The sequence below is a fragment of the Cervus canadensis genome, chromosome 4, assembly GCF_019320065.1.
Source record: "Cervus canadensis isolate Bull #8, Minnesota chromosome 4, ASM1932006v1, whole genome shotgun sequence".
Taxonomy (NCBI): Eukaryota; Metazoa; Chordata; class Mammalia; order Artiodactyla; family Cervidae; genus Cervus; species Cervus canadensis.
The window spans coordinates 102,482,572-102,553,916 of NC_057389.1; the positions used below are offsets into that span (position 1 = coordinate 102,482,572).

Below are 71,345 nucleotides of genomic sequence, written 5' to 3' on the forward strand. Positions count from 1 at the left end.
CAGTGTATGTTTACCTTCAGAAGAAACTCCAGATGTTTTCCAGAGTGGCTGTGCCATTTTGCAGCTTCTCCAACAACAGGAAAGTTCCAGTTGTGCCCCATCCTTGACAAACATGGTACTGTCAGTACTTTTCACTGGAGCTATTCTATTAGATACAAAGCGGCACCTCCTCATGGTTTTAATCTGCTTTTCCCTAATGACTAATGATGTTGAACATATTTCACATGTGTACAATCTCAATGGTGAAATTGAAGTCTTTGGCCTATTTTGAAACTACTCAAGTTTTGAGAGTTCTTTATATATCCGGAACACAAGTTCTCTGTCAATATCTCACTGGCAAGTATTTTTTCCCCCAGTCTGTAGCCTGTCTTTCTTTAGTAGTGTTTTGGAAAGCAAAAGCCTTTAACTTTGACGAAGCCCCCTTTAGCAAAATTTTTTTTTTTAATGGACTGTGCTTTTGGTGTAACGTCTACAAACTATTTCCAAGTCATGAAGATGTCTCCTCTGTTTTTTCTTCTAAAGGTTACCATTTTTGCTCTTATATTCAGGTCTAGAATACCTTATGAGTTAAATTTTGTATGACGTGTGAGGCTGAAGTCAAGGCTCAGATCTTGCATGTGGATGTTCATTTGCTCTAACACCATTTGTTAAAAAACTATCCTTTCTCCAAGGAGTTGCCTTTGAACCTTTGTAAAAAATCAGTCACCCATATCTGTGAGTATAATTTCAAGCTGCCTATCTGCTCACTGATGGATGTCTTTCTCCACCAATATCCGTACCTTTATACTAAAGTCTTAAAATTATGTAATGTGATTCCTCCAACTCTGGTCTTCTTTCCCAAACTTATTTAGCTATTTCAGTTCTCTTGACAGTCAATGTAAAATTTCCAATCAGCTTTTCTATATTAAAAAAAATTTTAATATATACAGGTATCTATCTACCTCCAAATATATACACACGGGGATAATTTCTCAACTTTTTTCATTAATGCCTTTGCCCAGCAGAAAAATTAAAGTTAAAATTTAAGTAATGATTTACAGTTGAATATAAGAAGTATAAGATTTTGTTGAGTAGAAAGAATTTTATTTCATCCTTTCAAATCTATTTCTTTATCTTGTTTTATTGCTCTGGCTGTGGTGTTAAGTATCATGGGGAATGGGCCTGTTGAGAGTGAACATCTTTACCTTATTCCTGAATTTAGGGGAAAAAACTTTCAATTTCTCATCATTATGTTAGCTATATATGCCTTTGATCAAGCTGAGGTAGTTTCCTTCTATTTCTAGTGTGTTGACTTTTTAAAACTCATGACTGGATGTTGGGTTTTGTCAAATGCCTTTTCTGCATGAGTGGTATAACTATGTGTTTTTTATCAGGCTATTACAGTAGATTACATTGATTGATTTCAAAGTATTGAATTAGCCTTGCATTCTTGATTTAAATCTCACTTTTTCATAGTGTAGTATGTTATTTAACATATCCCTGCATTTGATTTATTCTAATATTTTATTAAGGACTTTTGCCTCCATGCTCACAAGGGATATTGGTCCTTTTAGTGGTTTGTTAACACAAACCAAAAGTGTTCTTTTCCTCTTCTGTTTTCCACAGGAGATTGTGCAGAACTGGTGTTTATTTTTCCTTAAATGTTTGGTAGAAATTACCCATAAAACCATCTGGGCCTGATGACTTCTTTTTAGAAGGCTTTAAACGATGAATTCAATTTCTTTAATAGTTATAAGATTCAGGTTATCTTTTTCATCTGGAGTGGGTACATTTTGACAGTGTGTGGTTTATGAGGAACGGGTCTCTTTCAGTTGTCGTTGATTTTATGTATGTAGAGTTGTCAGTAGTGTTTTTATGGTTTTAAGTTCTGTGAGTTCTGCAGTACCGGTCCCTTCTTCATTCCTGATTATTTGTACTGTCTTACCCCTCTGTCTTTTTTGGAAGGGTCAGTTTTGCTTAAAATTTTTTTTCTTTTCCCTTGAGACTTCCTCTTTGTTTCATGGATTATTTAGAAATGTGCTGTTTGGTTTCCAAGTGTTTAGAGATTTTCCTGTTACCTTTTTGTTATTTACTTTTAGTTTTATTATGATCAGAGCATATACTTTGTATATTTCCAACCCTTTTCTTAAGGTTTTTTTTTTTATGACATACAACATGATCTATTTTGGTGAATTTCCACATGTACACTTGAAAAGATGTGTATTCTGCTGCTGCTGCTGGGTAACATACTCTATAAATGTCAATGAGATTTCCAGTTGGTTGATAGTGGTGTTCAATTCTTTACTCCTGATCTTCTATAGATCCAGTGATTTTGGAAATTCTGTATCTGCTGGATATAGAATTACGTGTTAACGGTTCTTTAGTTTTAGTACTTTACGAATGTTATTCTACTTCATGGTTTCTGATGAGAAACCCACAGTTATCCAAATTGCTTTCTCCTATAAATAATGCATCCTTTTTCTGTTTTCAAGCTTTTTTTGTCTTTGAATCTTTTTCTTTCTGTGGTTCAAACTAGATACCTTCTGCTGATATATCTTCAAGTTACGGACTTCCCTCTGTCATCTCCATTCTGCTACTGAGTTCATCCAATACCATCCAGTGAGTCTGAGTTGTTTCTTCCATCTTGAAATTTCCACTTGGTTCTATCTTCTATTCTTCCCATTTGTGTCAAGAACATTCTTGGAGCATGATTATAAATAATTGCTTTAAAGGCTTTGTCCAATAATTTCAACATTTGTGTCATCCCAGTACTGGCATCTGTTGACTGTCTTTTCTCATAAGACTTGAAATTTTTCTGTTTCTTTGTATGCCCAGTAATTCTGGATTATATCCTGGACATTTAGAATATTATAAGACTCTAGGTCCCATGGAGAATATTGATATTTGGTTTTAGCAGACTTAGCTAGGTTCAGGCTACAAGCTTGACCAGCCTCCACTGGGTAGCGGTTCCAACACCAGTTCTGATTTCAAAGCCTTTTCAGTGGACACAGCTCTGTCCCAGGTGTGCTCTACCAGTGACCAGTCTTGGTCCTGGGTAGTAGACTATATTCTGTCTTTGTATGCTGTTAGGATCAGATCCTCACATGTGCAGCTCAGGATTTTGTTGTTTTATTTTTAAAATGGTAATTTCGTCTTTCCAACTTTAACTGAATTTCAGATTTCTGCTTGCTTTTCCATTTTGGCTCCGCCTTTTTTTTTTTTTTTGGTCGCACTGCACGGCATGTAGGATTTAGTTCTGTAACCAGGGATTGAACCCATGTCCATGGAAGTGCAGAGTCTTAACCACTGGAACACCACAGTAGTCTCTTTTATGGTGTTTTATGAGATCATTTCCCCCAGGTTCCTTCTTTCTATGTCTCCTTGGTATTTTCTGGTTTCTGAGGTCTCCCTCTTTCAATCATCTAGTCAGAAAGCTGGACTTAATAACCTGACTCTGATTCCTTCCTACAAATGTACCTCCATCTGGGGCCAAGCAGTGGGAGGATGAAGAAAAGAAAAAAAAAAAATGCAACAGGGGCTAATCCTATCCTGCGACTGAAGAGGGAGGTTGCCCACCTCAGCATCTTAGGTGCCTGTGGGACCTTGCTGCCACCACCAAATGGGACTGCTGGGGGCCTGGGACATGAGAGGACAAAGGAAACAGAAAACAGAGGATTCCCCCTATGCTCTCAGAGCATCATGAATCTCCTCCCCCCACCTCAGCAAGCTAGTAAAGAGGGCTTTTCACTCTCTTCCTCCCCCAGTGCCCACTTCTGTGTTTCCAGATGCTTTAAGTCCAGGCTGAAGATACAGGAGGCAAAAGAAAGCAAACCCACAGCTGGCTCAGTGGTACTTTGTAATCTGGTTTTCTCCACCAGCCTGCCTGTTCCCATTTACTTTTTAGTTCTCAAATACTGGCTTCACCCATCCTGTCCAAGCTTTAAAACTGGGCCACCTGCTTCAGAGTCTGGAAATTCATACCTGGCTACAGTTGAGCTGTTGGCAGCAGGTCTGGAACTGTCTGGGAACTGCCTGCTGCTATAGCCTTTGATTCCTGGAAACATGGTGATTAGCAGGTCCAGATGATGCTCTCCAGCCTAAGCTTTCTCCCTTCCTAATGGAGCACAGCACCAGGACAAACCTAACTGACCTGGCTGCTATGGGAAGATGCAGGGGAGGGTGGGGGAGCCCCGCTAGGAACCCCACTTTCAGGAGGCAGCACTGTGGAATACTGTGTGCTGCTAGGGCTGCTGTGAAAATGTACAAGGGTCCCATCAAGGTAAAAAATATATGGCTTCAGGGCTTTCCTGATGGTCCAGTGGTTAAGAGTCCACCTGCCAATGCAAGGGACAGAGGTCCAGCCCCTGGTTCAGGAAGATGCCATGTGCTGTGGGGCAACTAAGTCCATACACCACAACTACGGGGTGTGCATGCCAGGGCCCGTAAGCTGGCAACTACTAAAGCCTGCATACCCTAGAGCCATGCCCTGCAGCAAGAGAAGCCACTGCAGTGAGAAGCCTGCACACCACAAGTAGAGAGCAGTCCCTGGTCGCTGTAGCCAGAGAATGCCTGCATCTAGTGACGAAGACCCAGCCCAATCAAAACTTAAAAAACAAAAAAATGACCTTGACGAGAAACAGAGGTTACCAATAGCAAGACAAGTAAGTTTATTACTAAAAGAAAACCAAAAAACGTCCTAAATGCAAGAGAAAGCAAAGAGAGCAACGAGACAGCAGAGCAAAATCTACGTATAGCTGTTTGTGAGTGCGTACAGAGACACCGATGAGTTAGCACGGTGTAACAGCACTGATGCCATACCTAGACGCTACAGAGCAGCCAACAAAAGGAAAAGGAAAGACCCGACAGGTCAGTGTGGAATGATCCCCAGGACGTGTTACTGGTGAAAACCTTTTCTAAGTATCTAAAATATCTAAAGAGTCACTATTTGTATAAGGAGGGTGGAGAAATGAACACACTTGGCCCTCAGTACCTCTGGGGGATTGGTTCCAGAAGTCCCCAGATCTGAGGATGCGCAAGTCTCTCATATAATAAGATGGCGTACTGCAGGGACTTCCCTGGTGGTCCAGTGGCTGAGACTCTGCGCTCCGAACGCAGGGGGCCCAGGTTCGATCCCTGGTTAGGGAACTAGATCCCATATACCACAGCTAATCATAAAAAAATCCCAAGTGCTGCTAAGACCTGGCGCAGCCAAATAAATTAATTAAAAATTTTAGTTAAAATAAATAAAATGGTGTAGTACAATTTATACTCAGCCCTCTCTATCTACAGCTTTCACATTTGCAGATTTAACCAACCCTGGATTGAAATTTTGATCCTTGGTTAAAAATCTGTGGATACTGAGGGCTGACTATATATAGAAGTTTGCTTATGTTTATGGAAAAAAAAAAACACACACACTGAGAGGGTAAACCTAGATCATAAAAATGGCTACTTATAGGGGTGGGGAGAGGAGGCAACAGAAAGTGAAGCCAGACTTCTTTGAATAAACCCTGCCATATCATTTGGAAACATAAAGGTGTGACATACTCTATGTGGGGTGGGGGCGGGATTGCCTAAAAATTGAAAACAAACGAAGTAAAGGAACCCAAACGTACATGAAGTTGGTGACAGAGGCACACTGTGAAAACAACTATTTCAAGTACCCTTAGAACACAATATTCCAGTTGTCCATCTGTAACGAAGGCTGCTCTAAGGACAGAGAGAGCTGCAAAGAAACCTAAACCATCTACCTGCAGCTGTCTCATAGGGACTCACTCTGAAGCAACTATCCGTGTGTGCAGTTCAATCATGTATGAATAGCTCCGGTGTGTGTGAATAAGAAATGCTGTGAGAAGCCAAGTGTACCAGAAAAAGATGCAAATAAAAAAGTCAAAGCAATAATAAGTCCTGCAGTGTTACACTGGAATGGGAATGAACTGGGATAAACTCTCCCCTGTGCCACCAAATGCGTCTTAGTTTTCCACTACAAAGGCTTAAAGACGAGAACCCAACAGCAGGGCGGACACACAGCGCTCAGAAGGTGTCTAAACACCACTCTCTCTGTGGGAAGCAACCTGGGTTCCTGAAGGAGCTCTGGGATGGGAGGTGCACAAGATGACGGAAGACACCCTGTGGGACCAGAAGCTTCCAAAGGCTGATAGGTGCTCTCAGGAGGGCAGGGAGCCAACAGGAGGGACTCTATCGGCCCAAGCAAAGATAATCTGAATATTAAAAAAATTATGTGTACACCTGACAAGCATGAGTTCACAGGAATACAAAACAATAAAAGAACCCTCCTTCACCTGAAAAAAACAAAACCTTAACTCACTAGTTAACACTGAAGTAAGCGCTAACTCTTTACTCTGAAAACTCATAATTGAAAAGGCGAGAGAGGCAGTAAATTGCTTTTTGTGCACTGTACTTCCAGGTAATAAATTAGTTCTGGTTGATGATGGCAAGTTCGTCACAGAAACATTACAGCTGATCAACACGGAAGGCAAGTTAGAACATGGAGCCAGTTTCCTCACCCTGAAACCAGAGATAACCGCCACTGCACCCATAGATGGTGGTAAAGATTAAAGACCAATGTCAAGAATCCAGTCAGGGACTTCCCTGGTGGTCCAGTGGTTAAGAATCTGCCTGCCAACGCAGGGAACACAGGTTTGATCCCTGCTCCAGGAAAATTCCATATGCTGTGGAGCAACTAAGCCCGTGAGCTGCAACTACTGAGCCCACGCACGTAGAACTTGTGCTCTGCAACGAGAAGCCACTGCAATGAGAAGTCTGGGCTGCAATGAAGAGCAGCCCTGCTCACTCCAACTAGACAAAGCCCAAGCAGCAACGAAGACCCAGCGAAGCAAAAAATAAATTCTAAAAATTAAAAAAAAAATTGATACACCGATCTTTAAAAAAAGAATCCAGTCAGACCTCATTAAGCCCTACACTGACTCCATCCACCTCAGACCTGGAAGAGCCATGCCCAGCTCCTTATCACTGTTGCTTGCATTAATTTCTAGTACATTCTCTGGAGGCTGGTCCTGTAGGTGGTGTGTGGGAAGATGCTCTTTCCTGGGCTCAGCTCAGAGAGCTCTGGGTACATCTGGAGTCAATGGAAGTCCGCACAGAGATGACGCCAAGAAAGGACTCGAGCAGTGCAAGCACAGTTTCAAAAAGGCCAAGTGAGACCGGAACAAGACTGAGGGTGAGACGGCCGCCTGTGCTGCCGCTTCTTCTTCCTTGAATGCACTGGCACGGATGCAGCAGTTACCAGCAGCTGGGATCTAGCACGACTGAGAAGGATATACACAAGAAGCCGACTTCCTTGACTGCATGCAATGTGAATCATCGAAGAGCTGAGAGCTAAAAGGGCTGGCGGTCAGAAGCCCGATGCCCCAGTCAACACAGAGGCGTAATTCCCTGACAAAGCACCCACTTCGGGACCAGCTAAGGAAAGGGCATGTTCTTGGCACAGGACAACTCACCAGGTCGCTGCTGACCAGGAAAGCCGAGAGATCTACCAGGACCCATGTGGGGATCATAAAAAAGACGGCATGGCAGCCCAAGATGTTCAGCAGCCGGAGATGGTGGATCCTTGAATCTCTTAATACCTGAAGAGAGAAAACCTCTTTAAAGGCTGGTTGTAACTATAAGTGGCAAGAGGGGCTCTGCATACCCAGGCCCCAAACATGGTGACCGCACATTATCCCTGGTATCTGACCTTGACTGCCAAACCTACAAGTGCACCTATGATGAGACACACTGCCCATGACTGAAACAAGCACAGTGTTTCATGTGCAAAGGACCGAGAAAAGAAAAACAAACAAAAACAGCAGCACTCAATTGCTGGTGAAGCTACAGTGAAACAGGCACTCTGAGATGGTACTGGTTAATGTCTAAATTGGCACACGGTTCCAGAAAACAAGCAGGCAAAGTGTATCAAGAGCTGTAAATGTCTCGTACCCTCTGACCCAAGAGTGGTAAACTCATCAAAAGGAAATAACCTGAGAAACAGAAAAATGTTTAACACAAAGATGTTCATAAATTGTATTATTTGTAGGGAATAGTTGGAAATAATCTGCAGCTGCAAAAGGGAAACCAACTGTGTTAATTATGGTACCTGAAAAGAATGGGATTATTATGAGTTAGCGATAATTTTTAATGATATGGGAAAATGCGATGTTAAAATAATAAATGAACAAAGCAAAACTGAAAAAGTATGTATAATATTGCAGCTCTAAAAACCATGCAGGAAAAAACCCCTAGCATTAACACTAGTTCTCATTAGGGAACAGTACTGTGACTTTCCTCAAGAAAGAGGAAACCCTGAGCCAGGGGGTAGGTCTCTGTTGAGTCTTGATCCCCAGCACCTACTACGGTGTCTGTCACACAATAGGTGCTCAATAAATTTTCTGATTTCTTTTCACTGTACTTTTCTCTATTTTTTCACATTGAATGTAAGTCAACTTCATAATAATAATAATAATAATAATAAAGCTATTTAAAAAATAAAACAATAGAAACCAGTAGAAGGGTGACAGGATGTTTTTTGTTCCAACACTGAAGAAATCTTTACCTGGCTACTTTTTTAGACGCCACCCGCACACCCCAGAAACAGCAGGTGCATCCTGGACAGCACCCCAGTACCTTTTTGGAGAAAATATTCTGAAGTGAGAAGCAGAGTGTGGCAGCAAGGGCGCTGACAAGCCCCCACATGTCGAAGGACAGCTCGGTGACGGTGGCCAGCAGGACGCCGCTGATGATGGGGATGAGTGACAGGTACACCTGTTAGAGGATGGCAGGAGTGGCTGGCAGGCCAGGGTTGAGCTGGGCCGCCCAACACTGATGCCCGGGGGAAAGCCCTGACTGCTCTCTCTTCCCTCCCCAAAGGGACACCACCTACCACTCTGGATGCCAGTGCTAGCTGTGACAGTAATACTCTGGGGAGTGGGGGGGAGGCAGATGGTTCTCAGAGTACCTGAGGGCAGCGCTGTGTCACTGTGGGCTCCCCCGCACCCCCATTAAGAGCCACAAACCAGGGCTGGTCCTAATAGGATCTACCCAGCTGCCGCCACCAACACACCAGGATCTGAAACTAAGCCTCTGATGGGCTTCCCGGGTCCCTCTTATTTTGCACTCTTCCAACATGCAGTTATCCCTGGTGAGGACACTCCCCCTACACCTTCTCCAGCTGGAGACCTCCTTTCCCTTCAGGGGTCAGTTCACAAAGGCCATGAACTTCCCCTGACCCAATGCTCCCTAGACAGAGTCAGGTTCCCCAGCTGTGCGTTTTGGGAACAGTGCTCTCCACCCACCAGAAGCACCCTTTACATCGTCTGCGTCCCTGCACTCCTTTAGGGCAGCTCTTTGTTCACGGCTCTATGCTGGTGCCCGGCCCTTAGCAGGCACCCAGCAGCTGCTGGCTACAAGAACGAGGAGTGAGTGCTGTTACCAGGGTCTTCCAGAAGGTTCAAGCATTTCCGGGCCTGGAAAGTCCCAGAGCTCTCACGGCTAAATAGGCTCCCAACTTCCAGAGAAATGGGGTCCATACCCAACATGTGGCTTTCCTTACTCCTGGCTCATCCTTCCCCTACAGAGGATACTCATAAAGCACTTTGGGGACTTCCCTGGTTGAGACTCTGCCCCCAGTGTAGGGGGCTAGGGTTTGATCTCCATTCAGGGAACTAAGAATGGAGAACAGCCAAAACAAATAAATAGATTAAAAAAAATAAAACACGAAAAACACTTCAGAGATTTTGGGAGGAGGTGGTGAGGCACCCCACCCCCATCCCCACATACACAGGGTGAGTAAGAGCTCTGAATTCCAGAATTCCTGCTCCCTCACTACTGGCTGGCCCTCAGGTTCTTCCCTTTGAAGTCTCATTGCTTTCCCTGAGATGAAATGATCACCGACCTGATCTGGAAAGGGTGGGGCCACACTTACTCTATCATCATCATCATTAGTCTCCTGCCTAAGCCATTCCCCCATCTCTCCTCCCTGTGAAAGGTTCTGGCTCCCTGCCCAAGCCAGGAACGATGACCCTATCAGGAAGCCTGATAAACACAGTGGGATACTGAGAGAAGCAAGCCACACACCTCCTGGTCAACTCCGACCTGGGGAGACCAGTCACATCTGCCACCACCCTGGGGGTGGGCTGCAGGGCACACCAGATCTGGCAGGGGACAAGACTGACCGAAAGAAAACACCAGCCGGGGTGGCCCCATTTCTATAAGCTAATCCAGGGCCCCGCCGTTCTAAGTTACATAAAATACAGGACGCCAGAAACCAACCACACAGAAAAGAGACGCTCTGTCCAGCATGAAATGGATTCCAGCTGGGACAACAGGAATCCCACTTCCACTTAAGGACACAGGGCAAGGCTGTCTCTGGCTGAAGCCACAGCTTCTCTCACTCCAAGCCAGGAAATACCCTGGCTTGGCATCTCAAACAGACCCTGGATTGTGCCCAGAGCATCTTCCCCATGCAGCCCTGGGCTCTGCGGGCTGCTCTCACTTCCATCTCCAGACATTCACAATTCCTGGCTGTTTTTATTTCTAAGACTTTGCTGGGCTTTGCCAACATCAGATTCCTCTGACTAGTTTCTCACTTCTGACCCCAGAAATCCTGAGCCTGACCACTATCTCTTGCAATGATGTAAAACTCTGTCAGAGTTCCGTTCCAACAAGGAGTCAGATATTCCAACCCTCATTCCACTGGAGGGGGGTGGTCTGGTCAAGGTGGGACCAAGTTATCCAAGTTGCCTACCAGCAACCCCAGGTTGGGAATCCAAACAGGGAGGACCGCTGGATCTGAGATGGGCGGCAGCATCCTGAGACCACACATCAGAACCAACTCAGGAACACACACCCCACATGCTCAGGAACACTGCCCCAGGGGTGATTCCAGAACGTTAGCAGCAAAAGAGCCACCAGAGGTCTAGAAGATGACTTCCTTATTTGACAGGAAGCCAGGCAGCCTGCAGACCAGGAACCTGGACCACGTCACCAGCTCAGCAACAGCTGGGAAGCCTTTGGGGCCCCCACCGGACCAGAACCCTCCTAGGTTACCTTGGTGCTCTGTTTCTCCTTCATGATGATCCGGGACAGGAGGACCACCCAGATGGGCATGGTGGCCTTGACTGCAAAGAGAGGGTAGGGGCATTCAGGGAGCTGCGCTAGTCCCAGAATCCACTCTGGGACCTGTCCCAACCCCACTGGGGTGGAGGGGTAGGAAGGCTTGGCTGCCACTCAAGTCACTTCAGCTCTTCCTTACCTGTGGGCCCTCCCCGAACCCAACAGTTCTGATCCGCCCTGCTCACTTCCCAGCTTTCTTCTCAGTCCCTTCCCTCCCGGAGAGCCCTGCGCGTGTCCCTCTCTTCCTAAAAGCTTTGGCGGCCTCCAGCGCCTTCTGGACTGAAACGGACTTCTAATTCCGACATTCCAGGCCGTCGAGGGCACCCCAGCCGGCGCACTCCGACCCAAGCGTCAAAGCCCCAGGTGGCGTGCGCCAGCCGCCGCCCCCTAGGCCAGCCTCGGCACCCACCGGTGTGCGCGTAGGACACGGGCACCTTCCATATGCTGACGTGCGCGGACACTGATGCGAAGTACTTGCCGAAGGCGAGCGGCAGCACGTAGCGCGGGTAGAAGCGCGGCGGTAGCAGCGGGCCGGACGACTGATGCGGACCGGGCCCAGGGCCAGAGACGGGCGGCGCCGGGGGCACGCGCCAGGCGCGGAGCAGAGGCGGGAGTCCCGCGCACAGCGCCAGGATGTGGCACAGCGACACGGTCACGGGGAATGGGAAGGCGCTCAGGATCACCTTGTTGACCACATTGCCGCCCGCGCTCAGCGCGTACCACAGCAGGCACAACGCTGCCACCCGCGCGCCCTCGCGCGCCCCTCCGCCGCCGCCGCCGCCGGCTCCCGAGCCCCCGGCGCCCGCGCCCACTCCCACCGCCGCCGCCGCCGCCGCCGCCATCCTACCCGAGCGGCCGCCCCTTCCCGCCCGTCCGACGGCCCGACGCCGGGCGGGGGCGGGGCCGGACGGGGGTGGGAGCGCCAGCCAAAGCTGCTGCCTATTAGCCACCGTCGCTTCCGTCACCGCCACGCGCCGGCCGACGCGCCCGCCACCACGTAGCGAACGTAGGCCCCGCCTTCCTTTGGGTGGGCTTCCGGGAGGGCGGGGTCTGTCCCGGAAGCGGAAGGAAAGGGGACCGTGAGCCCAGTAGGGCTCTGAGAGTAGTGGGCTGGCCTGAGCGAGCGTAGACTAGATCCCGGAGCACAGGCAGGAGGGGCGGGAGGGAGCGGTAGGACCCCGCTATGTCGGTGTCTGTGAGCGGGCGATCGAGCTCGCGGGTCAAACCTCGATATCCGGGCTGCATTGGAGCCCTCCAGCCAGATTCCTGATGGTCGGCGGCGGAAGACAAAGGTAAAAGACCAGACCTTTCGGGGAGAGAAACCGAATGGTGAAAACCTCGTCATGGGCTAAATTCTTTCTGCAAACCGGGAGCGAACTCCCGTGGCCGCACTCCAACTGAGGGGCCAGCCCAGAGCGCCCTGGAGCACGTCTCGGAATGCGCTGTGCGGTATTACTGTCTTCATTTCACCGACTGATGGACCGAAGCCCAGAGAAGGGAAGCGACGTGGCATGGGTCTTGGCATGGGTCTTCTGGCCAGTTTGGGAGTCGCAGTAATGGCAACCTCCTCGGGCACTTGTCTCTAGGGATCTGCAGGAGGGAGGGGCGTGGTGCTGGCCCCTACTGCCGATGCTCAAGGACCGGTTGGGATAGAGCAGCCCAAAGCCGCAACGGAGGAAAGCAAAGCGGTGTTTTCAGCAAGATGATCTTACACCAGAACTTTGTTTGAAATATCATGTACTTCCAACTTTGGGGGTGATAGGGAGTGTTAAAATTTTTCTTCTACTGTATCTTTACTTGGCAAAGTAAAAAGTGGCAACCCAACTTGATCCGCAAAATGTTGGTGGGAAGTCACAGCCTAACCTTGTGTTCTCAAAGTCAGGCAGTATCTGTACCCTAGGGCTTACTAGATACTCAGACACAGGAGAGGTGCCTGCAGGGGGTGAAGGAGCAGTGACCTCCCTCAAAGCCCAGGTCTGAGAAAAGGAGATGCTCACGGGGTGCCAACCTGCACCTTAATAGCTTCCAGCTGTGCCTCTGACCCTTTGTTGGCCTCAGGAAACCCACATGTCAGCTGGCCACATTAGAGGTAAGAAAACAGGCACAGTGGACTAAGGAAACTAGTTATTCCACAGCACACATGGTCCTGATGACAAGCTTTCACACCCACCCCCCCCCCCCCGCTAAATTTGGATAATTTAATCCTCACAGCTTTGGGGTATCACATATCTCCCAAATGGGGACAGGTGTATAGGAGTAAAGTGATTAGCCCAGGTCCATACAGGTGGTAGATGGCAGGGGCAGAGTTTAACCTTAGACTGCCCTCAAAGCTACTTCACCCACTTCTCAGAGAGGGTATGCCCTGCACCAGGACTATGTCAGAATTCCCCAAGGCTCTGAAACTGTAGCTCTGCATTGATTGCATGTTTCTGGACCTCCTGATTTGCCTGGTGGGGCTGCTCCTCTAAAGGGGGAGTTGCTTCCTCACCTGTGAAATCAAGTAAATGTGGTCAAGATGACCTATTCCAGACTGAAAAAAATTGGAAGCCAAACCTTATGGTTTCAGAGACGAGGAAGAAGAATTAAAAGATCATCACTTTATAGTCACGGAAGAACTACAAATATTTCAGGGGGTAAGACAAGGTCACTTGAGACCTGGGTTGTAGAGCCTGCTTGGGAGGGTAAAGCTCTCTCTTTCTAGGGAAAATAGGGTCTGGAATGGAGACAGATGTGGCCTCTCTGACTCTGTCACCCAGAGTTAGCAGGTGACTCTGGAGATGGGAGAGGCACTGTGGCCCTGAATGAATGAAAGGCAAGGTGGAGGTCAGTCTCCATGCAGAAGGCTAATAGGCTGGACTTGGTTACTTTGCCCTGCCCACCTCCCCACAGCCTGGCTAGCTATGGGGCCTGAACCTTGGACATGGGGTCCAGGTTGTCTTGGCTAAACCAGAATCCAGAAAGGATGAATGTGGCTATAAAGGACCAAATTAAAAAACAATTCTCAGACTGGTTTGTGCAAATGTTTTTTTTTTTATTATTTCCACATTTATATCACAAGGTGTCCACTTACTGGACCAAATAGCAAAGTTGCTCCCTTCTGCGTCCTGAGAACACAGAAGTCTAGGTACTGTACATTCACTAAGGCTCCTTGTTTTTGCAAATCGCGTTTATGACAAATAACCATAAGGCAAACGAATCTAAAGGAATGGTTATGAGTGTTTCCAGCATACAGACAGGTCTCTTCTCGCCCAACAGTACAGCTTACACACCAGTAGCACCCGCGGTTACTTTTGTGTTTTGAGGGGAAGGGAACTCTAGAAAGGTGAACTTTTTCTAGATATGTGTGGGAAGGGGAAACTGAAGAGGGAAGAACAAAAGGCAAGTTATTTGTCTGGTGGTCAGATGGAAGAGGGGGCAAAATAAACTTGAGAAAACAAATTTTTGCAGCATTTCTTTAAAAACTGGGCTGTAACTGAAACCAGATACAAATGTGTGGACGCCCAGGGAGCATGGGTCGAACTGGTTGGCCAGCTGGCCTGCCTGATGCCAGCAGCTCATTACAGCTGAGGCACCGTGATGGGAAAGCTGGCCAGGTGGGGTGCAAACCGAGGCCGCAGTGTTGCCCACTGCCTCAAACACATAGGGCCATATTAAAAAACAGAAAATGCAAAGAGATGAGATGCGTGCTTCTGTCGCTGTGTTAAAGGTAACCTCTCCCACAGGTTTTCTGTGCCTGCCTGCAACTGAGGTCCCAGCTCACCAGGGCTGGGAAGCACCCACACCTCTTCTGGGGTGGGAGACTAACGCTTTTTATAGCTGGTTTGCTATAGAGTTCTGAACTCACTTTGCTGGCCTTCCTTCCACGCGGTCCTTCCTTTGCAATTTTGTTAGTAAACTGGTAGCAGCATTTCACAAAAGGAGAATTTAGAGGGATGAGTGCAGAGAGACCTAGAGACTCTCGCCCCCTCCCTCCCGCCCCGGGCCGGACCCCCCGGATTCCCAACCACTGGAGGTGGCGGGCCCTGGCGCCCGTCCTCCATGGCTGACTGCAAGGTGGGAATGCACTTAGAGCCCGAGGGGCCGGTCAGTCCAAGCAGACATAAGGCAGAATGTTCAACCGCCCGTCGTCGCCGTGCGGGTCGAGCGATATGCACTGCGTCCAGTCATACCAGTTACCCTGTGTGTCCTGACACCCGTTCACCCCTGGCCACTGGTGGGCCTGGATTCTGTCCAGATCGTCCTGGGTGACCTCGCGGCTCAGCCCGGGGAAGTCCGTGGGCGGGCCATGAGGCACCAGCACGTGCGGCTTCCGGGCCCCGCGCCGAGTGCTCTCCTCCTGTTTCAGGTACTCGGACATGAAGTGGTGAGCGCCCGGGGTCTGTGCGCCTGACGACGAGAGCAGGCTGCTCTGCCGGCTCAGGTAGGACTGGATGATCTCATTGCGCGACAGTTCCTTCCAGTTCGTCTGCTCAAAAGGGCTCTGGAGGCTGGCCTTGGCCTCGGGCTTGTCCAGCTCTGTCCTGGGCTGCTCCGTGTGCACGGGGCTGTCGGCCCGCACTGGCTCTTTCTGGGTCAGAGGTTTGATCTGTCTCGTCATGGGGTCAAAAGTGAGCTTCCGCTCTTTTAACCGGACAGGCTTGACACCAGCCTCAGCCACCTGCCCGTCCAAGTTAACCGTGTAGTCACGAGGCCGGTACCTCTTCTTCTTTTTGCTGTCCGACCCACCGGAGGAGGCAGCATCGCTGTCCGCCTTGGAGGAGTCTGGGGAGAAGCCTGCCCGGGGCAGGAGGGGCTCGGCCGGCGGCAGCCCCGCCTTGCAGCCTGACCCTGAGAGCCGCTGGTGGCCCTCTGGCTGCTCTAGCCAGCGCACAGGGCTCTCTGCGCTGGGCAGCAGCTCGAGTCGCCGCACGGGGGGCGTGGATGGCTGGGCCAGCGGAAGCGGTGATGGCACCTGGGTGGCATCCAGCGACTGGGGCCGAGGTGATGGGCTGGGCAGGGAGCCCTTGTACGTGTATGGGCTCCGCTGCCGGGCAAAGGAGCCCTCGTGCCGTGAGTTCCGGGAACCGAGAGAGCAGCGAGGTGGCCCCTTGGGGTGGGGGGGCCCTGGAGTCTCATCCACCCTGTCCAACTGCTGCAGCAGCACAGCCTTCGTCTGCAAGCAGGGCCCGGGGGGCTTGCCCAGGCCCGGGGAGCTGGTGTGCGGCCTCACGGCATTGACGGGGATCTTGCCGCTGTGCTTGTCGTTCTCGCCGTGCTCCAGGCGGTTGCCCTCAGGGCCCACGTGCCCACTGCTGTCCAGGGGGCTGGGGAAGCTCTCGGGGCTCCCGCTGATCCCATTGGTGGGGAGAGGGGACGAGTTGGGTACCAGGGAGTCGTGGCTTGCCTTGGAGACCTTGGGAGGTGGCCCCGGGTGACCGAGGTCACGCTGGTCTCCCCGGCGCTTGCGGCTGCCCAACCTGTCCAGCCGCTGCCCGCACAGCCTCGGCATGTCATTGCGGTACTTCAGGTCGTGGACGCTTTTGGGCGGGCCTGCCGCCCCTGCCTCTGGCCGGCAGTTATGGGCACCGCCGTTGGCCGAGCCGGTGGCAGCCGCCAGCCCCCGCAGCGCAGCCTCATTCTGGTGCACGGGCTCGATGAGCTTCTGCCAGCTCCGCAGCAGCTTCTTAGCCCGCTTGGCGAGCTCCTCGTTCTTCGTCTTCTTGCGGACGTCGTTGATGAGCTTCCCAAGGCGGGTTTCCTACAGCCAGAGAGACACAATGACATGCTTTTAGGACAGGGACACCCCATGAAAAGGGAGCTGGGACAGAAATGGAGCTTCCCATGGAGCTGGGGGAAGGGCTCCGTATCTTTGAAATGACCCCACAGGCCCCCTAAACCACCAGTCTCCCAGACACAAAACCTATGAAGTTGTTGGGTCCCTCATGACATTTAAATTCTCAGACCCAAGTCCTCAGATCTTATAGTCCATGGGACAGACAGGGCATTCTCAGAAGCATCATCTCATGGGCTCCCAACTCCTGAAGGCCGCGGATCACTCAAGGCCACTGCAAGGACACTTTGCCAGGGGAGATTTCTAGGTGAGAGCACATTGTGGCAAAGGCAACAATACGCGGGACCTTGAGCCGGGATCACTCACTGGAGCCTCTGCTGCGAGCTGCAGAGTGTGCAGGGCCCCCTGCAGAGAGAGGGGCCTGACTCTGAACTAAAGCCTCTCGTATTTCCTGCAGTGCCCATGGGAAGCATATGCTGTGGGCTGGCACAGTGCAGGCCAGAAGGGCATGCCCCCTCACTCCTCCCTTTAAGACCTCGCTGGGCCAGTGAGCAAAGTCTCTGAGGCTCCAAGAAGTCGAGAAAGCCCAGGGCTGGAGCAGCCCAGGCCCCACCCTCACTGCCGCCCCAGGGCTCAGACTGGGACACTCACCTCCAGTGCCTCTTTGGTAATGGGGTATTTCTCCAGGCTGGAGATGACTTCCTGCACCGCCACCATGTTCCGGATCTGTAAAACAAGAGCCACTGTCAGACCCCAGGCACTTCTCCCTGTGCCGGCCTGCTCCAGAACTCTCCCTTTCCCAGGAGCCAGTGGAGCCAGCATCACCAGAGACCCACCTCTGGCCGCCTCCGACCTGCTCCCAGGGGCCAACATGGCACCGAGTGCGCACCCTCCCGTCTGCCTGCTCTAGTGCAGTGAACAGGTGACTATGAGTCTGTCTACGGACACAGCCATCTGCCCAAGTGGCTGCCACACAACTGAAATTCACATTTATGAAACAAGATTCACTCTTGATGTGGGAAATGCACTCAAATCTGCCATCTGACGGGAGGTTGAAGGATTTATTGAATAAAATGCACCACATTTAAAACAGCCGTGCATAGTAATCTAATCAATTTAGTTGCATTAACAAGATCTTTATAGAGTTCATCTAAAGACATCACAAGGAGAGCAGAAGTCACAAGATGGGAGAAGACCAGTGCCGCGGGGCCCCACGGGTCTGTATGCAAGCCTACAGAGAACGCGGGCCAGGAGGCACAGATAGGGACCGTGCAGCAGTGCTCAGCTCTCCCGGTCATCAGGCGAGGCAGACCGAACCCACACGTGGCTCCACTGAACACGCAGCAGACTGCTGGAAACGGCACCTGACAACGCCAGTGGTTCCGGGGTGTGGCCACTCTGGGGAGCACTGGGCTGAGTCTGGTCAAATCAAGCACCGTGTGTCTCGTGACCACGCAGTTCTGTACCTCAGATGACACGTGCTATGAGCCAGGCCCTGTTCCACCAAGGTCTGCTTCCATACAGCACTACTCCACTGAATTATCACAACCTCAAAGGGAAGGTGCTAACTACTATTACCATCACATTTTACAAATGTGATGTAAAAGAGTGGGTCATGTGGTCATATGTTATAACGACACCACTGTCGTTCAAAAGTTGAAGGAACACACTAAGAAATTCAAGAGCTCTAGAAATGAGCACACTGCAGCTTCAGTACATCAACAGGATGAACTTCAAACCACAGTGGACGAAAAGTCACAGGAGATACACACTGTTGATTCCAATTACACTAAGCATCACAGCATACTCAAAAGTTAATATGAAACCCAGATCTAAATGTGAAAGCAAAAACTCTTAAGGCTTCTAGGATAAACAGGAGACTATCTTTGCAACCTTGGGGTAGACAAAGATTTTTTTGGAGCCCCAAGGCAGTGGTGTCTAAGAAAATACCCTGACAAACCAGGCAGTGAGGCTGGTCCCACAGGAACAAGGCCAGCCGCTCCCTGTCCCCAGCCCTGGGGTTCTGGCCCTGACACGGTCCTAGGCTTGCCACATGGCCTCTCTCCACCCCAGTGACCTCACCCTGGTATATTTACAGCCCTGGGTCCCTAAGCACTCCTGAACCAGCAGTCCCCACAGAGTAAGCCCAGTGGCACACAGTGTCCTTGTCCTTGGGCAGACACTGTCCTGCTGCCAGACAGGAGGGGGGAGGCAGAACACCTGAGCAACCCTCGGGGTTGCAGCAAGCTGGCGCTGTAGACCCTCGCACAGCCAGAGACCCTCCTGGAAGCTGCAGAGGGTGGGGCTGGGGTAAGGCCTGGGGACCCCACCGTCACAGGTGAGGATCCGAAGAGGCTTTTGGCTTTGAGGAGGCGCTCAGGCTCTCGGCCCTGCGGAAAGCACTGTGTCTGCTGCCTTCCTCAAGTTCAGGACCACCCTGAGGGCTCATCCTTCTGGCTCTGCTGCACTCTGCTCCAGCCATGCTAGCAAGGGCGCTGAGCACTGTGTGGGGAGCATTATCTGGGCATTCTGGAGGTAGTCAGGCCCTTGGCACCAGGAAGCAGAACAAGTTCTGCCCTCACCACAGCTAACAGACAGGAGTCCTGGGCTCTATGCAGTGCGAGTTTGGGCCTCCAGCCTCAGATCCAGCAGATAGTGATAGCCCAGCAGCCTGTGACCCTTGCCTCCACCCTCAACGAGAGGGCCCTATGCACAGCAGAGATGCCAAGGCTCAGATATAGCCAAGGGGAGGCTTCTAGCCAGGCTCCAGGCCTATAAAAAAAAGCCAGTACAGGACCGCTGGGGCAGGGAGGTAGGTAGGTGTCAGGGAAAAGGCAGGCCAGGGGTGCCTGTGGTGAGAGCAGTATCTAAGCTGGGCCTTGGAGGGCGGACAGCAGAGGCCTCAACACCTCCAGAGACGGTGAGATGGCACCAAAGCCCTGGAGAGGGAAGAGAGGTCCAGAGCAGAGACCTTGGCGTGAGCCAGGATGCCAGCAGGAAGAACAGACCTGGGAAAGTAGGCTGACTATACAACTGCCTTCCATTAACTTCACCCACTACCCTAACAGACCACCCTGTTTTTAGGTCCTTCCTGGCACCTGTCTGTCCAAAAATACATTCACCCAAAATCATAGAAGAGACAGCATGCCATTGTTGTGCAGGGAGGAGGCCTCTGAGCCACTCCCAGACGCTGCCCCCAAGGGGGGCTTTGGCCAGACAGCCTAAAGGTCAGTCACAGCCAGCCTCCTGCTCAGGAAGAGCCTGGCGCATGCAGGGCCTTTGGATCTCTCCCCTGCAATTCATTCCCAGTGAGTGAAACCAAAACAAAACTAGCAAACAAAAACCCACCTCTCAAAACTACTTGCCAAACAGCTTTCCCTAAAGGAGCAGAATTCACATGTGAGGGACGTCTGAACACTTGCAGCCTCATCTTTTCATTAGGACTCCTTCAATAGCTACAGATTAATCTTTATTTCCTTAATAATGAGTGAAGCCAAGTGTCACCTCCCCTTTCTACTAATGTCGACTTCTCCTGTAAATTGTTCATTGTCCCAGCCCACATATTTTCATTTGATTGGCCTCGTTATTGCAAGTAAACACCCTTCCAGATGATGGTGTCTTCCCCTGTGCACGCAGATGCCTAAATGTCCTCAAGGAGGCACCGAGGAGGCAGTGGCAGGAGCAGGGAGGGCTCCCCTGCTAAGGCAAGGAGCAGGCGAGCTGGGCCAGGCAGCAGCGGGGCACTCTGAGGAGCAGAGACAGGGCCGGAAATCCGTGGGAAGTCGGCGGGCAGCCCCGGGTGAGGCCCAGGTGAACACAGTCACTTGGTGACCACGGGTGGAACTGACTCCACTATCGTGCCAAGGGCTTGCAGATTTTAGATTCATGATTCACAAGGGACAATTGGGTATCCACAGTCAGACAGGAAAGTGAAACAATATCCATCCCAGGCAGAAAGGAGGGGAAGCAGCCCCCTAAACTGGGCTCCTCCCAGCCGGGCTCAGGGAGGGGAGAGAAAGAACCCTTCTCAAATATGTCCCCATTTACACCTCAGGGACGCCCTGGGGCACATGCTGGCAAGCGAGGAGGGGACCCTCCTTACCACCAACCCAGACCCCAGGGTTCTTATGCAGACCTCCCATCAGGAGAGGACCAGGAACATGGGGGAAGCGGCAAGGCCTCCCTCTGGAGAGCCACTCATGAAGTGCTAGGTCATAACTGCAGCTAGTCTAACCCACAACATTTGCTGCTCGACTCACAGTGAATAAGCAGGAGGAAGGGACACTGGATGCCCACAAGTGACAGGACCTGACTGACAGGACCGAGGGCGGGCGGCAGCCCTCAGAAGCAGTGGGGGTGAGAGTTCAGACCACCTAGTGCAGGATGTCACTACCCCCTCAGCACACGTCTGAGAGCTGTTCTGCGGCTGGGTCACTGCTCTGCGTCTGGATCCATGTGCAGAGGTGGGGCCAGCCCAAGGGGGCAGATCCACCACTCATCAGCCTCCTCCTAGCAGTAATTCAGGGCATAGGTAGGTAAACCTCAGGCCCTGAGTAATTACCTCCCTGTGGGGGATTTCCAGCCCTGATGTGAAACAAGGAACTGAGACTTCTCTGGCGTCTATCCCCGCTCACTGCTCCCTTTCCTCCACGCATCAACGGTTCCCACTCCACTCGAAATCCCCAATCTCTTGGCAGTGCAGCTAGACATGTGCAGCCCTGGTGGCAAAGGGGAAACCCTGTACTCCCCAAGTTCAAGAACTGGTGAGACCCAAAGGCAGTAGTAAGCTAAGGTAGTAAGTCTTTTCAGCCTGACTCTCACAGGACCACTCCTTGTCGGGTTCCTGCAGGCACCAAAGTCTCTAGTTTCTCTTTCTTGAAACTCCACTTTACAGATAACCAGGAAGCTAACAGAGGTCCAGTGCTCACCACGCAGCTGGAAGATGGAGGAGATTGGCTTTACACTAGCCTGGCACAGCGCCTGCCCATCACACACAGCCCAGCTGGTGCTTTACTGGGGGGGCTCCCAGATACCACCAGGCTGGTGACAGCACCCCACCCACATACTCCCATCGACCCACCACAGTGGGAAAATGGACAGGTTACAGAGTTCCTTGTAGCCACACAGGGTTGGCTTCATGCCCAGAGCACCAATGGATGGTCTCTGGGCTGCCTCTGTCTCCTCCTAGGGTGCTCTAGAGATGGAGAGATCTCCAACAGTAGGGCCTTCAGCCCATCCCCAATGCTTGCCCTGAGCTGCAGACCACTTGGTAAATAAATGACAATGGCACTGGAGTCTCCCCTCCAAGGCCCTGGAAATGGCACACACCGAGGTGGGACCCACCCCGCCTGTCTAGCCAGCCTGTGACCACACTGTGGCCCTGCGTCTATGCAGCACAGCCCACACCAACTCCTTCAGGGGGCTTAAAGCCCACCAGGTCAGTGGTAAAAGCGAGTTCACTTTAAAACCAGCCATGTGGAAGTCACATTTTTGTTTTGTTTTTTTAAAGCATAATAGTCTAGACTAGAATTTACAAAAACCAATTAGCTCAAAAGGCTTTGGAACTGTTCATCAGCAAGCAAGCTGTCCTTCCAAACCCAAACACGACACAGATGGCACCCAGAAGCACGCAAACCTCGAGTTTCTCGACATGCTGCGCATTCTGAGGTCATCCAGGCTGAGTCACCATGCCCTGCCAGCCCCACGGCAGGTGTCAGTCTGTCTGCTGAGGCTGTGCGCGCAGGTGAAAGGGGCTTTGCCGGCGAGTGTGTGTGTGTGATTTGGTCACAGCCTCACTCTTCAGCCACAGCAAGTCTTCCTGCTTCTAATGAACTTTACATGTTCCCAAAACGGGTGCCGTTCTGTGACTCAAACTGCCTCTACAAGTCAGTGCAAGAGCTGAGCCTGCCGGTGAGCAGCGTGTGTCCCACCGCACCTCCACAAGTGAGGGAAAGCCGATGAGCCTTGAGTCTACCCCTCAGCTCTGCAAGGTGCAGCCTCCTGGCTCCGCTCTGCCTTGCTCTGTGCCACAGCCAGGCAGGCGCCTTCCTCTGCCAGGACCCCATGGGAACCTCACACCCACAGGAGCTAAGTCGCTCTCATTCACGGCTGCTGAGAGGAAGGACGACACCGGGGCAGGGGCCGCGTCTCAGCCGCAGTCACCAAGCTCACCACTTGCAAAAGCACAGAAGCACTTCCTCATCAGCGGGGCCGTCTGCTCCCCGGGGCGCCCGCCGCTGGAGGGTGGCCGCCGCCTGCGTGGCCCTGCCTGCTGTGCGCTCACAGCCCGCAGAGCACCCGGGGCCAGAGCAGCCGACTGCAGCTGCGACTTGGCCCAGGCAGCCGGCAGAGAACACTGCCTGCACCTCGTGAGCAGCCCAGGAAGAGGAAGCCCAGGGCCGCTACCATGAGCGGCGGCCAACCAGGGGACCTCTGTGAGAGGCTTGCGGAGGTGAGAGAGGCTTGCAGACAAAGTGGGGGGAAGAGGGGGAGGCCAGCACTTCTCTCCACAGTGCTGGCCCTCAAGCTGTCCCCTTCTCTCATCTGTCCCAGCAGCTCTTCCCAACAAAACCACAAACTTCAACTCTCCTGACCTCTGAATCAGATCAACGCACAATTCCTGTTCTAATTTGGCCCTTTCAGACAGCATAAGAGCTCTCAATGTGTCGTATCTGGGAGTTGGTGCATTCCTACAGTTTGCAGTTGCAAAGTCAGAAAGCCAAGCAGAGTGTTTTCTATCTGCATCCATGCTCGCAGAAGGGTCCGGTTGTCAGTGCCTGTGACAACATACAGCACACCGGTGGGTTCCTCCCTCCCAGCCGTGCTCTCGTGGAAACAGCCAGTAAGAATATCAGCTGTGTAAGATGAAACGTCCGAAGCCCGTGGGAGGGGCACACACAGTGCTCGGCCCACATACACCCAGAATACTGGCAATCCAAAATGAGAACGAGCCAGCTTTTTAGGAAGTGATGGGGCCAACCTCCAAGAATGCTGAGGGAAACAGCGAGGTGACAGCACTCCCGTGCTGCCAGTGAAAGCCTCTTGGTGCTTGGGCTGGGCAGAGAAGCAGCTGGGACGGACCTGGCTTTCAATGCCGGCCCAACCAAGGCTTGAAGCAAGACCAGCCGCTAACCTGAGCCCGGCCTCCTTCCAGGAGTCAGGAAGCCTGTGCGGAATGTTGGGAAATTCACAGATCATCTGTAGATACTGAATGACACGCTGACCACCCTCTAGGGAGACTGTGCCAATGGGCGGTCAGGCCAAGGCAGCCCTGTTCACTGCCTATCAGGCTATTCTGTGGTTTCTAAGATCCTTTCAAGGCAACGCAGTGCCCCATATGGCATCAAGAGTCTGCCAGTCTGCTCACCTAAGCTGCTATGGGGGCCTGAGAACAGGGGAGAGCCTAGAATGTCCCTCAACAAGGCACCAAACACAGGCCAGGGAGATAAGAGGAAGGGCTGGTTGTGGCCCAGTGTGAGGCATGGGTAGAAACAGCCGAAGGCAAGGACAGAAGCAACAGATGAGGCACTGCAACTGAGGCTGAACTGAGCAGCCAGGAACACCAAGGTGGCAACACCCAGCAGGCTCCTGCAGGACATCCGAAGGACTATGGAGGAGAAAGCCAGGCCATACCCCTTCTCAGAGGGGCTTAAGCCCAAACCAGCCCCAGAACCTGAGGCTGCCAAGGCTTGATGGGTAAAAGTGACCACAGCGCTGATGACCAGGCTGCCTGTGCTAAGCAGTGAAGGTGAGTCAGACATGTGACAGACACGCAGGGTCTGCTGGCCCTCACCTTCCTGGGTAACCCACACAGGGTCACCATGTCTGTTCTGAGCTGGGTGGGTGAGAAGAGTAAGAGGAACTGCCAGTGCCACAGTGGATACGTCACTTGGCAAGTCACAGGGTTAGGTATGGAGGAGCCCTCGTCTGCTTCCACAGAACAGGAATCTGAGATCTGCAAACTCACCAGGGCCTAAAGGTAATTGAGGGTTGGGTGTGCCTGTCCTACGTGACACAACAGCCATCAGGCAGGACGAGGCCTAATGGGCTGCACCACACATTCCAGGGCAGAGAGCACGAGCCAGCACTGCACGCGGGCGGTGAGCAGAGAGCTCTGAGCCCACCCACCTACCCACTCAGTCGTTCCCTCGGCCACAAAGTGGGAGGATGACAGGAGTGTCCTACAGGCTCCTGGGGGGGAGCAGGAGACACACACGAACACCCGGGACCTAGCCTGACTGGCTCACAGTAAGCGCTCAAGAAAGGGGATCACCATGGAGCCGTTATAGGACTGCACTTGAGAAGGATGAGGTTCAAGGCCACCTTTCCCCCACCTGCTGCCCTGGGCTTTGTGTGGAGCCAGAAAACCAGCAGTGGGTGTGGGGACTTTCTTAGTGAGCATTCCTGCAACAGGGGAGGCGTTCCTGCAACAGCCACCGTGGAGAAAACCAAGGACATCATCACGTGGAACAGGAAGGGAAGTCTGTGCATGGTATCAAACATCATGTAAGGATGAACATTCATACACCAGGACCCAGCAAATCCTACTTTGGGGTAGGGGCCAACAGAAACCTGAGAATGGTCAGGGCAGCTGTATTCAGAACAGTCCCATCTGAAAACCATCCACGTGGCCACCAACACTAAACAGATTACCAAGTCATGATCTAGCTGTTCAGTGTCAAATGAAGACAGTACTGCTATACATAACATCGAAGGTAAAACCTCAAAACAAGTCGAATGAAAAAACCAGATACAAAAGAATACGTCTGCTTTGGACTGAAAGCTCAAAAGCTGGCAAAATTTGTCCATGGTGACAGAAGTCAGGGAAGTCGGGAGTGGGGAGACACTAGGAGAGGGAAGAAGAATGGCTTCTGGGGAGAAGCTCTATTCCATGACCTGGGTGGGGGTTACTGGGGTATCCCTTCACAAACATGCACTGAGATATAAACTTAGAGCTTATGTACTTTTCTAGGTATATGCTATACTTTTAGGAAAAACTGGTCTGAGAAGCCATCCCATCCTAGAAACAGATGCCAGAGCTACTGGGGTTGAAGAGGCTGGAGAGGTACTGGCAAGCCAGCCCCTTGCCCCCCCATATGGTGGGCAAAGACCCTTTGAGGGTCCCATAGAACAAGGTCTGAGAACTTGGACCAGGAGCCCAGGCTACCTCTGAGATACCCAGCATGTGGTATGCTTCACAGCTCACAGAGAAAGGTGTCCACACCGCTCCTACTCTGGGCAGAGGCCAGTCTGGGCAAAACAAGGGCAATCTGAAGGTTCTACAGAAGGAGCACTGAGCAGGTCAGTGTTCCCAGGAAGGAGCAAGCTCTTATATTACTGAAGAGAGGCGGGCAGGCAGCGACCACTGCCTGGGCATCACCAGCTAGCACTCTGGGTGGGTGGGTGGGCCTCTGCCTTCTACCACTTAGGTTCTCTCCTAAGACCACAGACCTCCAGGGGAGGTGTTATGCCACTTTCCCAACAAGGAAGCCAGGGTGCCTGTTATACACCTGGCCACAGTTTCAATACTAACCTAACCTTCTAATCCCGTGCAGTTAGCCCATGTCTGCCTCCAAGCAATGGGCCACCAGCAAGTCGTACTGATGCCAAGGGCAGGAACAGACAGCTGGTTCAAGGGAGGACAGTGGAACAAATCAGATAAGGATAATCCGGCATGCCTACACCAGGAAAGAAGATGGCAAACAAAGACTAGAAATTAAAGTGGGGAAGGCAGATTAACATTCAAAAATCAATGTAATCTGCCATATTAAGAAGCCAAAAAGGAAAAGCCTTATGATCATTTCAACAGATGTAGAAGAAAAAAAATCGACAAAATTGAACATCCATTCCTGATGAAAACTCTCAGCAAGCTAGGAACAGAAGAGAACTTCCTCAGCCTAATAATACACACAGCTAACATCATACTTGGTGGTGAAGAGCTGAATGTTTTCCCCCTAGGAACAGGTACAAAAACAAGGATGTGTGCTTACCACTTCTACTCATTTTTGTCAGGAGATTCCACCTAGTACAATTAAGGCAAGGGAAAGAAAAGGAAGAAAGAAAAAGAGGGAGGGAGGAAGAAAAATCCATCTAGACTGAAAAACAAGTAAAGCTGTCTTTATTCATAAATAGAACAGTCTACACGGAAAATCTTACAAATTCTACAAAATAAGTTGAGTTTAACAAGGCTGCAAGATATAAGTTCCATGTAAAATTCTATGATATTTCTATACGCAAGCAACAAACATTCAGAAATTGAAAAATTTTAAACCAATTCCATTTACAACAGCAATTAAAAGTATGAAGAACTTACAGATAAATTTGACAAAAGACCTCAACGCTGAAAAGTACAAAACAGGGCTTAAGAGGGGCATCAGTTAATGGAAAGATGGCTGTTGTTTGGTTGCTAAGTCATGCCTGACTCTTGTGACCCCATGGACTGAAGCCTGCCAGGCTCTTCTGTCCATGGGATTTCCAAAGCAAGAATACTGGGGTGGGCTGCCATTTCCTACTCCAGGGGATCTTCCTGACCCAGGGATCCAACATGTGTCTCCAGCATCAGCAGGCAGATTATTTACCAGCAGGGTCTTTGGGAGAGATTGACAATTTGATTCTAAAATTTATATGGAAACACAAAGCTCCTAGAAAGGTAACAAACTTGGAAAAAAAGAAAATTGGAAGCCCATATTAGAAGTATGGTACTGGTGCAAAGACAAACTGAACATTATCAATGGAACAGAACAGTCCTTTAACAAACTCACACATGGGCAGCTAGCTGATTCTTAACAAAGGTGGTAAGGCAAGTCAGTAGTGAATGAATAATCTTTCAACAAACAATACTGGAATAACTGGGTAGCCATAGGCAAAAAACAACACTGAAAGAAAACATCAAACCCTTGACCTCTATCTCACAAGACACACAAAAATTAACACAAAATAGATAATAAACCTAAGAGTTAAACTACAGAATGTCTTCTTCTTTTCTACAGAAGAAAACATAGGAGGAAAATCTTAGCAACCCTGGGTTTAAAAGGCAAAGACTTTAGTAAATACACAAAAAGCACAAACTACAGAGAAAACAAACTGAATTTCGTCAAAATTGAAAATATTTGCTCCTCAAAAGATGACACTGTTATGAAAATGAAAAGGCAAGCCACAGACTGGGAGAAAAGATACACAAATCATGTATCTAAGAAAGGACTTGTCTCTAGAATATATAAACACCTCTTTCAATTCAATAATTACACAAAGAACCCAAGGGGGTGAAATGGGCAAATGATGTGAACAGATATTCAAATCTTTCACCAAAGAGATATGCATGGCAAACACAAATACTTCAAGAGATACTCAACCTTACTAGTCATAGTGAAAGTCGCTCAGTTGTGTCCGATTCTTTGCAATCCCATGGACTATGCAGTCCATGGAATTCAGGCCAGAATACAGGAGTGGGTAGCCTTCCCCTTCTCCAGGGGATCTTCCCAACCCAGGAATTGAACCCAGGTCTCCTGCATTGCAGGTGGCTTCTTTACCAGCTGAGCCACAAGAGAAGCCCAAGAATAGCCTATCCCTTCTCCAGCAGATCTTCCTTACAAATTCAGATTAAAACCATCATGAGATATCACTATATACCTATTAAAATAGCAAAAGTTAAAAAGACTGACCATACTAAGTGATCACCAAAGTGTGGGACAACTGATACTCTCATACGCTGCTGGTGGGGTGGCAGTATAAAATGATATAATCACCCCAGAATACATTCTGACAGATTATTAAGCAACCCAAAAGTCCATCAACACATGTATGATAAACTGTAGGATACTCATAAAACAAAACATTACTTAGCAACAAAAAAAGAACTATTGATATACACAACATGCATGAATCTCAAAATAAGGAAAGAACAAACAGCCCAGATCAAAAAAAAAAAAGAGTACACGATTTCACAGAATTCTAGAAAAGACAGATTAACCTACAATGACAATAGATTAGCAGTTGCCTAGGGATGGGGGTGGGAGAAGGCAATGGCACCCCACTCCAGTACTCTTGCCTGGAAAATCCCATGGATGGAGGAGGCTGGTGGGCTGCAGCCCATGGGGTCGCTAAGAGTTGGACATGACTGAGTGACTTCACTTTTCACTTTCATGCACTGGAGAAGGAAATGGCAACCCACTCCAGTGTTCTTGCCTGGAGAATCCTAGGGACAGGGGAGCCTGGTGGGCTGCCGTCTATGGGGTCGCACAGAGTCGGACACGACTGAAGTGACTTAGCAGCAGCAGCAGGGATGGGGGTGGGCTGAAGGCAAGATTACAATGGGACAAGAAAAAACTTTTGGAAATATGTTTAGTACCATGATTGTGGTGATTTCTCAAGTGTATTCACAGATCAAAATATATCCAATTGGCACTTTAAGTGTGCACAGTTTATTATATGTCAACTATACCTCAATAAATTTGTACAACAACTATGGAGGCAGATGACAGATGTAACAGGTCCTAGAAGAAGGAGGAGGGGGCAGGAGGCAAGAGAAGGAAGGCTTCTTTGTTGGAGGTTGGGCATTAGATACCCCACTCGGCCTCAGCTCCCCCTGGGGTGGAGGGAGCGGCATAAAGTCCCTTCTCCCTTCAGGAAAATGAAGGCTGTCATGCCCAGGCCTCCCAGGGGTATCATAAGCACTGCGTGACAAAGGCATATGTGTATAACACACTCCTCATAACAGACTGGGCTCCAGCAGGCCTCATCTCAATCCACTCGAGCTGTGCCCCCTCCCCCATCCCACACATTCTGCTTGCCCTGCACCTGTGCATCAACAGACTGCACAGCCTAACTGTGGGCCTGGAAAAGGTGATTCCTGGCTTTCCTGTAGGAAATGCACTGTGGCTGGAGCTGGGTGGCAGGGTCTTACAGGTTGTGACATGACAGGCTCACTAGCTCCCAAGGACTGAGCTTCAGGACATGTGCTCTCCTCAGCCTGCCTGTAGGGTTTTGTCATCCTTCAACTGGAGACCCTGGAGAGGGAGCCAACCTCCTATCCTCACATGGGAAAGGCCAGTGGCCACAAACATCTACAGAAAGTCTTAGGTAAACAGCAGTCTGTTCTCCTCGCAAATAGTTGGTGTGAGCGATAACCTATTTCCATCCTCCTGACAAGAAAACAGCCTCCGAGCATCTGACAGCTCCTTTCTCCTCCTCACTCTTCAGTTTTCTCCTCCTCACTCTTCAGTTTTCTCCAAGGTATTAAGCTTCTGGGCCTGAAAATGTCTGAAATCCTGCCCTCCCCCAAGACAGCTGAGCTAGACACTTACTACTTTCAAGTGTGAGTGAATGAAGGACAGAAGGATAAATGAAGTCCCATCTTACTGTCCTCAATTGCTGGGCACCGTGTTAAGCCAATACTATAAACATCTCAGGGGTCTCCCTCTGTAGCCAGCTGGGACCTGCAATCACAAAGTTAGCATCTGGAAAGCAAACAGGCCTTTGCTGTTGCCAGCTGTTACCTGCACCAGCCGCCCCACAAGGGTCACGGGAACTGGGAGGTGACTCTCAGTGCTGCTCACACACAGCCCCATGGAAGACAAGGGAAAAAACACTGTGTCTGGGTGGCCAGCAGAGGGAAGGCTGAGACAAGAGCAGCAGCAGGCTGTGACCAGGGTGGCCATGTTTGGTCAGTAGGACCCAATGGCTTTGGGGAGAGTCTTCTATTTTCAACACAGTGGTCCTAGAAGTTACCACAATGACAAAGATTTTTTCCAAATTACTTTGGCCACCATGAAATGATTCCAAAGGATTACATAAGCAGGGGGAAGGAAAGCCAGGTGAGATTTTTGCAAAGGCAATATTAAAGCATTGGGGGAGTCAAACACCACAATCCGGCATGCTAATACAGTGACAGCACGATCTGCGAGGTGGTGGCATTGCCTGGCGTGCAGATGAATGGAAGGTTGCTGGTAGAAGACTAGGGCACAGGGGAGGACCCTGACGGCTCCCGAGGCCATCTACTACCAAAAGCCAAATCAACTGCTTCCTCCCAACCTTGCCTGATGGAGACCCTCAGGAAAGCCTGACCACTCAACAGTCGTCCCCACTGGGCTGGTGTGGACCCCATCAGCACCGTCTGCTTCACCCCAAACCACCCGCATCCCACAGGTGAAAGGGGGCAAAACTGATCCCGAGGATGAGAGCCAGCCCCATGGCTGAATGTCAGAGAACACCCCTGCAGCGAGACATGACATCCTGGTCACCAGGCATCCAAGGCAAGGTGGGAGCCAGTTCCAGGAGAAGCGCCACAACAGCTCTTCCCTGCTTTAAATGTACCAGGTGAAGAACACTGAGGAGAACTGGGAACACAGAAGACTTTGCTTTTTACTGTATTTCCCTCCGTATATAATTTTTCTATTATTATTTTCTATTTTAAACTAATTTTTAAAAACTTTTAAAAAAAGTTTATTTCTTCCCTTTTCTGTAGCCACCATTACAGGTGGATACCAAACATAACTGACCATGGCAACTAGTTGAGGAAACAGCACAAGTTTTCACTCAAATTTACATTAACACTGAAAAGGAAATTAAGAGAGAGCTCTACTTGGGCTTCCCAGGTGGCACTAGTGGTAAAGAACCTGCCTGCCAATGCAGGAGACTGAAGAGATGCAGGTTCAGTCCCCAGGTCAGGAAGATCCCCTGGAGGAGGCCAAGGCAACCCACTCCAGTATTCTTGCCTGGAGAATCCCATGGACAGAGGAGCTTGGCAGGCTATAGTCCATTGGGTCGCAAAGAGTCGGACATGATTGAGCATGCAGGCTATCAATGCACCAAAAATGCTCTGCCCAGGCAAGTTTTCACCAAAGCCGAGGACCTTTCAGCCCTGCCTTGCCTCATCTCTTGGACCCTGGGCAGATCCTGACATCCCTCTACATTCAAGCCCTCTACATCCTCCTCTCGGAGCTCTTCAAGGCACAGTTTCAGACCCTTTCCTTCTCACCGCACTTCTCCACTGCCTGAGCAGTCCCACCCCCAGGCAGCTCCACAGCTGCATCTGGGGCCCAGGCCTCACCTCTGGATGCACTTAGCGGCACTTCTGCATCTGACAGGTAATGAGGCTTTCTAAGGACCACTGGCTGACTCCACTGTTCGCCACCCTCAGAAGTAGGCTAGGACCCTTAGTGCAGGCAAACCTCCCTTTCTCTCACCTCCAAATAAACCCACTCACACTAGCCCCATTAGGCATGTCTTTTTAAAAAATATATTTATTTTTAATTGAAGGATAAATGCTATACAATACTGTGTTGGTTTCTGCCATCCATCAACATGAATCAGCCACAGGTATACATATGTCCCCTCCCTCTCAAACCTCCCTCCCACTTCCACTCCATTCCACTCCTCTAGGTTGTCACAGACCACTGGGTTTAGCTCCCTGCGTCACACAGCAAGTTCCCACTGGCTATCTGTTTTACATACGGTAGTGTGTATGTTTCAATGCTGCTCTCCCAATTCGCCCCACCCTCTCCTTCCCGCCATGTGTCCACAAGTCTGTTCTGCATTTCCACTGCTGCCCTGCAATTAGGTTCATCAGTACCATATTTCTAGATTCCATATATATGCATTAATAGACAATATTACTTGTTTTTCTCTTTCTTACTTACTCCACTCTGTATAATAGGCTCCAGGTTCATCCACCTCATTAGAATTGACCCAAATGCATTCCTTTTTATGGCCGAGTAATGTATGGGCCACAGCTTCTTTATCCATTCATCTGTCGATAGACATCTTGGGTTGCTTCCATGTCCTAGTTATTGTAAATAGTGCTGGGATAAATACTGGGGTACATGTGTCATTTTCAAATATGGTTTCCTTAGGATATATGCCCAGTAGTGGGATTGTTGTGTCATATGGTAGTTTTATTCCTACTTTTTTAAGGAATCTCAGTACTGGCTGTATCAATTTACATTCCCACCAACAAGGCAAGAAGGTATCCTTATCCTTTTCTCTACACCCTCTCCAGCATTTGTTTGATGATGGTCATTCTGACTAGTATGAGGCAATACCTCACTGTAGTTTTGATGTGCATTTCTCTAATAATGAGTGATACTGAGCATCTTTTCATGTGTTTATTAGCCATCTGTACATCTTCTTTGGAGAAATTGTCATTTAGGTTTTCTGCTCATTTTTTGACTGGGTTGTTTGTTTTTCTGGTATTGAGTTGTATGAGCTACTTGTGCATTTTGGAAATTAATCCTGTGTCAGTTGTTTCATCTGCTATTATTTCCCCCCATTCTCAGGGTTGTCTTTTCACCTTGTTTATAGTTTCCTTTGCTGTGCAAAAGCTTTTAAGTTTAATTAGGTCCCACTTGTTTATTTTTGTGTTTATTTCCATTATTCTAGGAGGTGGGTTTTTGCTGTGATTTATGTCAAGTAGTGTATTGCCTATGTATTCCTCTAAGAGCTTTATAGTTTCTGGCCTTTCATTTAACTCTTTAATCCATTGAGTTTATTTTTGTGTATGGTGTAAGAAGGTGTTCTAGTTTCATTCTTTTACATGGAGCTGTCCAGTTTTCCCAGCACCACTTACTGAAGAGGCTATCTTTTCTCCACATCTAAGGCATGTCTTCTTTGGATCCTGATTTCAACCCTGGTACGGTGGACCTGAGCTCACCTCCTAGCCAACTTGTGACAGTGGCTTTGTCTGAGCATGCCTATATCCAGCCCCATAACTTTTTTTTTTTTTCCAGCCCCATAACTTTTTACCCAGACTGACTAGGCTCCATGATGAGGACCTGAGGCTTGATGTGCCCAAGCTCCTCACCCTCAGTTCTGGAGTTTTCCTCCACCCACTCTGGTCTTCCTTTCCTCTGAGAGCATCTTCTAGGCCACCACCTTCATCATTCTTGAACCCCAACAGCCCCAGGAGGCAGATGACAACATCATGGCTCAGGTCTGACCTCAGAGGCCAAGTTCTGCCTTAGCCCCTCAAGCCCCAACCAGCCTGAGCCATGGCAATGTTTCTCTGGGTGACTTTCCTGCTCTTATCCAGTGTCTGCAACAATTATATAGTTGAAACCGCATCACAGATAGCTGGTTTTTCTTTTCTTCATTGAACACTTCTTCCTGTTGCTACATACGCTTCATAATGATCTTAACAGCTAAACGTCCCATTAATGCATCATAATTTCCTTGACTTTTCTCCTCTGCTGGGCATCCCAACTCCTTCTGGGTTCTCCTACTGCAACCAATGTTGTAAAGATCATCTTCACAACTTCCTTATCTCATTTTTCCCTCAGAAATAAATTCAGGTGTTCAACTCTGCCCTAGGGGTCCAAATACTTTTATGGCAACTGGTACTGCCTCAACTGGTTTTCACTCTCACCTTGGGCAATGCAATGACCCCACTACAAAGAGGCGGAAGAAAGCAGAGCCAAATCTGTTGTACCCTGCACGGGGTCCTGAAGAGGCAGGCCCAGCTGTCTGGCAGACTGGACTCAGATGTCAGGGCTGTTATCTTATCCTGCCTTTGTCATCTACTCCATGACTCCACCAGCAGGAAGGCAGAGAGCACCCAGTGCACACAACCCTCGAGGACCGGCACTAAGGCTGCTCTGCCCCACCACCACCGCCCAACTCCGAGGCTGCTGAGAAGACAGGTGAGGATCAACAGGACTGTCCCTATACCTGGGGAGGTCGGCTGAGATAGAAGCAAACATGGCATTAGTCTTGCTGAAACCTAGAGCAATTTTTACAGCTCAGTGGTGAGATTATCAAGAGTGACTGAGATCTGCCAGGAGAACAGGGCCAGAAGACAGAGTTGTCACTTCTAAGGAGAAAGGTGCCCTGCACACAGAGAGGGAATGGCTGTCTCCAACATCAGGAAAACCTTGGACGTGGGCGCCAAAACCATTCAGGCTGCACACTGAAAAACAGCTGCAGCTCACAGAGAGAAGACACCAGAATTCATTCAGTGGCTAAGTATTTACCAGGAAAATCAAAATGTGTTTGTGCTGAGGAGGAACTCAGGGAGCAGGGAGAGCTGGAGGGACTTACATTCATGGCAGGGAAGAAAGAAGACTGACAAGGAAACAGGACAAAGTGACTGTATGCAAAGCTATGAAGAAAATCACCAACGCGACATACCAGAGGAAGGCTTCCTCCCAAGCCCTGGGCCAGGAGAGATGGTCACCTCAGCCTGGAGTCCCAGAGAGAACCCGGGGCAGCAAAGGGTCTGTAGCAAAATGCTGGCCCCAAACCATCTTCAGAATAGCTGGCCTCCAAGACACTCCAACCAAGAGAATCATCCCAGGAGTCAGCTGCAAAGGCACCGATGCCATCTTGGACAAGGAGCCTGAAGCCTGCAGCCCAGATCCAAGCAGGACAAGGGGAGGGTCTCAACCCCAGAGTGTGCTGCATTCAGCTCACGCCAGCCAGCACTCAGGAACCTTGGGAGCCAGCTGTTACACACAGCCACTGTTAAAACATGCAATGATCAATCACTTGGGGTACAGTGGATGAGACTCCGTCTGCCAACGCAGGGGACATGGGTTCAATTCCTGGTCCAGGAAGATTCTACATGCCTTAGAACAACTAAGCCCATGTGCCACAACTACCGAAGCCTGTGTGTACAGAGCCCGTGCTCCGCAACAAGAGAAGCCACTGCAGTGAGAAGCCTGTGCACTACAATGAAGACCCAGCACAACCAAAAATAAAATAAGTAATTTTTTAAAGAAACGCTATGATAAGGGAGTGGTTTGGACTGCCGGCTGAAGGCTGCTGTGGGCAGGCAGTTATCTCCTGCCTGGCAGCATTCTAAATTTTCTAGAAAAGTCACATAGCTGGATTTTTGTAGGAAACCTCCATTTGTATTTTTGTGGCTAATTAAAGTTTTAAAAATACTGTACTAGGAGATGTCACAATGCTTGAGCTCTACCCAACTCACAAATCACCTCTACTTATGCTCAGTGTCAGGTGGACACGACGTGTATCAACTCAGTGAATCCTGAAAACAACCCTGGGAGATAGGTATTACTACTACCTCTCATCTGCATAAGCACAGTGAAACTCCAAGATGTTAGGTAAGTCGCCCAAGGCCACACAGTCACAGAGCCAGATCAAGTCCAGGCAGTGTGGCTCAAGTTGGTGCTTGTAAGCTTTATGTTTCTAGTTCCTGAAAAACAAAGGCACCAACATGCATAACAGAGACAGCGTCTAAGGGAGTAGGTAGGAATGAGTTCAGAGCTCCTCTGACAAACATTCTGGTGAAAACATATCAGCAAGGATGAATGCCACCTCTGTGTTACTTCTGCTGCCGTATTCCTGGGGTCTGGGGTGACTGCTATCCTAGATCACTTGAGTTCCTATCTGTTTTATAGCACATGTCCTGGATTTAACATTTTTTAAACAAAGTTTTAGAATTTTATTAAGACTAGCTTTTAAGTGGAATCTTTATTGCTTCTTAATAAACCATTTATGGTTAAAAAAATTTGTAATATAATTTACTTTAGCATTTCCTTTTACTTCTCAAAGGATATCTTCATTTGGATGGCTTTTTTTAAAAAATTGATGTCTAGTTGATTTATAATGTGTTAGTTTCAGGTATTCAGCAAAGTGATTCAGCGTTAACATGGCTAAAAGAGACAAATATCATATGATATCCCTTATATGTGGAATCTAAAAAGTGATGCAAATGAATTTATTTACATAATAAAAACAATTCACAGACATAGAAAACAAACTTACAGTTACCAAAGGGGAAAAGAGGAGGGATAAATTAGAGTTTGGGATTCATATACACTGTGACATAAAATAGGCAAGCAGCAAGAACCTACTGTATGGCATAGGGAACTATACTCAGTATCCTGTAATAATCTATAGTGGAAAGGAATCTGAAAAGGGATGTATGTGTGTGTGTGTGTAAAATTGAATATATATATAACTAAATCACTTTGCTGTACACTTGAAACTAACAATACCATAAACTAACTATACCTCAATTTTTTTAAGTGTAACAATTTTTTAAATTTGAAAACAAAGGTGATGTAATACTCTTTTCCCCACAGTTACTATTATTTGGGGCTTCCTAGGTGGCGCTAGTGGTAAGGAATCCACCTGCCAATGTAGGAGATGCGGGTTAGATCCTTGAGCTGGGAAGATCCCCTGGAGAAGGAAATGGCACTCCACTCCAGTATTCTTGCCTGGGGAATTCTACGGACAGAGGAGCCTGGCGGGCTACAGTCCATGAGGCAGCAAAGAGTTGGACACGACTGAGCACAGCCATTGTTATTTGGGTTTTCAAGCTTGTTCATGACTACCGTATCTTGGCCATGTCTACTACTGCAGCATGTCTTCCCAACTTCACATTTGGTGACATCATGCTAGTAGCTTGAAATCAGACACAGTCAAAGTATTTATACCATGGAAACTGGCAAACACTACAAATCAGGGCCTGATTTATCCTCAGGTTGGTGGCCTCTGTAAAGTCCTGGGCCGTATCCAGACCAATTTCGTAAAGAGTTTTAAAAGTTTCATTTTATACATTTTTTTATCGAGGTAAAATTCACATAACATAAAATCAACCATGTAAATAAAGTTTTACTGGAAAACAGCCATATTCGTTTGTTTACAAATTATCTATGGCTGCTTCTGTGGTATGCATAAAGGTGGAGCTGTGACAGAGACAGTATGAGCTACAAAGCTGAACTGAAAATATTTACTATCTGGTCCAGAAAGAGCTCGCCAGCCCCTGGGATTTAGACTTAAGAAAATACTGATTATGCAGATTAAACTTCAAAGTGTGCCATGCCAATAGGAATAGCACAAACAACTGAGGAAATATTCTTCCAGTATTTGAAAACTATTATCTGATTTTGCAAAGATATTACTTCACTTACTAACATAACAATTATCAGTCAATGTTCATGTCAAAATTAAACTCATAAGTTGACTATAGATACAAAACTTCAACAACAAAAAAAAGGAAAGCAGTATGAAAGAAACAACTGGCTACAAAATAAAGTGTTGTTTCGTGATTACTTGTACATTGTCTGCTACCCATCCTTTCCATCAGTATAATCATGTATGTACATATACGGCATTTTTCCTGGAAAGCCAGCTGTCAAACATGTATAAGCACACCACACAGAGTAAGTTAGAGTTCTCTATTACTTCAAAGTGCTTAAAATAAACCCTGAATGAAACTAAAATCCATTTGCATTACTATAATTCAGCATTACAAATAAATGAAAAGAGGAAAGAGCCTGCATTCTTTAGATGCTACCTCTTATAAATTATGGTGTACTTAAAAAATGGTTCTAAGTTTTATCATCTCTGCAAGCAAACTGAACTTCTCCATGGTGATTATCAGTGTCAAGGAAAAACAAAAAAAACCCAGCTAACATATAAAAGTTGTGTTCAAGGACACAGTGCTCCCTTTTAGGAACATCAATAATGTCACTGGGAGAGTCAATAAAGTTCAGTATTTAGCACATCCCCTAACACTTTACACTTTATTTTTCTCAAAACTATACTGAAGGAATGAACTGCTCGTCCCCCCATTCCCAGCTCCAGTTTCCCAGTGCCCTGCCTGGACACCCTATTTCCTATGTGTGCTGTGAACTGACAAGAGTCTGTAGGCAGGCAGTGTGACAGCAGGGAGGGGAGGGAGCTCTTTACAAAGGTTGGCCGAGAGAAGCCTGAAGGAATCTGAGGTAACATCTAGGGAGGGGACCTACACAGCCATGAATGAGGGAGAGGGAAGTATAAATGAGACGAGAAAGGAAAGAAGGGGCCAAGTCATACAGTACCTGTCACTGTTATTGTTCAGTCGCTAAGTCATGTCCAACACTGTGCAACTCCCTGGACTGCAGCATACCAGGCTACCCTGTCCTTCACTATCTCCTGGAGTTTGCTTAGATTCATGTCCATTGAGTTGGTGATGCTATCTAACCATCTCACCCTCTGTCGCCCCCTTCTCCTTCAGCCTGCAATGTTTCCCAGAATCAGGGTCTTTTTCAAGGAGTCGGCTGTTTGCATCAAGTAGCCAAAGTATTGATGCTTCAGCATCAGTCCTTCCACTCAAATTCAGTGTTGACTGGTTTGATCTCCCTGCTGTCCAAGGGACTCTCAAGAGTCTTCTCCAGCACCACAATTTGAAAGCAACAGTTCTTCATGACAATAAGGAGAGGGGATGCCTGTTCTAATCACAGAGGATCTTAAGCCAATGGTGAGATCTGATATCAGTTTGGAAGGGGCAAGACGGAGAAAAGATGATGAAAGGAGAATATACATTTTGGTAGTAGAGTCACCAAAGTCATGCGAAGGACTTACAGATGGATTGGGTGCATTAAGGTAAGAAAAGCAGGGAGCGCAGATGACCCCAGGGCCTGAACAGAGCCACAGCTACAGCGGCGCTGACTGCACTGAGGAACACTTCATACACACCCTCTCTGTCCTGGTGGGCTGGACTCCTGTGCTCTGAGAGCATGAGAAGCATGACAGGTGGACTTCACTGGGGTAAGAAGTTGCACACTCCTGTTCCGAATCTCCCAAAAAAGCACAAGAGAAAATAACCCTCTTCTCTCCGCTGGTTGCAGTACACAGAGGCCCCATGATCCACTCCACATCTTGATTGCTCTCAATAGTTCGAGCGCTCTTCAGGCTAAATCAATCTACTTTTTCTTTCTTTCTTTTCTTTTTCTTACTGTTTAATTGAAAAAACAACAGAGCATAGGAAAAGCAAAAACAAAAACCATTCCTACTGCCCCAATACAAATGCCTCCCATTTTATCCTAAGGTCTAGTTTTTGTGCCTTTCCTAGTTGTGCGATGCTGACCAAAAAAAAAAAAAAAAGCTCCTTTTCTTCATTATGGCAAAGCTTGTCCATTCTTCTGCAGTCTTCAGGATCAATCTTCACAGCTCTACGCTATCTGACTCAGTGGATGCACCATGTTTCCTAAGCCTGTCCCACGCCATTTAATTAACGATATGAACAATTAATATTAGATAAATGTATTCACTAACATTGTTATTAAAAATGATCATGTATCTGTAAATAAATTTCCAAGAGTTAAAAAATGTCTAGATCAAAGGACATGACCAAAGCTACACCTCCTGCCACATAAGTATTTCTCAAAAGGGAAGAAGTATGAAGTACGAAGCTCTCCTGGGTCCTGCCAGTGAGGTTGGGTGGGATGAGGGGGAAAAGAGTAGGAGATATAAAATAGCAACAGGACAGTTTAACGCCCAGTCTCGATTACCTGCCAATGCCATTTCACCTACATATTTGAGTATAAGGTATATATTTTTCAATTATTCCTCACATCAATATTTCCCTATCTGGTGATGTTTCTGGGAGGTTGTGATTGTTAGCTCTGAGTAAGTTCTCCACATTGAAAGAATCCTGCTTCGTAAAGGCGATTTTACACACACAGAAATCTGCATTTTGATCCCTTCCCTCCCCTGGTCTGCACTGCAATATAGAGGGATTCAAAGAAGTTCAGGCAAGTGGTAAGTCCGGTTGGGAGTTCCATCCCAAGCACTTCTAAAGAAGTGTCTTTCCATCTACAAGCCTGAGATTTTGTTCTACAATCAATTTCTTCCTACTTCCCCCCAGGGAGCTTTCAGAAATGTGCAAAATTATGCAATGTTGTCTGGTAACTGCTCACACTAAAACGAAGACTATCTTTGGGAAAAAATACCATCTGTGAAAACCAAAGTTAAATATCTACAAACTCATCCAGGAGGAAAACTGGCCCCATCCCCACCCCTCAAGAAAAGCAGGGAGGGGGATGTACTTGCATGTGTTCAGTGTCTCTTATGTACACAGTGACTTCCCTTTGGGCGTTATTTACCCTTTGGTAGGGTAGGGCCTGTCCTCACTTTATCAGAGGACACAAAGTCTGACAGACTGTCCGCAATATCTGCTGTGATTTGTCTAAAGACAAGCATCTCAGAAACAGAGCTATACAGATTTGAACCCAGGTCTAACTCCAAAACCCCTGCATATGAAATACTTTTCTTTCCTTCTATCTGCCCATCTGTTCATCTTTTTCATTTGTAGGGAGGCTCAGACAATTTTGCACCCATCAACCTGTATTTAAGAAAAGGAAAGAAGGCTTTCTTCTCCAAAAGACAAGACCTCAGGAATGGCGCTAACAGGGCTCAGAGATACCAGAAAAACCAGGGGGTGTGACAGGGGAGGAGTCAGGACTTGAGGGTTGCTAGGAGGGGAAGGGGGCTGTGCTCTGCACCCCCATGCTACCCCATGCCCCATGTGGACAAACACAACAAAGGCCTCAGTTCTTACCCAAAACACAAGGGATGAGGCCCAGAAGCACACCAATTGAGGTAGGCATTAAAATTAAACAAATTTTAAAGCGAGTTCCTTGGTGGTACCACCCATGTCAGGCAGGTGCTCCCGAGCCACACGTGGCTGGGGTTGCCACACGGGACTGGTGGGCAGAGACCATCTCCATCAGCACCAGTGCTCTGCCAGGAAGGAAAGAGCTCCGCAAGGATTCTCGCTGTCGCCTCCCCTCCTTGCAGTGGGCACAGTGGCCTCCGGGAAAAAGAAAGGCTGAGGTCAGTTGTGCGGTGGCCAGCTACTTACCCTGGCTAAGCCTGAGTCTCATCTGTTAAATGGGATACTACCTATCACAGAGTGAGTGTACAATGAGTTGCTACTGTCCTGCTTCTGTTACAGTCCAAAGATAAAGTCCTTACAAAGATATAATCCTTACAAAGATGACATCAAAAGACACTGAACACTTGGATTTATTAATAAGCAGGGTTGCTTACTAGACTGAATGAGATTCCCACCAGGCTGAACTCCACCTGCAGGTCTATTACCCACTAACAGTATTAAAAATCCGCTCTCTGCTCCTTCCAGCTGCAAGGCCTCAGGTAAGGACAGGCTCCCTCACTCTTTTCCTCATCTTTAAGAGAAACAGCAGCAGCTCCCGCCCTCCTCTAGGTGACTAAGCCCAAGTCAGACATTGCACCAGGCACCTAACACGCTCAACCCCTCAGGACAACACCACCAGGTGATGGCACCAACAGCCACATATCACAGGTAGAGAGACTGAGGCCCAGAGGCTTTGGGCGATTCACCTGAGGCCACTCAGGCAGAAGCAACTGAGGAGGACCTGGAGCCACTGCTCTCCCAGCACGGCAGGGGCTCAGCGTTCAGAACCCCCTTCCAGGGGGAGTCCGAAGGAGGGAGGAGGTATGTGCACTCCTGGCATGGCGGGAGCCTGGGACTGAGGGATCATCACACCACAGAGCAGGCTAGGCAAGTGCTGCAAAGCTGCCCACCTCCCCGCCTGTCCTGTTTCCAGCCTCCCTAAAACTGAGTGACACACACAAGACACGCTCAATGCCTGCGTGCTGACCATGCCACTATGGCTCGAAGGGAACCGACGCACCACAGGAGGACCCCAAAGGGCTGAGGTCTGGAGAGGGCCAGTCATCACAGGATAGGGCCGTCCTTCGGGGAACCAGCCGTCCCAACCCCAATGCTTGTGAGCCAAGCAGCTGCTCTGCCCAGTCCCCACCAAACCTGAACTCTCGCCACCCTGAACCCAGCTTGGTGCTGCCAGATTAGGCAATGCACGTGCTCATCCACGGCCTGAAATCAGAGATGGACCCACAGTAAACTGGTCTTCGGCCCTAACAGAATGAACTCTATGCAACAGAAAGAAAGGGACCAAAGCAGAAAGGGACACATGCACACCAGACAGGTTAAAGGTGTGCAAGATCAGACCAGGATGCCAGGAACAGAAGACAGTGCTCCTTGGACAGCTGGCAAGGGCCTTGTGGGAAGAAAGTTGCACCTTGAGCCCACAGAAGCAGGTAGGAAGGAAAGAGAATGGAGGGCAGACTATCCAGGTGGGGGTGCAACAGCAGGTCAGGAGCGGATGAGCAGTTGAGAGAGGTTGGAGCAGGGCAGGAGAGAGGATGCCAGAGACTAGGACACACTGTGCTCAGCTGACTCTCTTGGCTGCAAGTGACAGAAAGATCAGGTCAAACAAACGGACTTCACCAAGAAAAGACGCCACCAACTCACCTAGGGCCAACTGAGCCCCAGCAACTTATTCCTCCCCATCCCTCTGGGCCAGTCTTACTCCTGGGCAGGCTGTCCTCATGCAGCAGACCCTAGCAGCAACCTGTTGACATCCTTCTCATTTAAGTCTCCCCCAAGTACCCCAGCAAAGCATTAAAACTTTCAAACGGTCATAGGTTCCCCCCTGGACCAATCACTGGCCAGGAAAAATGTAGCCCCATGACTGGCTAGACCTCAATCACTAAGCATCCTAAGGACACCCACCAAGGGATGGAACCTGGGTGAGCTGCCCACCAACAAGTCTGTGAACTGTCAGCTACCACCCACCCATCAAGACCCAGGATGCTTCAGGCCAGGGACCACATCCCACTGTCAGTAGAGGATGTCCCACTTGGACATCCTCCAAGGAAAACTAAGGCTGCAAACCTAACTTGATCCAAAACTACATGGTGAACAGCAGAGTCACGATCCCAACTCAGTTCTGCCCAACTCTAAAGCCCAAGTTTTCCACCTGGAGAAAGACTACCTTCTTCACTATGTCACCTACAGAGCTCCCACACTACCCAGTCAGCCACATGGCCCCAACAGAGAGAGTGAAACATCCCAGTCTGTTTTTGAACACTCAACTCTGGGGCTGGCACAGAGACAAGATCTGGATGCAGGAGACTGGCTGGGAAGAGCCTACATCTCCCTAGAGATCCCATTCACAGGAATGGGGCGACTGAGGGAGGCAGCCAGCAGAGCAGTGGATTGTGGCACCGCCAACAAACAGCACAGCATGCCGAGGTCAGTAGCTGGCTGGCCTGCAAGCTCCCAGGGCTCACTGGAAACCATGGTGAGACACCTGGGGAAAGTCCTAAAGGCCAGACAGGGGTCCTCAAAGAAAAGTCAAATATTCAAAGGCAAGGAGGTACAGTGAGCAGGAGGTCTGGAGAGAGCAGAAAGGCCAGTGCAGTATGGTCCAGGGGGCCAACCACAGCAACCACTCAGCGTCAGGCCTCAGGCTTCCTTCATTCCCAAGCAGCTGCATTCAGCACTGAGCCTGCGGTGTCACTAAGGACAGCATAATGACCCAGGGAGACGGCCTCAAGTGACAAGCATCAGTAATGCATCCTCATGCCCAAGGCCAGCTCATCTCACAAAGCAGATGATGCCACTTCCTATTTCCTGACTTGGAGGAGCCCACCACCAACAGGACAGAAAACCATGCCGATTATACTCCTGACAAAGGAGCATCATCCGCAGGGCGAAAGGCAGACACTTACTCCCCTAACTCTGAGTGGGGCCGACAAGCAGGTTCACCAGTAACCCAAAGACAGTCCCTAGCTCCCGGCCCAGACCGCTGCCTCACTGTTTCTTCCCTGCCACATGGGAGGGCTACAGCAGTCAAGGGACACCTGCTGCTTCTGTCTACACAGCAGACCCTGCTTCTTCTGCAAGCTCCTCCCCTACTTCCTCTGGAGACTACCATTTTCTCCCACCCCCAAGCCAAGTCAGAGTGATTCTTCAGGAGTTTTCAATCTGAAAGTGAATCCATCCTTGACCGCTCTTCAAGAGTTCAAATCCCAGAGCTGCTACATTTCTCACCACGTGGAACAAGTCTATCCACATAACACACATATGCACGTGGTGTCGAGGACAAAAAAACAGAACAGTTTCCCTCTCAGTTCTCCCACTCCAATTTTAATCCCTAATAGTATTTTGACTTGGTGGTGCAAGGAGAAAGGTTACAAACAAATGTAGGATGAGCTCACCTCACTCAGGAGGGTGATGGTGAGAAGTGAGGCTCCTGCATGCAGCAGCAGCTTTGGCTTGCTGACCAGCCTTCAAAGGGAGAACTTTAAATGCTTAAGAATAAGAAGCTCCTTTAAAATAGAAGCGAAAGTGAAATGTCCATTCACAAACCTCTCTGCCCCCAGACACGCCTCAATCGTAACATGTGGCCCACATCTGCCACTGCCCAGCTGCCAGCATCCAGCCAAGGGGGAGTAGACATCACCAACTTTGGGTGCTTGTCAGAGCTCCCCAGACACATAGGAAAGGGAAAATGAAGGGCCATGAAAGATCACCTGACCCGATCTCAGCTAACCTAAGGGAAAGAAACCAAACTCTGAAAATCAAGTAGGTACCAGCTTCTGTTAAGCAGGGGAAGGGGACAGTTAAGAGAAAATGGGCACAACAATCAGCTCTGACCAGACCTCCCAGGAACCATCCATGCTCTGAGCCTGAGAGAACATGAGGCTGGAGGGCTCGGCTCCTGCTTGGTCACAGGCACTGCCTCCTCCTCCCCAGCCTCACCCAGGCAGTTACTGCAGCACCAGGGGAGGTGACGGCGCGTGCAGGAACAGAGCATAAGCAGGGCCATGCTGAGGCTCTCCTGGACTCCCAAAGGGCTCCTTAGCCCAGGATGGGGTCAAAAGCTGCAACCAAGCACCTGCGCTAATACAAGGAACCCAAGTGTGACTACAGGCAAATCAGAGTCTGCAGTTCAGCCAGAACGAGGGGTACTCAGAGCCCTATGCTGCCATCTGATGCCATGCAAACCACCCGTTGCTTACTCCAGAACTAATATTTCAGTTATGTCCATTCTGTCACCTAGACCCAATCCCAGGCCCAGCACAACACCCAACTACTTGAAGGCGTGATCATATCAAAATTTTAATGTTTAAAGAGGTGACTATCTCAGCACCTCAAAGGCATCACCCAGGGGTCACTACCAGGTAACACCAAGCCTATTCTCCCATGAACAGTGCCCTAATGTCTCTTGGGGGCACCTCCTCTACGCTGGGTCAGTCTGGGTGGAATAACACCATGTCCTGATTTAGGGGTGAACCAATCAACACAGTCTGCTAATTCAATCAAAGTCCAGACAAATTCAATCAAAGCACCAGGAAACATCTGCTCAGCTTTCTGGGGAAGAAGTACCTTCCTCTTCTGCCCTGGATGATGGTCGGTAACAGTGATTCCCAAAGTTACAGGGGCTGGGGAGACGATACCCACTGTGCAAAGGCAACAAAAAGCAAAACAGAGAGATGAAGTAAAGCCAGGGTGTCACCTGAGAAGAGATCCACTTCTAGGCCTCTGTGCAACACAAGCCAATGCAGAAGTAGTAAAGGTGCTTTGCCTGCAACTATCTAACTGAATGCTTGAAGGAAACAATGTGAAATAATTAGCAGAAAGGGTATAAAACCATTGTTCCTATTTTGCATACCTCCACATCAGTGTCACTCACCCCCCCCCACCCCCGCAGCACTAAAAAGCTGGCTTGCCAACTATCTGCCTGGCACAGATGCCAAGGCACACCAAGGGGGTAAAAAAAAAAAAAAAGCTGGGACGTGTTCACTGGAAATGGCTTTCAAGAAGGTAGCTATGTTGGGGATCACCCTGTGGCCACCAGCCCACTACTCACCCCAAGCTGGACCAGGGACCTGATGGCAGAGGGGTCCAGAGAGCTAAGCTGGAATAGGGGAGGGGGAATATCCAAGTAAGGCATCATAGGGACAAGGGGAACATAGCCCGCAGGTGTGTGCCAGGAGAGCCAAGGCCAGCTTAGCAAGCCAGGTGCTCTGCAGAGCCAAGTGTGACCGGGGTGTGGGTAGGGGGCGCAGCTGAAGGTACAAGCAGGAGAGCAGGGCCATCAGCACCTGGAAGAGGACAGCCAGGCCACCAATGGCCTCTCGGTGTGAGCCATGGTCACATGCAGCCAAATTCTCCATCAGTAACTCTCCCGACTCCACCACAGAACTAGGGCCAGCCACCTACAAAATCACTTTGCACACAGTGGACAAGTGACTAGAGTCTCCATAGCAGCCACCAGGCTGACCTACCATGAGGTGTGGTCTGGAAAAAGCATCACCCACTTTCTGGCCCTGAAGAATGAAATTTGGGGGGGGGGGGTGTCCGAAAGGGTTTGGTTTGTCAATGATCAAACAAATGCCAAAGAGTGGCATTTGATCAGTGTCTCCAGGGATCACAGATAGACAGGGATCTAAGATCAAGAGCCACCTTCTCTGTCAGGGGTGAAAAATGCCAGCCAAGAAACGAAAAGTGAAAAACACCTTTTTCTCAGCCGATTCAAGAGAAAGCAGAGTATTCAGGTACAACTTTCCTCCTGAACAAGCATAAAAATGCTGTACAGAAGAATCCAGCCTGAGGATCCAAATCTAGGCAGGAGAGCGGAGTGCCTGTCCTGTATCCACTGCCCTCTCCCGAGTGACGTGGGAGGCAGCAGCAGGTGGGTGAGGACTGGGTGGGCAGGTTCCAACCCCAGCGCCATCCCTTCTAGCAGCGTGTCCACCGAGCCCCAGTTTCTACACTGGTACCTGCCTCACCAGGTTGCTGTATTGCTGTATAGATTAAATGTGCAAAGTGCTGGCATCCTGTACCTGCTCAGTAAGTGCTGACCGCTGGTTCTGAAGACCAGCCCTTTCACAGGAACATCACCAAGCATCTGAGCACCCACTCGCCGAAGAAGTTCTTCCTGGATACTTAGGGAATAACTCTTGCTCTGTTACCAAGGAACTTGCCATCCTACGGGAACGGATCTAGTCTCAGCAGGAATGTAGGATTTTTAAGTTCTGTTAGGTGCCTGAAGGAGACCTTCTTGGATTAAAGCAGGAAAGGTTTCTAGAAAAGGGAGAGCAGTAGGGATGACAGGAGGCCCCGGCCAGAGGCAGCGCAAAGGGTCCGATACAAGGTGCCACACACAAACAGGTAAAGTCGGCTTGCAAGCTTCCGTAGATGCTGTTTTGATGACAAGCTATACCTTTACTTCAAAACATTACTGGATTAGGAGTAGCTTCTGTCCTTGAATTTTTTCAAAACAAAACAGTACACCTGCCATCATGCAGAAGTTCCTGAATGTTTCTGATCATAAAAATGGAACTTGATACCCCAAAAGGTTAGGAGCCAGTAGGCAAGAAGATTTTTAGAGGGGAAAGGTTGCAGGAACTGGGAAGAAAATGGAAAGGCAAAGCTTAACGTTTAAAAACACTTCACATTTAAGGTAAACCTCAGAAGATGCACTGGACTTCAACTTTCATTCTGGGCACTGCTTATGTAACAGGCTGTTAGGCCCACTGGCTTCTGAGCCAACCAGCACTGGGTTTGGGCACAGAGCTTTCCCACATCCACCTCTGTGACACTGGAAAGATCACTTAACCTCTGCTCTTCCCTAAAATGAAGACAGAGCATCCATGTGTAAGAGTGGTTCAGAGAACTACCCAGGATGCAAAGCACACTACACATCCCTGGCACACAGTAAGTGCTAGTAAATGGGAGCTCTTCGTTTTATAGTTGCCAATGGACGAATCCAAGAAACTTTGTTGCAGTCCCAGAAGCATTTGAAGGCTTTTAACCCCACCCACCTGGCCGGGGCACATCATCTGACATGACCCTTCGTTTTAACAGGCTCCATACATAATCACAGAACCTCCAGGAACTCACAGGTCAAGAGTCTGAGTCTTGAGCAAGGGCCCAATCCTGTCCGACACCCTCCTGGCATGCTGGCCCTGGACTCTTGAGCCAGCTCTGATGATCATCAAGAGCTCCCCCGAGGTAGGGAGCACCTACCTCCCAGGAACTCCTGCCTTCTGAGTCCTAAGTTTGCCTCCAGAAGCCACACAGAGCCAACCTAAACCTGTACTGTAAACCAGCCTCCAGGCCCTTCACCAGCCCTCTTCCTATCCCATTGCTGAGAGGGTAAACTGTTCGATGACTTGCCAGTAATTCCTCCAAACTCTCCATTCCCCTCAGGTCAGAGACAAACCAAGAAATGACTTCCTTTTCCTTCTGAAAACACAAATGATGGAGGAAAAAACGACTCTACAAAGTCATTTTATGTTCTTAAGAATTCTGAACCATCTCTGAATAAGACGCATGAAGAATTGTTCCATTTGGATCTAAGAGCTGTAGCCCTGTGAGGCTGCCCAACCCCTGACCATCCATGTGCACACTACGCATGCTCCAGGTCCCGGCAGGGTAGTGGCTGGGTATCCCCAGGTCTGCATCCTCCACGGCCAGCACCGTAAACACTCACTAGAAATATTTACTCAACAGTTGAGCCACCTTTTCCAGTTTTATCATGTATCTCCATAAACAGCGTGTGTCAAGTTGGTGATTGAAATGTAGGTGTACTGCCTTCCAAGAACTGGCATTCAGAGTATATGTTTAAATCCAGCATGCGGAATACTGGTAGGCCCTCCTTATGCAGGAAATGCTCTCCAATTCATGGAATCCCTGTGTCAATACCTGCTCAGTCCGGAGAATGAAAAGGAGCAGTGGAAGAAGGGGGCTCTAAGTGTGGGCACTCACAAGGCCGGACTGAAAATGCTACTGCCTACGCAGCCAGCCACTGAGCCACAAACTCAGGCACCCAACCTGACAACCAGCTAAGTGGGCCCCACAGGCACCAGGCAGACTCAGGACAGCCACCACCAGGAATAAATAGAAAAAGCACGACTTCTGCTGAGACAGAGCCCCCAGCTTCCAGAAAGCTGTTTACAGTGGAGGGGTGGCAGGAGACCACTGGATGCAGTCACTGAGAGGTTACGATGGGTTAAAATCAGTGCTGGATAAACCAGAACTCCATCTGAGCAGACAGACACATGGACAAATTGAGGCAAAGTGAGCAGAGAGCTCCTCCTTCACAGAATGCCAAGCTTGGCCCCTTGGAGGGCATGGCCCACCACTCAAAGCGATGTTGTGAGTCCAAGTGACCACAGTGCCTGTTTATACCTGTATCAGGACAAATGCCTCTCCCCTAAGCGGACCTGAACTGTTTTCCAGGCCTCTGTGACCTGCAGCCAGGACAACATCCCCTGATGAGAGCCACCTCTGAGGACCTCCGTGAAGACAGAAAGTAAAGTCCACCTTCTTCTGAGGAAGAGGGCGAGTCACAACAAGGACTTACACCTGCTTGACAACCAACACTGTCACCTGTCCACTGCCCAAAGTCATAAAATGCCACACTGCTGGCCTCACACATCCTGGCCACAATAGAAAGAGCAAAGACAGGAAGGCTACTGAATTTGGGCCACCGGTGTGATCAGGAAGAGTCCACATGTTTAGATTTTATATGTTCTAATATATTAATGAGAATTGGAACTAACAGCCTTCCATTTCAGAACTTACAAGATTCCTCTTTTCTGCAGGATCAATGGTGTTTTATAAAAACACCAGAAGTGCTGTAATCTTGAAGCAAAAAAGAAAGCTGGAACACCAGACTCATGACAAGTTCCACATCAGTTGGCAGTTACCACATCACAGTGTGGACTGGCCCAGGATTCTGTTCCCCTGACAGAAACCTTCAGATGTTTCCGGGACAGGTTGTCTAATGTCATCAACCTGTTGGATCTATCACAGGTAAATCGAACCCAAGTTGTAATCTCTTATAAACCTGTGTGGGAGAGAAGACACGCCCACATCTTTTCTTACCAGCTCAAGAACACTGCCCTCATGGCCTCTTCTGAAGTCATCTCTCCACATTTGAGATCACTACAGTACATTTAAAGTTGGAAGCATTATCACTTAATAACTCTGGGTAAGTCCCTAACTTTAGGGCAGTCACCTCACATTAAGTGAGTAGGAAACAAAGGCATTTTGTCCTCTCCAGGCCATGGAAGACACTAAACAGCACCTACTGTCATGGTGCCGGCTTCTGCACGCACAGAAAGGGGAGATTGGCTATGCACCCCACGTCCCTTTACAGGCTGTTAGAAGAAAGCAGGAGACTGCTGAAGTGCTGCACAAAGTCAGGTAAAGCATACATCTCTGTGCAGAAGTGTGTTAGTATTTGTTATTCAGAAAATTCACACAATAGATCCTGCAATAAAAGACAAAACTTCTAGAACAACAATTCATGTTAGCCTCTGATGCCCAGGTCCAGAATCTGAACCTGGATCTAGTTTATGGGGCAAATATACCAGTCCCCAGACCCAGGTTGTAGATGAGGAACCCACAGCCCAAGAAGCTCACTGGTATCCTCACCTTCCAATTCCTACGTGGGAAAACGATCTTTTCCATGTGTCTCTCTGCAGAGGCCCCTTGGTCACCTCCCCTTGGCACCTGAAGTCTGCAGAATACTGAGGAAGAAATGTAGTCCTGAGATTTCCTGCTGGAGAACCCAAGAAGGAGTCTAGGGTTCAGTAGTTTAACCAGCACTTAGAAAGTATGCCTATCACTTCTGCTCTAGACAGAGCAGACAGAGAAACAAACTCCTCCTGAAGGTTGTCCTCTGGTCTGGAAGACAAAGCCTGAACTCTGGCAAAATAAGGAGTGTCCAATACAAATGGAAATCTAATCACTTGCTGATGAGGAACCCAATCACTTGCTGATGCTTTGAGTGGACTGACTCTTGATTTCTGGGCTGGAAGAAGACAGTCCTCATCAACTTTATCCATAACAAAACAAGATTAACAAAGGCACACAGTGCACTTCGGAAAGGTTTTCAACACCTTGGGCTGCCATACAACGGTAAGAGTAAGGCTTCCACTGTTACAAAAAACTTTTAGTTGCTTTCTGAAAAGGAGTGTACAGAATTTATTACTGAGATGGCAAAAATTATTAAATCAAAGCCTGATGCTATAGATATTCAAGTACTCCACAGGCTAGAATTTAGAGCAAAGAACTTTCCTCCTAAGAACCCCCTTTGTCAGGGAGATGATCAGAAAATGTTACTTTGTTACTTCCCTAACTTTTTAGATACTTGTGGATATTAGGTCAGCTGCCTGAGTTGACTTTTCAAGCAAAAGTTAAGTCTGTTATCAAAATTGCATGCCCATGAAGGTAAGCATTAATGACACAATTCTCTGTAGCTTCTCTCAGAAGAGGTTTAATTTTAGTGTTGGCTCTTCAACGCTGTCCCCATTTTTATTTTCCAGGAGCATCTTAAATATGTGTCAACTAACTATGCAGAAGTGGAGTTCCTGCTCGGGTAAGGCAGAGAAGAGCAGCTGTGTGCTGGCAATGCCTTGATGAAGCCACCTAGCTCTCACCTGAGCCCAGTTCAATCAAGAGAAACTGCAGAAATATGGTCACAGCATCTCTGCCAGCAACCTATTCCTCCACGGCTCTGAGTTTTTCTCTGTGGAGTTTGCTCCAAGCCACACTCCTGTCAAATGGCTTGTAACAATACTCAAGAACATCACTGACAACAGCAGCATTTAAAGGAGGCACTTTCTCATCGCTCATATTCAGAGACAATACCCCGATTTCGTTCACTACATCAGTAAGACTCTAAGTCATCCCAGATAAGCCACGTGAAATGTGCACTCCATAATACGTAACACAACCATGGGCTTGGTCCCTCTTCCTCCTGTTCTCCTAGGAACGCTTTAGAGTCTTACAAAACACTAGAACCCCTGAGGTCACCACCCCACCTAATCTACAACATGGTGACTGCCTGTTAAAGCGCCTCCAGGTCCCAAAGCTCTCCTAGGTGGTATTAGGATCAGTGCTAATATCTCAGCAACCATTCAGAATCTCTGGAAGGCAAACAAGCACATGGAACTCAAGAAATTACACTCTGAGGTGAAAGTCACCAAGGCTACATTTTTCATTTCACTTGTTTTATCCTCTAATTTTTCAGTCTTGGGAATTGCTGCAGCACCAGTTACTGCAAAAATTCTGCAAGGTTTTATATAGCTTGTGCCTACTCCACCCCCAAAGTCATAACAAAAATGTATACAACATTTGTTAAAGACAAATACCACCAAGCCTATCTTCATGGGGCCTGAAGACCAGGAATGACAGAATTACTTATGATACAGAAATCAGTCTTACAAAGATCACAACTCCTCTCTTTCTATTAAATTTGTACAATCCAACCATGAATTATTCCCAGAGTGCTGGCTAAAACCTACTGCTAAAAGTAGTCAATAAAACTCACATAAAGGAAAAGCAAAAGTCCCCACAGTGACAGAAACCTAAGTTACCTGGCCAAGCCGAAGATGGTTTATTTCTTCCATCCCCAGCACATTAAAAAGTGGTTTCAATGGCCACTTCCTGGTCTCCCAGGAAATGCAGGGGCTCACTTCATACCTGGATGCTACAGCATCTTGCCATTGCTGAACCTGCTCTGGCCACAAGGGAAAATGACCCCTATCACGGACAACCACTCAGAGAAAATATGAGAATACGATGAGTCTTTCCCAACACACACGGTGGGGGGCAGGGGAGATCCCTCCACAAACAGCAGCCTCGGTGGAGCAGCACCTGAGAAAGCGACACCCTGGGGTTAACCCTGACTGTCTAGGTCACAAACCAGCAGGCTAGGGCCCCACGTAGGGGGCAGACGAAGGAGGGCTCTGGGTGGAATGGGAGAGCACACAATCACCTCTAATTCACTACCGAAAAGCGGGACTCTGCCTTGGTCTGAGACGCAAAGAGTACTTAGGCCCAGAAAGATAACAGGAAGAATCCCACTCTCCACAAGATCATCTTCCGTCGGCAGCGACCCCAAGAGAGACCCAACGAAGGCAAGTCCACTCTCAGAACCGAAAGGGACTCTCCACGCGCCTTGGGCACCCGGCTAGGTGTAAAGGAGGCCGGGGGGGCTCCCTCCGAAGCCAGGAAGGTGCTTCCAGCCGGGAGGAAAGGTAAAGAAGACTTCCCTCATCACCCAGAAGGCCGAGACACCGGCGGCACGGGTTCCCCGAGTCCTACCCCGGACACCAGTTGATCACAGCCTTTCCCCCTCCCCTCCCCCCCGCCGGGAGGGCTTCCCGGGGGTCGCGGGTCCTACGGTAAGGGCGAGGCGGGCGAGCTCCGTCAGGAACAGCAAGGGTCGTAGAATTAGAGAGGATGAGGGGGAAAAACTCTAGTCTCAGCTCCCATCTGCTCCCTTCGCCCAGGCCGCACGAAAGCCTCGGCCTCACGTACCGAGCGCTGCCGGGCTGCCCGACCAGCCCCCGGCCCGGGCCCGGGGGAAGAGAGACCGGGATGGCAGCGGCCCTCAGGGGCAGCTGGGTGTCCGGGGGGTCCTTCGGAGCCCGGTGGACGAGGAACACTAGGGAGGGGGAGGGTCCTGGGCCCACGCGGCCTCCACCTCGACCTGTGTGAGGAGCACTTACGTTGCTCTGGGGGTCGATGGCCTGCAGCAGCCGGTCCCTGATCTGCTGCGGAGACGGCGGAGCCGCTGTCATTGCCTGGGCGAGGCGGGGGGGGAGCGGCCGGGCCAGCGGGCGGGCAGGCTGAGGCGGGGGACCGGGGTCACTCACTCGCCGGCCTCCGGGAGCGGAGCCTCATGTTCCCCGCGGCGCCGGGGAAAGAGGGGGCGCGCGGGGTGACGGAGAGGTGAGCCGGGGCCGGGGCTCAGGCCCGGGGCGCCGCCACCACCAGAGGAGGAGGAGGAGCCGCCGGAGCCGTCGCCGCTGCTGCCGCCGCCTCGAGAACCAAACTCCAGTGAGCTACCCCCGCGCGAAGCACTCTGGGTAACCCGCGCCGCACGCAGCGTCGGCGCCACGCTGAGGAGGTTGGGAGATAGGGCGGGCAGAGACGCCGAGTCTGGGCGGGGCCACTTGCAGACCACGCCCCTAGGCTCCACGCATGCGCGCGCAGGCGCAGTCGCCCCACCTCTGTTCCGCCCCGCCGCTTGGCCAAGGGAGCCGTTGGGAGGCGGTTGGGCGGGGCAACGGCCGCCGCCTGGAGGCCCCGCCCCCACCCAAGCCGGGAGGTTGAGGGGGTGGCGGCCGGAGGTTTCCGACGGAAACGCTAGATGAGCGCAGAGTCCTTGAACCCTGGCGCTCTGGGCGGACGCCCTCAGGGCAGCGGGGCGGAGAGGGCAGATGAAGGGCCCCACTCCTAGGGCAGAAAAGCTTTCCCCATTCTGACGAAGATGACGGGAGTCGCGGGCGGGAGAAGCTGCCAAGTTTCCTGAACCCCGGGGTCCTTCCCAGCTCCTCTGCGTTCGGGGAGGCCAGGAGGCAGACGTCCGCGTTGTAATTCTGTGCGCTGAAGTGTCAACTGAGAAGCGCTGTGGGACAGCGCCGCCCTCGCCCCTCCAGAGGGGGTGGGTGCGAGTCCGGGGTCTGCAGCGCCTCGGGCTACGATCCCCAAAACATAAGACGGCAAAGTGTCTCACGGAGGAGCTGCAACCGCAGCTAGGAAAGCCCGGAGGCCAGCTGCATGAGTTGACACCAACGTTGCAAACCTGTGTCCACCCCGGCGTTTCTCAACCTGGGCACCAGTAACATTTGGGGCTGGATCTGTTGTAGGGCCTGTCCGTTGCGTTGCAAGACGTTCGGCAGCATCCCTGGTCTCTACCCACGAGATGCCAGTAACACCCTTTTCCTGCAGGGGACCAAAAAGGTCCCCAAGTCACTGCCAGAGGTCCCCTGGATGGTAGAATCGACCCCTGTTGAGAATCACTGTTTTAAAAGACCCTTCCACCCTGCTTTGCATGGTGGTGCTGGAAAACAAACACCCTTACAAAGGAGGAAACTGAGGCCCAAGATCACCCAGAGATATGGGTCAAACCCAGAGCTGTTAAATGTCGAGTCTAAGGGCCTCTCCCCGCCCCTCGCCCCCTCACTGCCTTCTTTCATTGCCGGCTCTCTCCGTGGAAGCGCTTGTTAAATATACGATAATGCGAAGGGGTAAAAAAGGCAGGCTCAGTGGATCATTAGCCGCAGCCTCAGAGAAATAACTTTTCTCCTTGTTACAGGAAGCCCTACATTTAAAACAGGAGCGAGGCAGCTGATGAGAACCACATGCGCGCCTCGTCTCTGTGCTACACCTGTTAGTCTTGCATTTGTCATACTTCTGGGAAGCATTTTTATTTGCAAAAAACGGCTGCTTCCCCACGTGGTTGTGGTTGCCTGCTCCTGCACGTGTGAAAAGTTTTACATCACACTTGGAGAAAATAAATACGGGCAAATTACCTCTCTTTAATTTATTCACTCTCCCTCCTAGAATGAGGTGCTTTGTGTACACGTGTCCAGGTTGGAAGCCAGCCCATTTGGAGATACTTTTTATCTCACTACAGATAAGCAAAAGAAACAAGCCCTCCCCCGAGTATATTCCGGTTCTGCCTCTATTTTTAACCTCAGACTTGTTTTTTAAATCAAGGGTCCCTTAGAAATAAGCTGCTTTACACCCCACCCGCCCCAGCATGATTCAGATTGTTTAAGAAAAAATCTGGAAAGCACTCTATTGACCTGCTCTTAGTAAACTAAGAAGAAACATTAAGATGACTGTGAGCTCTGTTAAGGGTACTGATTCTGTGTCCCCAGTGGATAAAAGTGCATGTGGATGTGCTAAGTCACTTCAGTTGCGTCCAACTCTTTGCTACCCTATGGACGGTAGCCCACCAGGCTCCTCTGTCCAAGGGAGTTTCCAGGCAAGAATACTGGAGTGGCTTGCCATGCCAGTCCTCCTCCAGAGGATCTTCCCAACCCAGGGATTGAACTTGTCTCTTATATAAGTCTCCTGCATTGGCAGGCGGGTTCTTTTACCACTAGCGCCATCTGGCAAGCCCAGTACATAGAAGTGAAGTGAAAGTACATAGAAGTGAAGTGAAAGTCTCTCAGTCGAGTCCAACTCTTTACGACCCCATGGACTGTACAGTCTATGGAATTCTCCAGGTCAGAATACTGGAGTGGGTAGCCTTTCCCTTCCCAACCCAGGGATCGAACCCAGGTCTCCCACATGGCAGGCAGATTCTTTACCAGCTGAGCCACAAAGGAAGCCCAAGAATACTGGAGTGGGTGGCCTATCCTTTTCTCCAGCAGATCTTCCCAACCCAGGAATCAAACCGGGGTCTCCTGCATTGCAGGCAGATTCTTTACCAACTGAGCTATCAGAAAAGCCCAGTAGATAAAAGAGTGCTTATTAAATACATGTGAAGTAAGTGAATGAATGTCTCATCCAGATACATGGTCATTGTATACACACTTCCAGACATATTTATACAGATCTGTCACACAGTGGAGGATCAAATATTTAATAAATGAAGTATTGCATTAAATATAAATACACATGAGGATGAACATGGGCACACACAGATGTATGGAAAATATGTAGTTACCCATTTTAAACATTTATTTGGCTGAGACTGGTCTTAGTTGTGGCACTCAGGATCTTTTGTTACTGTGAGCAGGTTTCTCTTGTGGCGTGGGGGTGAGGGCTTAGGTGCTCTGCAGCATGTGGGATCTTAGTTCCCTGACCAGGAATCAAACCTGCATGCCCTGCATTGCAAGGCAGATTCTTAACCAATGGACCACCAGGGAAGTCCCCTGTAGAGCTAGTTTTGAAGCCAAGTCCTAAAAACGGGTTAGGGGCTGATTAATACAATACCATAATTGCACTGTCCAGGCAAAGTGTAGAAGCAGAGGGAGGGGAATTCTGAAGTACCATGATTGACATGGACGCAGCATGTCAACTGAGAGCGTTTCCATATATTCATACCCTCTGACTCAGGATTTTGCAACTTTTAGAAACGTATCCAGAGGAAGCAGTCAGATACAGATAAATGTGTCAGTACAAGGAAGATCACTGCAGCATCATTAATAAAGGCAAAAGATTGGAAGCCACCTATGTGTCCAGTAATAAGGTGGTATATAGATAAACTGGGAGTCATTTCATGAAAATGGGACGGTTATGGACTGGAAGAGATCAGAGGATCCTGTAATTCCATTTGGGTGGTGGTCTTGTCTTATGGATGTGTGCTACATGTAGAAATTCACCAAGCTGTGTGTCATTATGAACTTTCCAAATTACTAAGTAAAAGGACATAGAGCTAGCTAGATCATGTAGCCATCATAAACCAATACTGAATAATATGGAAAAATGCTTCTAATTTAATGTTAAATGATAAAATGCAACATATAAACTATATATCTTACAATCTAGTTTTATTAAGATATGCAATACATGCTTACACACATAATTCATAGAAAAAATACTGGAAGGAAAGAAACCAAAGCACTTATCTCTCACAGGTACTTTTTATGCTGACAATTTTGCCTGAAGTTCCACATTTTCTGGAACGAATATGGGATGCCTCCTGATGACCTTGTCCACGCTGGTGGTCATTGTGACCTCTAGTAGCCTCTAGTTCTCACTTGCTGACTCAAATACTGCTAGTCTATAATCATAATCTCCAAAATCCCGAGGACAGATCTACTGTCAGGCTGACTGATGGGTGTCAACCTAAGTCCTAACAGTTTATTTTTTCCCTATGGCCCCAGTTTTGTATTATTCTTAGTAATCAAGAGAATGACAACAGGGAGTAATTAATATTTATTGAGTACTTCCTATGTGTCAGGTTCCACTCTGAGGGCTTGACATGAGGACCCTGATGAAGCCCTTTGGACAGTCAGACCCTTGTTAGGCTCTTCTCTCCTTGACTCTGTGTGGAGGTCTGCAACTCACTTCGGTCTAGGGGACGCAGTGGAAGCCACACTGTCTCATCCAGAGTAAAGCTTTAAGAAGGCCTGAGTTACTATACAACTCAGCGATTCTACTCCTTCGACCACCACAGGAAAAATGAAAACATAACACTGGCACGGACTTGTAGAGGTAAATGTTTATAACAGTTCTATCCTTAATAGGTGCAACATGCAAACACCAAATGCCCATCCACTGATGACTGGATAAATGAAGTAGATGGCTATATGCTGGAATATTATTCAATCATAAAAAGGAGTGGAAGGAGGGCAGTCTAGGGGTAGGGGAGCGGGCAGTACAAACTACCGGGTATAAGACAGGCTACAAGGAGGTATTGTACAACACAGGGAATATAGCTAATAATTTTGTAAAAGGAAAGGAACCTTTAAAAATTGTATAATTTTTTTTAATCTTGTTAAAATAGTGTGTAATCTATTGAAATGCTCAAATAACCTAATCTTTTGATTGTGGTGATCTAATCATCTGTTAGATTGAATTAGAGGCTATTCTTTTGTTTACTATAGTTTCCTGTTCTCTCAATTACTCTCAGGAGCAAAGAAACAAAATCAGTCACTCCACTAATTCTCCAGTGAATTGTTTTATTTTAGTGTCTACAAAAGTAAAATAAGAAGTTCAGTGAAGGAACTGCAGGATAAAGGATTTGTAGCTTCCATCCATGATTGGCCTTTTCTACTCCAGGCAGCTGTTAACATAGGGTTTGAATCTTACTGTTCCGCCTGCTCTAAAAATGCTGTGGTCTCATCTCGCCTAAGTAGTTCATCCGCCTAAGCCCTTGGCCTCCTGAGGTCCTCCTGCCACACACCACACATCACACGCTGACACACGCCACACACGTGCATTTCCCACGTTCCTGGCCAGCCTTAGTTCTCACCATCACTAAGTGGGTTTTCTCCACTCCTGTCTGTCATGCTGGTCACCTAGTTCTCCAGTTGGGTGACTTGGCTCCTCAGAAGACCTGGTCAGAGTCATGTGGCTGGACTGGGAGTGAGAAATGGAGTCGTCCTGCCATATCAGTAAACAAGGGGGTCACAGTCGTCAGTGACTTTCTGAACCCCAAGGGCAACCAGGAAAGAAAACAATACCTGTGACCCTGCAGCCACGAGGCAGCACTGGGGAACCTGGAATGTAAAAAAACATAGGACACTGGCCCCAGATAGCTGAGATACATATTCAGTTCAGTCACTCAGTCATGTCTGACTCTTTGCAAACCCATGGACTGCAGCATGCCAGGCTTCCCTGAGATACTTATAGAAGGCATGGTTTCAGTAAGCCCAGACTCTTGCATCTTCCCCTACATAGAAAAGCACTAAATTCCTTCACTTGAGATAGCTGGTTTCCTTTACTTAACAATAATCTCTTTATGTTCAGGCTATCTGCCCTTTGTTGTGCAACTTCATAACCTGGCTCCTCCCCTTGCTTCCCTGGAGCTGCTCTCTCAGGGTTACTTGAGATGCTGTCTTTAGGGCTTAAAGCCCTAAAACTTCCCACTGAATAAAACATAACTGTCAACTTTGAGGTTGTGACTATTTTTTAAGTTGAGAGGACCAACATGATGACTGTGGTCCAGAGCTCAGGGTTCCCAGACTCATGGGGAAACACAGGAACCTAATCAGGTACAAGCCATTTCCCTAAAGAGCAGATGAAGGTCAAGGGGTTGATGTGGAAAATCAAATGAGGAGACTCACCTCAGGGGGTGGGGCGGGCAAATGGAAGGTGACAGAAGCCAGGAGGAAAGATCCCCAATGGAACTTCTCAGAAATATACACACGGAAACACACGCACAGGACCAGGTCATTTATCCAAATTTCTTCGGGCCTTTCCTGAACCTTCCAGGCGCTTTTCAGGGTCGCTGAGGCACACAGACTCCCAAGTGAAAGTACAATTTTGATGCAAAGTGGTCAAACCTGGGATCACCCATCCCCCACCCCCACCCACCATCCAGGCAACTATAGTCTACTTGCCTTAAAGCAGAACTGGATTATTGCATCAGATGGCCCAGACAAGAATCTCTTATCTCAATGCAACTTTCAGGGGGAAAGGTCAGCAGACAAGCGCAAGCAGGTTCCATTGGAAGGGTCTGACCTACCCAAGCCTATATGATTTGAGATCTTGCTTGCCCTGAGAACGCCCCGATCTCTGCCTACCACTCAGGCTCACGGGTGATGACTGCAGAAAAGGATGGAGGTTCTAATAAGCTCTATTTGCATCTTTTTCCTTTTTAACCTCAAAACACAGTGTTGGTTTTCCTCATGTTTCCTGGATGCTCGGATGTTTACTTCTTTGTGGTTTTTCTTTTCTTTCCTGATAACACGAGTAATAGATATTTGCAGTACAGACAATTGGTCAAGTACAGCAAAATATGAGAAAGACTTAAAAATCATCCCCTGATGGGTACACAGAATCTCTGCACTGGTCTACTTCTGTGTGCATTTGAAATTTTCCATGAGTTTAAGACAAAAAAAGGGAAAAAAAGAAACCACTCACCCAGGCCCATGTGTTTGTGTGGTTTTGTGTGTGGCAAAATGCAAGTTGCATAGTTAAGAGATGGTGTTGTCTGCAAAACCAAAAATTTTTACTGTCAGACAGGGTAACACCCCATGCCTCAGGTCCCCGTAGATTCAATGTGATGTGTCCTGTCTGAATCTTTTACAAAACCCATGGACGGTAGCGCCTCTGTCCATGGAATTTCCCAGGCAAGAATATTGGAGTGAGTTGCTGTTTCCTCCTCCAGAGGATCTTCCCGACCCAGGGATTGAACCTGCGTCTCTTGCATTGGGAGGCAGATTCTTTACCACTGAGCCACCTGGGAAGCCAGCCCCCAAGATAGGCCTGTCCTAATCCCTGGAACCTGTAAATAGTGTTTGATGTCCAGGGAGAATTAAGATTGCAGATGGAAGGAAGGGGGCTTCCCATGTGGCGCTAGTGGTAAAGAATCCGCCTGCAGATGCAGGAGACATGAGAGATGCAGGTTCAATCCCTGGAGTTGGGAAGATGAGGAGGGAATGGAGGAGGAGGAGGGAATGGCAACCCACTCCAGTATTCTTGCCTGGAGACTCTCATGGACAGAGGAGCCTGGTGGGCTACAGTCCATCGGGTTGCAAAGAAATGGACATGACTGAAGCGACTTTGTACACATGCCTGAAAGGAAGGTTGTGACTCTGCTGACCTTAAGATGGAAAGATGTTCCTGGAGTAGCCACAGCAGTCTTAAATGGGGAAGAGGGGAGGAGGAGTCAGAATGAGAGAGAAGGCATCATGAGAAAGATCAGACCGGCCCCTGCTGGCTGGGATGACAGAGGAAGGGGCCATAAACAAGGATGCAGAGAGCCTCTAGAAGCTGGAAAAGGAAGGGAAACAAATTCTCCCCTACAGCCTCCAGAAGGAACCAGCTCTGCCAACACCTTGATTTTAGCCCAGCGAGACTCATTTTGGACTTCTAACAACATTCAGAAAACTAAGATCACGGCATCAGGTCCCATCACTTCATGGCAAATAGATGGGGAAACAGTAGCAGACTTTATTTTTTTGGGCTCCAAAATCACTGCAGATGGTGACTGCAGCCATGAAATTAAAAGATGACGCTTGCTCCTTGTAAGAAAAGTTATGACCAACCTGGACAGCATATTAAAGAGCAGAGAGACATTACTCTGCCAACAAAGGTCCGTCTAGTTAGGGCTATGGTTTTTCCAGTAGTCATGTATGGATGTCAGAGTTGGACTATAAAGAAAGCTGAGTGCCGAAGAATTGATGCTTTTGAACCGTGGTGTTGGAGAAGACTCTTGAGAGTCCCTTGGACTGTAAGGAGATCCAACCAGTCCATCCTAAAGGAAATCAGTCCTGAATATTCATTGGAAGGACTGATGTTGAAGCTCAAACTCCAATACTCTGGCCACCTGATGTGAAGAGCTGACTCACTGGAAAAGACCCTGATGCTGGGAAAGATTGAAGGCAGGAGGAGAAGGGGACGACAGAGGATGAGATGGCTGGATGGCATCACCAACTCGATGGACATGGGTTTGAGTAAACTCTGGGAGTTGGTGATGGACAAGGAGGCCTGGTGTGCTGCAGTTCATGGGGTTGCAAAGAGTCGGACATGACTGAGCGACTGAACTGAACTGAACTGAACCCCCAAAACTGTGAGATAATAAATGTGCTGTTTTAGGGCTTCCCTGGTGGTTCAGGGGTAGAGTCTGTCTGCCAATGCAGGAGGCATGGGTTTAATCCCTGATCCAGGAGGATCCCACACACCGCAGAGCAGCTGAGCCTGTCTGTGCACCACAACTACTGAGGCCTGTGCTCAGTAAGTGCGAGGTGATAACCACACTGTAGTTTTGATTTGCATTTCTCTAACAATAAGCAATATTGAGCATTTTTTTCCCATGTATTTATTAGCCATCTGGATATCTCCTTTGGAGAAAAGTCTGTTAAGTAAATCTTCTACCCATTTTTTGATTGGGTTGTTGGTCAACACACCAGAAAAACAAACCCAATCAAAAATTTCTTTTTAAAAAAAATTTTTTTAATGCCTCAAAGCATACTATTGGCCAAGTAGATGAACTAATAGCTGTTGAGTATCTCCTACAGCCCAGACCCTTGACCATCTATTATAGACTGAATTGTGCCCCTGTCCATATTCATGTTAAAGCTGTAAACCTGAATTGAACTGTATGTGGAGACAAACCCTTTAAAGAGGGAAGTAACATTAAAAGAGGTCATAAGGGTGGGCCCCTGATCTAATATGGCTGGTGCCCTTATAAGAAGCACACATAGAGGAAAGGCCATGTGAGGACACAGCAAGAACATGGCAATCTGCAAGCTGAGGAAAGAGGCCTCACTGGGAATAACACTACTGACATCTTGGGCTTGGACCTGCAGTCTCCAAAAGCTATGAGAAAAGAAATGTCTGTTGTTGACGCCACTCAGTCTGTGACGTTTTGTTATGGCAGTGAGAGGAGACAAAGACCTCATTTCAATCAAGCCTCACAAAACCCTGTGGGGAATGTCTTTTAATAAATGTACTGGACTTTCCTGCTGGTTAAGAACCTGCCTGCTAGTTCTGGGGTCAATGGTTTGATCCCTGGTCTGGGAAGATTCTACATGCCACGGGGCAAGGCTTTGTGTCACAGCCACTGAAGGTCAAGTGTCTAGAGCCAGTAAGAGAAGTTCCCACAGTGAGAAGCCCACTCCCCTCAGCTAGAGAAAAGACCGTGTGCAGTAACAAAAACCAAATTAATACACAGACAGATATTAAAATGATTACTTAAAATGTACTGGCCCTAATGAAATGACCACGTCATTTCACTGAGCGCCTGCCCCACATCAGGCAGGTCACAGACACGTGTCAAATCTCTCTCCATGGCTGTCTCCATATCACAGACAGGGACGTGGGGGCACAGAGGAGCGAAGACGCGGCCCCGAGTCGTGGTCTGTCACTGCCGGAGCCCGGGGCTCACCCAGCTCTCCACCATGCTTTCCACTGCAACCTTCCTTACCGCCTTTTTTCTGACTCACATAATAAACTCCAACTACATGCAGCATGCTTTACTCCCCCTAAAATAACTTCTACAACCTTTCCAGCACAGTCACTCTTGTGGCCCATGTGTACAAAGTCACTTCGGTCATGTCTGACTCTTTGTGGCCCCCATGGACTGTAGCCCGCCAGGCTCCTCTATCCATGGGGATTCTCCAGGCAAGAATACTGGAGTAGGTTGCCCTTTCCTCCTCCAGGGAATCTTCCAGACCCAGGGACTGAACTCAAGTCTCTTACGCCTCCTGTATTGGCAGGTGGGTTCTTTACCTCTAGCACCACCTGGAAGCCCATCTCTACCACTAACAGCCACTGACACTAATGCAAACTAGACACAAATGAGGAAGATCCATCCATAATACATCCTTTTGGTTTTTAATTGTCCAGTCCAGGGACTAGCAACCTTTCTGTAAATGGTCAGCCAGTGAACATGTTCAGTTTTGTAGGTCAGATGGTCTCTGTCTCAAGGACTCAAATCTGTCCTTGCAGTTTGAAAGCATCCACTGATGATACACAAGCAAATGGGTGGGACAAAGTTCCCATAAAACTTAATGGATGAAAAACATGAATTTCCTTTCCATTTGCGTCTTGATTTGCTTTTCAACCACTTAAAAACATACCATTCCACCTACTGGACCATGAAGAGACAGGTGGCGGGCAGCAAAAGGACAGGAGGGAAGCCAGATGTGGGAAGTAGCCTGCCAGGCCCTGGTCCAACCCCAAACCAACCAACTGATCAGAAAGAAAGCCATGGAGCCAGACACTGATGAGCTCTTGCTGTTTTCTTACTGAAAAATGTAGACTTTGAATTTTGCTACAGATCCTTTTGCCCAATTTCTCATCCAGGAACACTTGCTATTAACCAGACTCCTTTCCAGGAACTCTCAAGGGCCAAAAACGGGCTTGAAGGGGATAAAGTGCCTTCCTCTGCATAATGAAAATCAAGGGAATGGAGAAAACAACCCCCAAAGTAGAATTTATATCTTTTCCTTAAAATATTTATGTTTTATTTTTATTATTTATTTGGCTATGCTGGGCTTTAGTTGAAGCATGTGGGATCTAGCTCCCTGACCGGGGATCAAACCCAGGCCCCCTGCGCTGGGAGCATGGAGTCTTAGCCACTGGACCACCAGGGAAGTGCCCCCCCCCCACACATTTTTTTTTAATAGCATGACTTTTGCTTTATACACAAACAGCACATGTCTTGCATCAACATACAAAAACATCAGATAGTTTGTCAAATCTTTCGTGAACTCAGATTTGGTTAAGAAGGAGCTAATGAAAATGCTTGACATGAACAGGAAACGCCTCCCTGGCTTTTCAAATCTAACCACTTCAGAGGAGAGCCAGTCTCATTATCACATCTCCTGCAGCTGCTTAAGAGGAATCCCAGGGAGCCCGGCAACGTCTTCTCCCCTAACTATCCAGGGAAGTAAAACTGGGTCTGCTCTGTGAACCACATCACTTGAAAATGGCCAGGTCCATTTTCCAGCAGGTTTGCAAATATCTTTATTAACATATAGACCACAAGGCATGCAGATGACTTCACCAGAGTCGCTTTGGGAGGAAGGGGCACCTTGAGACTCCATCACTCCTCAGCTCAGGGGTCAGCGAATCTGTCCTGTAAATGGGCAAGACTGGCAATATTTTCAGCTCTATGGGTCAGTCTCTGTTGCAACTCTGCCATTGAAGCAGGAAAGCAGTCATTGACAGCGCATACCCAAAGGGGTGTGGCTGGATACCAATAAAACTTTATTAATAAAAACAAACAGTGAGCCAGACTTGGCTGGTGGGCCAGTTTTCAAGTTCTGCTCTAGAGCATCTGGAACTGCAGTGCAATGAGAAATCCACAGAAAGGAAGGATGGAATTCACTCCTAAGATGGCAAGGGTGGACGAGCAAAATGGGATATCCAATATGAACCCCAAAGTTTGCAGCCAGAGCTGCTGTCGCAAATTTCTATTTTCTTTTCAATCTTCACATGTGTGGCTTCTCACTTTAGGCAGCAGCTCAATGTGACATGCTCCAGGGCAAGCAATGGCATTTATTTATTACTTAGATGGTGGTTAAGATCCCAAAGAAAGGCAATCCCAAACAATGCTCAAACTACCGCACAATTGCATTCATCTCACATGCTAGCAAAGTAATGCTCAAAATTCTCCAAGCCAGGCTTTAACAGTACATGAACCGTGAACTTCTAGATGTTCAAACTGGATTTAGAAAAGGCAGAGGAACCAGAGATCAAATTGCCAACATCCGCTGGATCACTGAAAAAGCAAGAGAGTTCCAGAAAAATATCTACTTCTACTTTATTGAATATGCCAAAGCCTTTGACTGTGTGGATCAAAACAAACTGTGGAAAATTCTGAAAGAGATGGGAATACCAGACCACCTGACCTGCCTCCTGAGAAATCTGTATGCAGGTCAAGAAGCAACAGTTAGAACTGGATATGGAACAGACTGTTTCCAAATAGGAAAAGGAGTACATCAAGGCTGTATATTGTCACCCTGCTTATTTAACTTATATGCAGAGTACATCATGAGAAATGCTGGGCCGGATGAAGCACAAGCTGGGATGAAGATTGCCAGGAGAAGTATCAATAACCTCGGATATGCAGAGGACACCACCCTTATGGCAGAAAGCAAAGAACTGAAGAGCCTCTTGATGAAAGTAAAAGAGGACAGTGAAAAAGCTGGCTTAAAACTCAACATTCAAAAACTAAGATCATGGCATCTGGTCCCATCATGGCAAATAAATGCAGAAACAGTAGCAGACTTTATTTTTTTGGGCTCCAAAATCACTGCAGATGGTGATTGCAGCCATGAAATTGAAAGATGCTTGCTCCTTGGAAGAAACGTTATGACCAACCTAGACAGCATATTAAAAAACAGAGACATTACTTTGCCAACAAAGGTCTGTCTAGTCAAGGCTATGGTTTTTCCAGTAGTCATGTATGGATGTCAGAGTTGGACTATAAAGAAAGCTAAGTGCCAAAGAATTAATGCTTTTGAATCGTGGTGTTGGAGAAGACTCTTGAGAGTCCCTTGGACTGCAAGGAGATCCAACCAGTCCATCCTTAAGCAAATCAGTCCTGAATATTCATTGGAAGGACTGATGTTGAAGCTCAAACTCCAATACTTTGGCCACCTGATGTGAGGAACTGACTCACTGGAAAAGCCCCTGATGCTGGGAAAGATTGAAGGCAGGAGGAGAAGGAGATGACAGAGGATGAGATGGTTGGATGGCATCACCAACTCAATGGACATGAGTTTGAGTAAACTCTGGGAGTTGGTGATAGACAGGGAGGCCTGGCGTGCTGTGATCCATAGGGTAGCAAAGAGTCGGACACGACTGAGCGACTGAACTGGACTGAATCGAAGATGGTTAACTATCAAGGCTAAGGTGGAAAGCCAGCTGGTATGAAGTCAGCTGCTGTTGCCTGAGACAGTTATCTGGGTGGAGCTGAAAACCTCATCCTTGCTCACAGCTTAAGCAAATTTAATCTGCTTAAGTGCCAGACACTGCTCCCAGTCACAGATGACAGGGACTTAGAACCAAGTTCTTTGGTATGTATGTTAAGCATTATGTACGTATGCATAAATACATACCATAGGAGCAAATGTACATTAACAAAAGACAAGAAGTAAGGTGTCTAAGATGCATTTCTAGGGGTGGGGGCAGTTCTTAGCCTAAAGCTGTTAAAATGTTTGTGTTTTTTTATATGAAAGTTTCTATAATAAGTTTAGTCATTTTACCATCCTATCTTTTTTTGATATCAGGTTTTTTTTTAACTGAAGTATAGTGAATTTACAATGTTGTGTTAGTTTCAAGCGTACAGCAAAGTGATTCCATTATATATGTGTGTGTGTGTGTTTGTGTGTGTATTCTTTTTCAGATTCTTTTCCATTATAAGTTATTATAAGATATGGAGTAGAAACTCTTTTTTAAAGTGACTCCAGAAAACCACTAGGGATGATACACTGAGATGTCCACTGCTGTGTTATTTATAACACTCAAAAACTAAAGACAACTCAAGTCTCCATCAGCTGGGGACCAGTTAAATTAATTATGGTATGTCCACACTTGGCTTACTTGCAATTAATAAGAATGGTATTATAGCGAGAAAAAATGCAGAAATGTGGTCGTATCATTAGGTGAGGAAAGCAGGCCAGAAGATACACAGATCCCGTTTATGTAGAGAAAAGGTATCTACCACCCCCAATGCACACGTGTGGAAAAGGAGCCAGAAGGATGTGTACCCAGAGTGATACTCTCTGGGCGAAAGTGATTATGGGTGATTTTTTCCCTTATAGCAAAGCTGTACTTCATAATTTTTCTACAATGAACGGGCATTGGTAGTAAGAAACTTTTAAAGAAAATAAAACGAACAAAAGCTCCAGCGGTGGCGCCTGGCAGTGGAACCTTCCCGGGTGCCCTGGGAACGACCAGTGAGGGAGCCAGCCGAGGTCACACAGTGGTGACCACGGTAGCATTTATAACCGCGGACACAGTACAGTTCAAAGTGTACGTGAGAGGGCAAGGTGAGAGTGAGGTTTATCGACGCTCCACGGGAATTAAAAACCAGAACGATGAGACCTCTCTGGCAGCCCAGAAAATATGAAGGAAGTGCTGAAATGAAAACAGCAGAGGCTCAGAGATACAGAGAACAAAACTATGGCTACCAAGGGGGAAAGGAATTAATGAGGAGTTTGGGATTAAGATACACGCTACTATAGACAAAAGAGATAAACAACAAGGCCCTGTCGTATAGCACAGAGAACTACATAATGGAAAAGAATCAGAAAAAAGAATATATAGATATGTATATAACTGAATCACGTTGCTATCTACCTGTAACATTAGAAATCAACTATATTTCAATTTAAAAAAAAGAAACCAGCAGAACCCAAATTGCCTTATCCACTGTAGAAACTACCAGTATGTATAAGGAAAATGCTAGAAAAGGAATGGGAAGACATGAAAAGGTTTCCCATGCTGGACGTTGCTTCCAGTTTTTTAGAATCATGTGAGTGCTCTTTTCACAGTCTGTGTGGGGACTGTATGAATGAATGAAGGCAAGAAGAGAGAAAATTCAGGCAGTGAGGACACACGAGTCCTAAGTGCTGACTGGGTGCCACCCAGTCAAGCACGTGGCCCACCTTCAGGTTGACCGAACCTTACAACAAACCTGGGAGGCTTGACTCTCAGCCCATTTTTTTTTTTGGTCACACCACTTGACTTGGGGGATCCTCGTTTCCCAACTGGGGATTGAACCTGGGAGCACAGTGGTGAACGTGCAAAATCTTAACCACTAGACCACCAAGAAACTTCTCCCCCTTTTTTCTTCCCCCAAGCCCATTTTAAAGATGTGAAAACTCTTTAAAATGGCTTAAGGGAAGGCTTACAGGGAAGAAGCAATCAGTCAAGGAAGAAGGAGCTTACAGGGAGGCTTTTATGGAAGAAGCAATCAGTCAAGGCCCCATTGGCAAGACACAGAGATTGGATTTGAACCCATATCTACCAGACTCAGAACACAAGCACTTGCATGCTGTAGGACCCTATGCACCCTAAACTCAAACTCAGGTAAGCTTTGGTGCTAACGTGGGTTCTTGAAAAGCTTCCTAAAGATACACATCCACGAGTTGCCACTTTAAAAATGTACAAAAGCCTTTGATGTGCATCCCCCAAAGCTCCATTGCTTATAAGAACTGAACAATGAGATAATAGTTCTCCAGAGAAAAATACAACTATTGAAGCAAAATCTCAATGACCGCATTCTCTTCTCTGAGTTCGATTCATCTCCGCAATGCACAAATGCCTCGCTTCATTGAAACCTCAGCATCGGGTCTGAATAAGGCAGAGAGGTTTCCTCGCACCATTCATATGGCTTGAGGACTGACCAGCCAAGATCTTGGCACGTCTGTTCCTGCTGACGAGGACACCAGCTTGGGTGAAGCTCAATTCAGCAGTCTCATTCCCCGCAACTTACAAACCACGGGATGATGCTCAACCTGGATTTGATCAGGGAATAAATTACAGAAGCAATGAAGTATTGGGATGGCCAAAAAGTTTGTTTAGGTTCTTCTGTAAGATGTTATGGAGAAACCCGAAAGAAATTTTGGCCAACCCAACAGAATGAATTAGCTAAGCAACAGGAAAAGTGATTGCGAACCTGGCCTAGAAAATCCCCTCCATTATCTCTCACTCGTTCTATTCTTTCAGGTGCAGCCCATCAAAATCTTGATTGCCCAATTCTTGCCCAATATATACTGAACAAAATCTGAAAAGGAATATCTAACAATGCTTCTTTTCTAACTTTTTGAAAGCCTCCATAAGACGACAAACCCTAGCTGTTTCCCACAATGTAATCTGCAACAACTCAAACTGAAAGTCAACTTCTATAGTAGAAATTAACACAACATTTTAAATCAACTCTACCTCAATAAAATAACTTTTAAACAGCCCAATGACAGTAACAAAAAAATAATGAGTAAAATAAGAAAGTCAACTTCTTGGTTAAAAAAATGTATAAACAAAAGGTCCTTTTTAGAAATGAGCTTTATTTTCAATTCTACTTAGTTCTAAAAGCCTGCATATTTATTTTTTCCTCCCACCAGGTTACCTACAAGCTTGGATTTCACACATCACACCAAATAAACCAACACCTGTAGGATCCGGGTGCTCACCACCAGACGGCCATGTTGGTGATTAAATTCGGACTCGGATTCAAAGAAGCTTCTGTGCAAAATGCTGTATTTCCTCAAACGAGGCTTATTGTTTGTCAATCTTGAAATCATCCACTTAAAAAGCAGACCCCAAAACCCAAGCTTTCAGAACTGGATCCCAGTACCACCACATAAATCACTCTCATTCTAAAAACTCTACAATTAATGGTCCCCAAAAGTTACTTTAATAGAGGACTTCCAGGCAAGGCAAAGTTTCTCATAAAACCCCCATCAGCCCTGCCAACTGCTCTGCACCTCTCTTCCATGGGAACCCATAATACTTCACCCTTGAAGTCCTGGGGCAACCTTAGTGGCACGGGGTGGCCGAGCACGGCCCACTGTGATGGGGAAGGAATCTGGACCTGAACCAGCAACAATGAACTTGCTCAGTCGTCACAAACACAGTCCAATGAGAGGCTGCATCAAACTGAAAAGCCAACCTTTCTGCCTCAGATCCCTGGATAAGAAAGATTTTTACAAATCTGTATAACTCAAACCAAAAAAGGATGGTTATTAAAAATAAACCAAAAAAGACACAGAAACGGGTTTCCCGGGAAAGCCTGGTAGAAGAGAGATTCTGCTCTGATTAAATAGCTTCTTTTATCTTTGGGGAATGCAACATTGTCCCAGCCCTTTACATACACTCTCCTCAGACTCTTTAAGTAGACAGCATTTCAAGGCAGCGATCAAAGCAAAAACATCTTTGAAAAGAAAACAGTGATGTGGCTGGGAAACCATGTGCATCTTGGCGAACATTTTTTCCACCCACCACAAG

At 48.3% G+C, this 71,345-nt stretch overlaps 3 protein-coding genes and 1 non-coding gene across 5 annotated transcripts in view; 1 reads left to right on the forward strand and 3 right to left on the reverse strand.

The window, feature by feature from the left end:
* The window catches only part of SLC35E1 (solute carrier family 35 member E1), an 18,901-nt gene extending 6,903 nt beyond the window's left edge, over positions 1 to 11,998 (reverse strand). Inside the window, exons 1-4 of the mRNA XM_043467210.1 lie at positions 11,519 to 11,998; positions 11,044 to 11,114; positions 8,623 to 8,760; positions 7,461 to 7,586 (exon numbers count right to left, since the gene is read on the reverse strand). Coding sequence (XP_043323145.1) covers positions 7,461 to 7,586; positions 8,623 to 8,760; positions 11,044 to 11,114; positions 11,519 to 11,951 — 768 coding nt within the window. The 5' untranslated portion in view covers positions 11,952 to 11,998. The remainder of the gene's footprint in view (positions 1 to 7,460; positions 7,587 to 8,622; positions 8,761 to 11,043; positions 11,115 to 11,518) is intronic.
* On the forward strand, positions 5,052 to 5,124 carry TRNAR-CCG. Its single transcript has one exon. It is a non-coding gene; the product is annotated as a tRNA-Arg (tRNA).
* Positions 11,999 to 14,119: 2,121 nt separating the features above from the next.
* MED26 (mediator complex subunit 26) lies at positions 14,120 to 54,354 on the reverse strand. The gene is made up of 3 exons (XM_043467209.1): positions 53,984 to 54,354; positions 17,531 to 17,605; positions 14,120 to 16,846 (listed from the first exon to the last, which is right to left on the reverse strand). Exons 1-3 carry the CDS (start codon positions 54,053 to 54,055, stop codon positions 15,194 to 15,196), a joined length of 1,800 nt encoding a protein of 599 aa, XP_043323144.1. The 5' UTR covers positions 54,056 to 54,354; the 3' UTR covers positions 14,120 to 15,193.
* A 16,031-nt stretch (positions 54,355 to 70,385) lies between these two features.
* The window catches only part of SMIM7 (small integral membrane protein 7), a 12,524-nt gene continuing 11,564 nt past the window's right edge, over positions 70,386 to 71,345 (reverse strand). For both annotated transcript variants that reach the window (XM_043467216.1, XM_043467215.1), the window contains one exon: positions 70,386 to 71,345. This exon is cut by the window's right edge and continues 129 nt beyond it. The gene's annotated coding sequence lies outside the window, so the exon portion shown is untranslated.

Coding starts and splice junctions, on each gene's coding strand:
- MED26 (XM_043467209.1), bottom strand. CDS start 54,055: ATGACAGCGGCTCCGCCGTCTCCGCAGCAGATCAGGGACCGGCTGCTG. Junction 17,606..53,983: donor CCATCGACCCCCAGAGCAAC/GTAAGTGCTCCT, acceptor CTTGTTTTACAG/ATCCGGAACATGGTGGCGGT. Junction 16,847..17,530: donor TTACCAAAGAGGCACTGGAG/GTGAGTGTCCCA, acceptor CTCTGGCTGTAG/GAAACCCGCCTTGGGAAGCT.